At 45.7% G+C, this 72,089-nt stretch overlaps 1 long non-coding RNA gene across 1 annotated transcript; it reads left to right on the forward strand.

Moving 5' to 3' along the window:
* The first annotated feature begins 29,946 nt into the window (after nucleotides 1-29,946).
* LOC123000825 (uncharacterized) lies at nucleotides 29,947-34,577 on the forward strand. The gene is made up of 2 exons (XR_006409132.3): nucleotides 29,947-30,843; nucleotides 32,649-34,577. It is a non-coding gene; the product is annotated as an uncharacterized LOC123000825 (long non-coding RNA).
* The last annotated feature ends 37,512 nt before the right edge of the window (nucleotides 34,578-72,089 follow it).

Below are 72,089 nucleotides of genomic sequence, written 5' to 3' on the forward strand. Positions count from 1 at the left end.
CAGAGCCCCTCAAGGACAGACCTGGAGAATAGGACAGTGACGAGAGTCTGATCTCAAGTAGGATTGCCAGATTTAGCAAATATAAATAAGAGGATGCCTAGCTAAATTTGAATTTCAGATAAATAACGAATAATTTTTTTAGTGTAAGTATGTCCCACACAGTATCTGGGACGTACTTACACTAAAAAGGATTCGCTGTTTAGCTGCAATTGGAATTTAACTGGGAGTTGTGTATGTTATCTGGCAACTCCAATCTTGAGGTCAAGGACACAGGCTTTCAAGAGATGACTGAGGCAGGTTGAGTTAGCCCAACTAACTAAAGGTAGTGTGTGTTTTATAAAACAGCACATTTCAAATCCTTCTGGAATCTTCTACTCTTTGTGCAAAAGTGAAAGAACTGTCGTGCTGCGCTCCTGCCATCCCACTCCCCCGACTGTAGTACAATGTGAGACTGATTTTTCATGAGATTAACAGGGAGGGTGGAGGGGTGGGAGGCACGAACATAGTCTCCATGTCTGCCTGTTCTAAAGCAGCTATATTCTCTCCTGTGTCTTTAACAGTGCAGACGGATTTTGCAGGCACAGAATCAGAATTCATTATATAATCAGTGATTACAAAACCAAAGCTAAAATGTGGAACAATACAATTTTCCACCACAGAAAACCATAAAACAGAACTATTCTGCAACACAGTGCCTCACCCTGGCGTCCAAGGCCAGGACCCCGCCCGTGAGCCTCTTTAACAAAAGGCTGAGCGTTAAACTCTCACCAGGCAGCGGGGAGCCCGTCAGAAAACAGGGCTGAGCGATAAGGGCAGTGAAATGCCAGCCAGGTGTCAGCGTATCAGCAGAGTTTGGCCACGCACCCAGCGGCAGTAAGATGTCATGACAACACTAACTCTAACAGGGATTTTCAAGTTCAGCTGTGATGGCCACACAAGCAATGAAAACCTAGTGAGAGTCCAGGTATGAACCTCTCTCCCCGGGGGACTCGGGGGTCCGTGGTTGGAAGTGGTAGCAGCGCTCACGGCAGGGGAGGTGGGGAGAGGGCTGGAAGTGATTGGGCAAACCTGGGAAGGAACGCGGTTTACCTAAGCAGTACGAGAATTGTGGGATAGCTGCAAACACACTAGTAAAGCTGCACCAACAGCTGCGGCCACACGTCCTCACAGCAGCATTGTGAATCCTATAGTCTACTTCGTTTTACTCTTTATTGTAGACAGAAATGTTCTTACAGGACATTCAAACTTACTATTAAAAAAAAATTCCTCATGCAGTCTTAATACTGCCTAGAGTAAAAAATAAATGTTGAAAACCAGGCCATCGTGGAGTTAAGAATGTGGTTAATTGTAAAAATCCCATGTGGACGCCATGGTAGAAAATCACATGGAGGGGCACGTGTTGAGTCAGCTGAGGGTCCAACTCTTGATTTCCGCTCAGCTGGTGATTTCAGGGTCGTGAGCTCGAGCCCCACGTGGGGCTCTGCACTCAGCAGGGAGTCTGCTTGAGATTCTCTCTGCCCCTCCCCCCACTCGTGTGCATGTGCTCTCTCCCTTTCTCTTTCTCTAAAATAAAAAAATAAATCTTAAAAGAAAAAACACATTGAACAACTATGTAATAGTTCTATTTTTTAAAACTTCAGTGAAGGAGAAAGCAAATGGTATATGAGTGCCCACCATGGGCCGGGGCTTTCTGGGAGCTTCTTATCATCTCAGCTAATTCTTTTAATTAAAAATTTTTTTATATATTGTGTAAGATATATGTAACATAAAAACGACCACTGTAGCCATTTCTCAGTGTACAATTCAGTTGAAGTAAATACAGTCATCATGTTGTAGGACCCTCACTACTCATCTTGAGAATTCACCATCCCAAGGGAAACTCTGTAACCCCAAGCAAGGAGTCCTCATTCCTCCCTTCCCCCAGGCCCTGGTAATAACCACTATTCTTTCCGCCACTGTGAATTTGCCTCCTTTAGAGACCTCATATAAGTGGAATCATACAATACTTACCCTTTTGTGCCTGGTTTATTTCACTTCCTATAATGTTTTCGAGATCCACCTGTGTTGGACCACAGACTATCTCACCTAGTTATTACAGCCCGCAAAACAGGTTCGCTTGTTACTCTAAGGAAATGACCCTGCCCCCAAGCATGCATGCTCTGTCTCTGGAATTCAGGTTGAATGGTCTGTTCTGGTGGGATTGCCCTATTGACACCATAAACTATGACGATACCCTGGGGGGTCAGGGGCCCAAGCTCCTGGGAGAAGGTGTGGTGATGCACTATCAGGTGTTTCTAGGTTCTTTTGGTCTCCAAGGCGGGAAGAAATGGGCTCCGGTGAGGAACTGAACTGCCTGGTGACCTTCCAGGGACAAAGTCAATTTCCCCAGAGCAGTACTTCCAGGCCCTGAGCCCAGAAATGGACCTGGTGCTTCATCTTTCCTCCCCCAACCCCAATATGGAATTCACAATAGAAATAATACCAAACCATTCAACAATGCAAGAAGGTCCTACAACAGTCCCATTACTTTATGTAAAAAAACAAAAAAACAAAAACTTTTTGACATAATTTTAGACTTAGAGAAAAGTTGCACAAATAATACAGAGTGTTTTCCTACTTGCTTCCCCGAAAGCTCACATCTAGCAATAATCACAGTACAATGGTCAAAATTCAGAAATTAAAACAAGCACAATATTATTAACGGAACGACTGACTTTGTTCAGATCTCACCAGTTTTTCTACAAGTGTCTTTTTCCTCTTCCATTCCCCAGTCCAGGTAATCCCATGCTGCACCTAGTCGCCAGGTATAGTGGGAGCCAATCTATGACAGCCCCTCTCTGTCTTTCCTTGCCTATGATGACCTCGACAGTTTGGAAGCACTGATTAGTTATTTGCTGAATATTCCTTAATTTGAGGTGGTTCAATGTTTTCTCATGGTTGAGCTGAAATTATGCATTTCTGGCAAGCATACCCTTCTCAGTGCAAAATAATCAGGGGTGCGTGTATTGATGTGTCTTAATGCTCGTGACGGGAACCTCCACCACTTGGATAGGGTGGTGTCTGCTCGATTTCCCCTCTGTGAAGTTACTCTTTTTCTCTTTGTAATTAATAATTATGATGAGAAAACTACTTTGAGGGCACCTGGGTGGCTCAGTCGTTAGGCGTCTGCCTTCGGCTTGGGGTGTGATCCCGGGGTCCTGGGATCGAGCCCCACATCGGGCTCCTCTGCTGGGAGCCTGCTTCTTCCTCTCCCACTCCCCGGTCTGTGTTCCCTCTCTCGCTGGCTGTCTCTCTGTTAAATAAATAAATAAAATCTTAAAAAAAAAAAGAAAAGAAAACTACTTTGAGACTATGCAAATATCCTGTTTCTCCTCAAACTTTTGCCTGCTAATTTTAGCCTCCATTAGTGGATTGCCTGCCACAATTATTACCGTGGTGTTCTAATGGTGATTTTCTGTTTTCTTCATTCTTTCCACATGTATTAAGTGGAATTCTTTTATAAGGAAGACCTATCCTTTCTCCTACATGTACTTATTTATTTTTGGTTATTTGTGCCAGTATGTACTCATGGGTACTTATTTTACATGTTGATGCTTTAAGAAATTAATCAAATGTCAAATTATTTTTTTGTTTTGTTTTAAAAAGATTTATTTATTCATTTGAGAGAGAGACAGAGACAGAGCACAAGCAGGGGAAGAGGCAGAAGGAGAGGAAGCAGCAGACTCCCTGCTGAGCTGGGAGCCAGACATGGGGCTGGATCCCAGGACCTAGAGATCATGCCCTGAACCGAAGGCAGATGCTTAGCCATCTGAGCCACCCAGCCATTCCTGTCAAATTATTTCTAAAAAATTCCCCTTTCTCTCTCTTGTGTTCATTTCCCATCCCTTCTTCTGTTGCCCCAGCCTTGTTGGTCACACCGTTGGTCGGCCTGCTGCGCCATCTTGCTCTCACGTGTCGGGAGTGACTTCAGGGAGAAGCGCCATTCAAAGGCTGGTTCAGGAAGGCTCTTCATGCTGGGGTGGGGGACAGGCTCTGCGAAGGTGTGTTTTCAATACTTCTGTGACTCATCTGGAATGAGGAGCTGAGCCCCTGAGGCCCACAGGAGGGTGGGAAAGGGGAAGATCTTCACCTCCAGTCAAAATGGGCAGAAAGTGGAAAGTAATTGTGCTTAGGAAAGCCACAAGGTTGAGAATGTCTCACACCTGACATTTCTCAAGTCCCATGCCTCAGGTCTGAAGAAAATGTGATTACATAGATCAAAGTCTCTAACTATAGAAAACCAGGCACTGGCTATGGATAGTCTCAAGGCCACCCTCTGTAACGAATATCCGTTTACTTCTTGTGTGCTGATTTGGGCGTATGAGGACATGGTGATAATTTGGGTGAATGGTCTCCTTCATGAAAGGATTCACTTTGACAGAAAAAAACCCTTTTCTCCCAAGTACTCTTGAAAATTATTCCTTTTATAAGGCTTAGAGTCAAACTGGGATTTAGTAATCCAGGCAAAACCTGGATTCAGGATGTGAATGAGCTTTATTGACTATCTGTGTGTCCACAAATCACCTTGTAATCCCCAATCTGATGTGGTGCATTCCTGTCCTATTGAATCAGAGGTTCCCAGAAGAGGCCCGGGTGACAATCTTGTCAGCAGAGAAGAACCCGGGCTCAGTGCCCTCCACCGTGGGCTTAGAACTCTTCAAGGACCAAGAGCCCCTTGTGCTTGGCCCTCTTTGCTTCACTTTCATGGGAGGGATAAGGCTTTAACCTTTCCTTGGGGGCGCCCTGGCCAATTTAGGGCAGACAGAACCATATTTGGTCATCGCCTCGGTTTTCTTTGTCACTCAGGGTACATGGTGGGTGCAGGTGTCTGTCCGTCTGCCTGTCATTTGTTGAGCACCTTCTCTGTGCCAGGTTCCAGACACAGTGCTTTACCACCAGACGAAACCTTCAGCTATGTGACGTTTGCCCATTTTACACACAAAAACCCTGAGACTCAACAATTCCCACCACCTCTTTCATCCCCTCTCCTCGTAATGCTTGGATGTTGTGCACTGGAACGTCTTTCCTTGGCTTTAGGCTCTTGGTGTCAACTCCACAGCACCAAGCAGAACATGGTGCCTAAGCTTCCAGAGAGGTACCTGCCTCACGAAATGTGGCTTCCTCATGACAGGGCCAATGAAGGGGAGTCAGAGCTTCAGTCTCATGTTTCCCCTGGGAGTGAGTTCCAGAATGCCAACAACAAGAGCAGAATCACTCCTTCTTTACGTGTTTTTTTTTTAATAGTAGAGTCGTCCAGTTTGTATTTCGTGAGCCTCTACAAAGAGCCAGGCAATGGGACAAGCCCCTCACACACATTAAGTCCAGATTCTATCCAGGTCCCCGGTATGCTTCGGAATTCAGAAGTGTTCGGGTTTCTGGGAGGCAAAGCCGCATACACCACATTTTTCATAATACCCCCTAGTAAGGTCCAGGGCAGCACCCATCATCAAAAAATTAATATTTCTGCAGCGGACATATGGATAATCATGTTTAGTGGCATAACGCAAACTATACAAGGTGTCACGGTGCAGACCAGTTTCTGCCAGCAAGTGAATTTCCTGTAAGCTTTTTTAAAAATCTATTTGTCAGAGGCTTTTAGGTCTCAGAATTGCTGATACAGGATTATGGGTCTGGAATATTACTACTCCCACTTTACAGATGAGAAGACTGAGGTTTGAGATATTAAGCGCCTATCCAAAGTCATCCCATAAGCAGTATAGGACCAGGATTTGGACCCCATTTGATTGTGTTCACACCACTGCACATTTTCACCTCTGCTTTACCTTCAAACGTCCACACGGCGGGAGATAAAAGCACTCAGACCCGACCTACTTCACTTCCACAGGAGAAACCACTTACTGCTGACATTCAGACACATTTTCGGTGGGGATGATGAATAGATTTTCTTACGAACGGATAGACCAGAGAGCATTTCCATATTGGGACACCTTCTCCAAGAGCTCAACAAAGCAAAGCACCAGTCACGCTGGGGAGGGGAGGAAAAGGGTGCGTGGCTTTTCCATTCTAAGAAAATACTTTGTCCTTTTCTATTCTTTCCAACTTCGTGTGCTTTCTTCTCTGGTTCCACTCTGCTCTCTGACTCATGGGCTAACGGCCTGGGCTCTCTGTTCACATAGGCTGCGGGGCTGCTGGCCTCTCCCATCCGTGGCTGCCGCTGCCACTGCTACCCTTTGTAGGGTCTTCCTCTGTCCTTGGGTTGGCTCCCTCTTTCCCATGCCATTGGACCCATGGCTCAAGGTTCGTACCCATCTGTCATCCTCTGTGAGCTCAGTCACAATAGCCACTTGCTAACTAACCAGCAGAGAGCTAGGATAATTTCACATAAACATCCTCAGTCTCATTCTAGAACTTAAAGGTTTGTCATTCCAATGGAAGTAAACAAGTCTGTTTCAGGGAATTGGAGAGGACCAAAACGAGCATGTGTGTGTGTGTGTGTGTGTGTGTGTGTTATTGCCACGCTGCCAAAGCTTCTGCTTCCTCCAAGTCACCAAGAATGTGAATACCTGCCCAGCCATGCAGCAGGACATCAGGCTCCGGGGAGCAGAAGAGAAAGCAGGGAGAGATTTACTTTTTGGCGCTTGAATCTCTGCATTTTAGTGAGGCTGGGCCTTGACTAACTCATTATCCGTGGGCACCCGCTCTGGATTCTGAGGTCTGAGATGGTGATGAACTGACACGCACTTGGTTGATTCTGTCTTTATATATATTGTCAATTCAGCACGCGGTCCTTCTTCGGCCGTGTTTGAGGCACGCCCACAGTGTGGCGGGGCCGACCGATCGCGGGCATTTCTTGGCTTCTCTGGTGCGGTGTGAGCACAGGCAAAGAAAAACTGAACAGAAATGGATCTGTCCCTTTTCAAATTGTGTTTTTCCACGGTGATTTCTCTTCTTGTGAAATTCTGTTTACCCTTGATGATCTTATGAAAGATACTCTTTTGTTCTTTGAGTTATGAGAAAACAAACCGTGGAAAGTTAACAGGAACACCGCTGATTTTCATTAAGGGCTGATGAATACTTGGGTCAAATCTCTTCATTAGAGAGATCAAAGCAGAATAATATATTTTAATTCAAAGTTCTCTTTTTTCTTCAAAAAAAAAAAGAGAGAGAGAGAGAGAGAGAGAGACCTCAGTGAAAACAAGGATTTCCTAACCCAATTAAGAAATCTGCAACGGTCTGTTCTACCAGCTAATTTACTTGGAGTTGTGTGTTTGTTTAAATTACACATGGTGTGGTGGGTTTTGCCCTCTGTGTATTTTTTACAGCTCCAGCCAGTGAAATACCAGCAAGGATTTTCATGGGCATGATTTCTTCTGACAATGAAGCAGCCCCTCCTTTCTTCCTTGTTTGTGTCCTGCCCTAACTCTGTATTCCCAGAGCCACAGTCCCCTCAGAGCCTCACGAGCCTTTGCCTCCAGCTCATGTTTTCTGCCCTTGACACTGCAGCTGGGGACTCATGGTTTTACCCTCCGCTTCTCTGTTTTCTTACTCTGTGCCCTGTCCTTCTGTGATTATCCATTGCTTGGACTTGACGGCTCACATAGGAGCTGAGACTCCGATGTGTATCCAGCTCTGTTGAGCCCCAGAGCTAAGAACTCAACTGCTTCTATTTGAACTTCTCTATTGGGATATTCCACAGGCACCTCAAACTCAACGTGTCCCCAGATATGCCTGTTATCCACAGCCGCCCTTTTCCCACCATCACTGCTAACTCTTCCTTCTCTTCCTCAAATCTATTCTTTCTCTTAGACTTCCAGCTCAATGGATGGTCCCACCATTTGCCTGCATCCTAAGTTGGAGTCATCCTCAGGGTATCCTCCATGATTCCTTCATTCCTCAAATCCATCAGGCATGCTGTTCTGTCAACTCTGCTTCCCAAACAGCTTCAGAAGTCATTTCTCTTCTCCATTCCACTGCCACTGTCTTAGTGTAGATCTTCCCCCTCCCTCACCTGCACTACAAGACCACCCAGCCCTAACTCCTACAGCCCTGGGTTAACCTCCCTCCCGCCCACCCTAACCCTCACCCCAAACCAGCCTTCATACTGTGCTCTAAATTCCTCAGACACCAATCTCATTCTTTTCACTTTCTTAAAACTCTCCAGTGTTCCCCTTTATTTACAAATAAAGTTTTGCCTCCTTAGCACACTATTCAAGGCCCCCCATGTTCTGGTCCCATTATTTGCTTCTTCTCTTGCCATCTCTTGCCTTGCGTGTTTAAATAATCTGATCCTTCTCACTGATCTTGCACGTAATATGTGGCTTCAAATCTTTTGGGCCTCTATACATGAATTCCATCTACCTAGAATGTTCTTTTCTTTTTCTCTGCCTAGAAAACACTTACATGGTCATTCACATCAACAAACATTTATCAAGCAAGGGTCTACTGGGTGTCTTAAGATTGTGCTAGGCAGTGAAGACAAAAATGCAAAGGCATGTTATTGTTTTTCCTAAACATCCAGTTGAAATATCACTTCTTGAAGTTTCCCTCCAATATTTTCCCACCTATGTCACCACCCATGCACAGTAAACCATTTTTTCTTCCTACTTTGTGTACAGGTCTTTCATTGCACTCACATGATATGATCTTTTTGGCTTGTCTTCCCAGGCCCAGAACCCATGCCCATAACTTTGAGGCAAGGAATTAAGTAGTTTAAAGAATATGTGGGCACTGACATCTGCGTAGGAGGCAGCATTCTAAGAAGGTCTTCCAAGATTCCTGCCCTCCCCATGAAAGTGGGCAGAACTTGTGAATATGATGGGATTTTACTAGAATGAATAGGTCAGGTTATATAGCAAAGGTGAAGGAGTTATGCAGATGTAATTAAGATTGGCTTGGAGTTTCCTAGAAACATATAATCTACCAAAGCTAATTAGGAAGAAACAGAAAATTGGAGCAGACCAATTGCCACAATGAAATTGAATCAGTAATCAAAAAACCTCTCCCCCTCCAAAAACAAGTCCAGGACCAGGTGGCAACACGGGCGATTTCTACCAAACACTTAGAGAAGAGTTACTACCTATTCTTCTCAAACTATTCCAAAAAGTTGAAAAGAAAACTTCCAAATTCATTCCACGAGGCCATTATCACCCTGATACCAAAACCAGATAAAGACACCACAAAAAAAAGAGGACAGGCCAATGTCTCTCATGAATATGATGTAAAACTCCTCAGCAAAACATTAGCAAACTGAATCCAACAACATGTTAAAAAATCATGCACCATGATCAAGTGGGGTCCAAACAATTGACATATGTCACTTCAATAAGAGAAAGGGTAAAAACGATATGATCATTTCAATAGATGCAGAAAAAGCATTTGACAAAGTACAACATCCATTCATGATAAAAACCCTCTGCAAAGTAGGTCTAGAGAATACATACTGCAACATAAAAAAGACCTTATATGAAAAACCCACAGCCGTCATACTCATCCTCAATGGGGAAAAACTGAGAGCCTTTCCCCGAAGGTCAGGAACAAGATAAGGATGTCCACTCCTACCACTCCGCTTTTATTCAATATAGTACTGGAAGTCCTAGCCACAACAACTGGGCAGCAAAAAGGAAGAAATGCATCCAAATAGGCAAGGAAGAAGTAAAGCTGTCACATTTGCAGACAACATGATACTATATACAGAACACCCTAAAGACTCCACCAAAAAATGACTAGAACTGATAAATGAACTCCATAAAGTCACAGGATAAAAAAATCAATGTACAGAAATCTGTTGCATTCCTATACAGTAATAATGAAGGAGTAGAAAGTGAAATTAAGAAAACAATTCTATTTACAAATGCACCAAAACCACTAAAACATCTAGAAATAAACTTAACCAAAGAGGTGAAAGACCTGTACTCCGAAAACTATAACACACTGAAGAAAGAAATTCAAGATGACTCAAAGAAATGGAAAGACATCCCATGCTTATGGGTTGGAAGAACAAATATTGTTAAAATGTCTAAACTACCCAAAGCAACCTATAGATATAATGAAATCTCTATCAAAACATCAACAGCATTTTTCACAGAACTAAAAACGAACAATCCTAAATTTTTCATGGAACCACAAACGACGCTGAATAGCCAAAGCAATCTGAAAAAGAAAAACAAAACTGGAGGTATCACAATAATTCCAGACTTGAAGTTACATTACAAAGGGGTAGTAATTAAAACAGTATGGTACTGGCATAAAAAAATAGACACATAGGTCAGTGGAACAGAATAGAAACCCAGAAATAAACCCAACTATATGGTCAACTGATCTTCGACAAAGAAGGAATGAATATGGTACTGGAAAACTGGACGGCTATATGCAAAAGAATGGAACTGGACCACTTTCTTTCACCCAACACAAAAATAAACTCAAAATGGACTAAAGATCTAAATGTGAGACCTGAAACCATAAAAATTCTTGAAGAGAGAACAGGCAGTAATTTCTCTGACACTGGCCATAGCAACTTTTTTTCTAGATATAACTCCTGAGGCAAGGGAAATAAAAGCAAAAGTAAACTTGAGACCACATCAAAATAAAAGCCTTCTGCACAACAAAGGAAGCAATCAACAAAACTAAAAGGCAACCCACTGAATGGGAGAAGATAGTTGCAAAGGACATATCTGGTAAAGGGCTAGTATCCAAAATATATAAAGAACTGATACAACTCAACAGCCCCAAACCAAATAATCTGGTTAAAAAAATGGGCAGAAGACAGGAACAGACATTTCGCCAAAGAAGATATGCAGATGGCCAACAGACACATGAAAAGATGCTCTTTAGAGAAATGCAAATCAGAACCATAAGCAGATACCACCTCATACCTGTCAGAATGGCTAAAATCAATAATGCAAGAAACAACAGGTGTTGGCAAGGATGCGGAGAAAAAGGAACACTCCCTGCTCTGTTGGTGGGAGTGAAAACTGGTGCAGCCACTGTGGAAAACAGTATGGAGGATCCTCAAAAAATAAAAAACAGATCTACCCTACAATCTAGTAATTGTGCTACTGGGCATTTCCTCAAAAAATGCAAAAACACTAATTCAAAGGGAAACATGCACCCCTGTGTATATAGCAGCATTATCAACAATAGCTAAAGTATGGAAGCAGCCCAAGTGTCCATTGATAGATGAATCGATAATGAAGATGTATAGATATATGTATATATACATATACACTTACACACACACATAGATAGATATAAATAATGGAATATTATTCAGCCATTAAAAAGAATGAAATCCTGGGGCGCCTGGTGGCTCAGTCATTAAGCGTCTGCCTTCGGCTCAGGGCGTGATCCCGGCGTTATGGGATCGAGCCCCACATCAGGCTCCTCCGCTATGAGCCTGCTTCTTCCTCTCCCACTCCCCCTGCTTGTGTTCCCTCTCTTGCTGGCTGTCTCTATCTCTGTCAAATAAATAAATAAAATCTTTAAAAAAAAAAAAAAAGAATGAAATCCTGCCATTTGCAACAACATGAATGGAATTAGAGAGTATAATGCTAAGTGAAATAAGTCAGAGAAAGACAAATACCATATGATCTCTGGCATACGTGGAATTTAGGAAACAAAACCAACGAGCAAAGGGAAAAAAAGAGAGACAGAGATATACCAAGAAACAGACTCTTAACTATAAGAACAAACTGACCATTCCCAGAGGGGAGGTAGGTGGGGGGATGGGTGAAATAGGTGATAGAGATTAGAGAGGACACTTATCACGATGAAAAAAATCAATAAAATAAAAAATTTAAAAACGATTGGCTTGGAGTTAACTGAAAGAAACGTTATCCTGAGTGGGCCTGACCTAATCAGGTGAACACCTCAAAAGAAAATCCAGGCTGTCTCTGGAGGGAGCGATGTGAAGCAGCACTGATGCTCTCCTATTGGCCACGAAGAAGAAATGTGGTGTGTTGTGAAGGGGATCACAAGGCAGGAAGTGGTGGACAGCCCCTAGGAACTGAGGGCCTCAGTTCTACAACCAGAACACACTGAATTCTGTCAACCACGGAGCCTGGAGGAGGGCCCCAGGCCTCATCTGAGATTACAGGCCTGGCTGCCATCTTGATCTCAGCCTCGTGAGACCCTGAGCAGAGAACGGAGAGAAATCATGCCCAAACTTCTGACCGATAGAAACTGTGAGGTAATAAATGGGCATTGTTTTAAGCCACTAAGTTTGTGGTAATTTATTATGTAGCCAAGAAAAAACGAATACAATCTGATAGGCACGTGTTGAATTCTTGCTTTCTTGCTACTATCCATATGATCGTGGACTTAACCTCTCTGAACCTCAGTTCTCCCACCTGGGAAATGGGGATGGTAACACCTGTCTTATAGTATATCTCAGTTCCTTGAAAGCAGGGATCATGTCTTTCCCAGTATCTCTGATGCCCAGCACTGTGTCTACACACAGACAGTGCTCAATACATTTTAGCTGAATGAAGAAACGATGCTAAGAGTGTCTTTAAAAACAAGTATAAACCCAAGCCACTTGAATTTTTTTTCTAATTTAGTGCTGATACAATCCTAGTTCACTCATGTGAAATTAGGAACCATCTAGATGATCTCTCACGTGCTGTCTAGTTGCAAATTCTGTGATGTTGGTGAATCTTGAAATAAGGTCCTATGATAACAATCTTAAAGTTGCAAAAATGTTAGTATTCTTAGCGAGTACTTCAAAGGAGTATTTGTTAGTAAGACGCTTTCTTCTCCCGAGCCTCTCTCCCGGAGCCAGCTCCTCTCCCCCCCACAATCAAGTATTAATATCCAGATGCCTGTGTTGAGCGTTTGTAGTATTAGTGCAGTGTTTTGCCAGCTACAGATGCAAAATATTTTTGATCAAATGATAAAGATAAATTTGGGTTTCTTACTTTGGATGTTAACGTATAGTTTAGTCAACCATCCTCAAATTCCTAATAATAGGAGAAATATTATCACCTAAAAGTAGAAATAAAGAAGTACGTCGACTTAACAAGTGATGTAATTTTATTTGCATTTTATTATGCAGTGGTATAGATTCAGTCACTGACACCACAGAGGGAGGCAAGAAAGAATCCTCCTGTAACTGTTGTGGTGGGGTTTGCACAAGTGGAAACACACACACACACATTTAATTATAAATGTGATCATAAATATTGACTTACCATTGGGATTTTGGCAACTGTCTTTGGATTCAGATCCCAGAGGGATTCTTGATCACTGTCTAATAGATCTAACAGAATCTAATAGAATGTTTATCCTCAGAGCTACTTTCCGACATCAAGGGATGCCCTTGGGTGATCCCACCTCTTAACAAGGGGAAATGGGAACATGCTTTCTCAACAGAGCCAGCGCTGTGCGGAGGGCCATGAGGACTTCCGTACTGTGCATAGCACCATCTCTATCCTAAGCCATACGTCGTGTGTTAACCTTCTCAGTTCAGGGCAGGAGGCTTTGTTGCCCAAGAAGCCCCTGATGATCAGACTATCTGAGCAACAGTTTGTGGAGAATGAGGTTCCGGAGGATGACTGGGTAATGTGTGTGTGTGTGTGTGTGTGTGTGTGTGTGTGTGTGTGTGTGGTGTTTCCACGCCTCTGGGTGGGAAGGAATGTAGTTTAAGGGGTTAACCAATTCTTACTAATGCACCGCTGCTCCCAGCAGACCCTTGGCTGTCCCAGGATAGAGGAGGCGCAACAGAGGGTCTTGTCATGATTAGTAGAGAAAAAGACCTTCTGTCACTCAAAATGGCGCCACCTTGCCCTCTAAGGGAGGAGAGGAACTGGTAAGCCTGTCCAGGAAGTAGAGAGAAAGGTGTCCATGGTCATCCAGGGAGAGCAAGGACAGATTGAGTGTGCTTACGTCTCTAAAGATGTAGGGACCTCAAATAGGCTGCCAACCCCACTCTTCCTCAGGGGGGACCACAGCCGGAAGAGCCCCGGATGGTGTAGCTCTTCCATTGCCTTTTATCGTTTCAACCACTGCAGTCAGAAACCAGACCGAGATAGAATACTAGCTCCTGGGATAGCCTTGATTTATGAAGGGCACCCCCTCCCCCTTCACAAAGGGGTGCAGCATGGAGTAGCAAAGGCCCATGTTCTGGGCTCCGGGACCCGAGTCACTTGGAGGGTGCGTCACAGTTACAGAGTCCCTTCTTCCTATGTCTGCTCACACTGAGTTAGCACCATAGCCCGAGACATCGAAATTGTTATTCTTATGGTGATTACTGTGCTGGAGGAGGGGAAAACTGAGTCCCAATGAGATTAAGGGGTTTTCCCACGATGGCACAGCCAGCACACGGTAAAGATGACTCCTACCTCAGGTCTCAGAGCTTGACCTTGTAATCCTGTGCTCTGTCTTTCTGATGTTCTGGGTGGGAAAGAGAAGAAAGGATCAGGTCCATCCCCAGGCAGAGACCTAGGCAGAGACCCCCTCCTCATTGCCATGCTTGCCTGGGTCATGCTGCAAGTCAGTTTGGGCAGCCTGTCCCTTGAGCCTGTCCTCTGCCTGATTTGCTAATCTAGCTGGTTCTGTGGGGTCCTGGCTGGAGTTGGGGGCAGCTTGCTTGGTGAGAGGAGGCATGTGGGGGACCTTAAGAGCCGGTGCATGGCAGTGGAAGTGAGGCAAGGATGGGAACATCACGGGGAGGCCTGTCAACCCCAGGTGTGTGTGGGAAAGACGCCCCTCCCATCCTCCCATCAGGAGGCTGGCCCAGGTCTGGAGCATGAACTGTGCAGCCTGACGGACCTGGGCGGAGCCCCACCCTGACAAGCACTAGATCTGTGACCTTGAGCAAGTGACTTACTTTGCCCAAGTCTCTGATTCCTCAACATTAAAAGTGGGAAAAGTAATTGCACCTCCCTGACATCGTTAAGAGGATTATGTGAGATAAAGAATGCGAAGCACTAAGCATAGGGCCAGACCCAGTGAGAGAATCGCTTAGTGATATATAATGCATGCCATGGAAGACTCGTTCATTCATTTATTCGGCAATAATTTATTAAACGCCCAGTCTATGTCTAGCAGTATGCTAATAACTCAATACCTAGGGCTTTGCCAACACTGGTATCTTTAACATAAAGTCACACAAAAGGTCCTTTATCCATGAATATTATAGTCTGAGCTGGTTTTATAAACATGGAAAATGGGTTTTGACGCAGGCATTATTTCTGCCCTTGACTCTTCCGTCATTTGCAGCATGTGGACATAGCTGGAAGCACCCGGGGATGCGGAGTGAGGGAGAAGGTGCACTTAGTTGTACGAACGCTGGGCCAGGCGCCTCCCTCCTCCAAGTCTTGACTTCTCAGCTGCACAACGGGGAGAAGCATGGCTCCCCTACAGGACTGTTGAAAGGAGTGAACGGAAAACGCATCACACAGAACATGTGACTCAGGGCAGGTGCACGATACGGATTAGTTGCCTTTACATTTCAGAACATTTGGGTGGAACTTCCAGAGTCTGCTCTAGCATGTACACAGCTGAGAAGTCAGGACCCCATCCTAGCAACCAGGAAAATGCTGAACAGACTGAAACATCAGCAATTCTTTTTAGATCCATAAGAGAAGTGAGGTTGCAGGGCAAATTGCTGCCCCCCAAATTGGAGAGAGGGGCAGGCGAATATGGCGAATCACAACTGACGGCGGCAGAGACCTCCATGGGAACCATGGGGACCAGTGACAAGGGAAGGAAACCCTAACCATAATTGAGAAATTGCTGGAAGCTCAGTGTGAACAATCTGAGAGGTAAAAACTCCAGGGGAACCAGTGACCAGGGACTCCCACAGTCTTGTGATCTTACTTCCTCTACCAGATTCTCACGGTGAAAATAGGAAAAAAAAAAAAAATGCCTCGTGCTCCGGCAGGGGAAGAGGAAAAGGAACCATTTTGAAATGTCACAGAGCATTCTGTTCTTCTTAACAAGCTGTTCTCAAAGACAAACTGTTTGACCAGAACCTCACTTGCTGGGGTGTCAGCCCCTGACTGACATGGGGAAAGAAATACCCCCCTCCAGCACCCTCCCGCCATCCTCTTCCACCTAACGTGGAGGGAGCCTTGAGCCTTGTGAAGTTCCCAGTTTCCAGGCACAGGCTGTCTAGAAGACCAAGACCTCATCACTGGACTACAGAGTGCTCCCCCTCCCTACACGGCCCTAATGCTTATTTACGGCAGTTCCTTTTAGCCAGCACATCATGTCTGGCTACCGAGAAGAATATGCAGGGCAGAGTAAAAGACAAAACCACAGTTTGAAGAGACAGATCAAGCATCAGAACCAGACTCGGTTACGGCAGGGATGTTGGAATTACAGCCTGGGAATTTAAAGCAACTATCGTGAATGTGCTGAGTGCTCTCATGGATGAAGCAGTCGGACTTGCAAGAATAGATGGGCAGTGTAAGCAGAGAGATGGAAATTCTAAGAAAGATTTTTTTTTAAGTGCTAGAGATCTAAAACACTAACAGGCAATGAAACAAAACAAAACCACTTAACGGAAGTGAAGAACTTCTTTGATGAGTTGATTAGATTTGACATGGCTGAGGAGAGAATATCTCAGCTTGAGGACATTCCAATAGAAACCTCCCAAACTCGAAGGCAAACAGAAAAAAAGACTAGGAAAAAAGACCCAGAACAGGATATCTGAGAACTCTGGGACAACTACAAGATATAATATATGCATAATGGAAAAAACCGAAGGAAAAGAAGAAGAGAAAGGAACAGAAGAAATATCTGAAACAATAATAACTGAAAATTTCCCCCAAATGAATGTTAGACACCAAACCACAGATCCAAAAAGCTCAGAGAACACCAAGAAGAATAAATAGAAAAAAAAATACACCTGCGCTTATCATTTTCCAACTAGAGAAAATCAAAGATTAAAAAAAAAAAATCCTGGAAAAAGCCAAAGGAAAAAAAATCTGTGGAGGAGCAAAGATAAGAATTATATCTGACATCTCCTCAGAAACCATGCAAAGAAGAATAAGTAAATATTTAGTATAAAGGAATAAAGTAAAATATTTAAAATGTTGAAAAAAAAGAGAATCCCACAATTCTGTACCCTGTGAAATTATCCCTCAAAAGTGAAGGAGAAATGCTTTCTCAGACATAAAAAAAATGGAGGGAATTTGTTGCCAGTAGACCTGCCTGGCAAGAAATGTTAAAAGAAGTTTTTCAGAGAAGGAAAACAACATCGGTCAGACACTCGGATCTACATAAAGCAAGAGTGTAGGAAAAGGAAAAAGTGAAGGTGAAACAAAACATTTCCTTTCTCTGTTTCTTAATTGATATCACCAGTAACAAGCTCCGTATGACCTCACTCTGCTGTCTGGAAAGTTCCCTTGGGACTCATCAGGGATTGGGAATTCCCGCACATCCTCACGCTATAATTCCGGTATGACACGGAGCCCCCGGCACCCCCGTTATTCCAGGGAGGCATGGACGGACTTGGGGAAACGAGCCATGGGCCTTCCAGAATCATTGCCTGCACCCCCCCACTCCCCACAGATAGTACAACATTCATTTCCCACAGGGTTTGAGACTCTGGGCAGGGAAGGCAGCCGTGCAGTGAGGCCCAGATGAAAGAGGACCAGGAAGGAGAGGGACCACCACTGTGCAGTCTCTCCCCACTGCCTTCCTCCCGCTCACCTGCCATGCTCCTACCTCAACGCCCTTCACCACGCTACTCCACGGGGTATGTCTGAAAATTAAAACGCTTGTCTTCATTCATTTACTGAATATCAGTTGAACAACTACTCTGTAGCAGGTGCCGAAAATAATAAAATCAATCGCCTAGGCCAACAAGAAGAATAAGGGAAGAGGTCTGAGAGCAGTGGGGAAAGAGGGGGAGGAAGAGAGTGAGTTCCAACGTGTCTCAATCGTGAAATCTTTTCTTTAGAAATGTCTTCCCATCCCTTCATTCTGCATTCCAGATGAAAGGAGAATAGAAACCTCACCATCGCACCCGGGTAAAGCTGAACACTTGGTTATCCCTTCCACCAGTAAGTCCCACATGTGTCTACCTGAGTGTCCTGTGACAACTGACAAAGGTCACACACTGCATTTTGGTGTTTATCCCTGAACCAGGCCCCAGCTGGCTCTTACTGGTTAGCGGGAAAGCCTGCACCTGCCAACATGGTGACTCCTATGTCTCCCCAATAGTAGCGTGATTCCCTGACCCATTCTTTCAGGATATGCCACGGTGCCCATGGCCACGTGCCTTCCATTTTAGTCTGTGACAGCTAAAGGCTAAGGAACCCTTGTTCACCTTTCTGCTGGCCGCCACTAGATTTAAAACACACAGGCACATGCCATCCTAGAATTGACTTAGTGGGGGATGGCTTAGGCACATTTTTACACTTACTTTTTGTATTTTTATTTTATTCATTTATTTTAAAGATCTTACTTTTAAGTAATCTCTACACCCAACGTGGGGCTGGAACACACAACCCCAAGATCATGAGTCACGTGAACCACTGACTGAGCCAGCCAGGCGCCCCTATTTTCTGTATTTTTAAAGGCATATTCGGAGTTGGTAAGAAAGTGCCCACATGCGCGCGCACACGCACACACACACACACACCCACGCGCACATGCGCGCACATGTGGCCGCGACACTCCAGTATACACGATATTTTGGGCCAGTCTCTTAGATCACCCGGAACACGCCTAAACTACAGCTGCCTCGGGCAGGTCATACAGAAGAGAGGCCCCAGGATGAAGGACAGTCTTGGCCGGAAGTGCACACACCGGCTATCTGGTCCTCGTGAAGGCTAAGTCTCAGCTCTCTTGAATGCATGTCCAAAGAATTCTGACAAGCTTTTCCCTGGACCATTCAAGGCCCCATTTATTGTTGTCAACAGGTATATGACATTGCGATCCTGTTCCAGACCCTATTTATAGCAACCCCATACCGGAGAGCTAAGGGATAATTATACTCCCTCGCCATTTTAAAGAACGTTTCGCAAAGATTTCAGGGAATTTTACCAAACAAACGATCTCACCCCCCCTCCTCCCATTGGACAGGTGGAGAAGCTGAGGCATAGTGAAGCCAGAAGAGCATAGTCAAAAGGTGAATCAGAAATGAAGCAGGGCTGTACCCAGTTCTACCTGCTTCCTCACCTGGGGCTTTACCCCTGCCGTAGCAGACTTCCTGGAAAAGTGTAGCTTCTGTATGGCTTATCTGTTGAGTAAACATTACTATGAGCTTGCAGATGTTTCCCCAGGTTTGAGATGGAAGTGAGAGGGCCTCTTGGTCAACTCGGGTTTTCCTGTGCAGGCTTATTTGCTGTCCTTAGAATCCAGCCTCTTCCCATCATGATCCGATGCAACCCCTTTCAGTTTAGGAAACCCCACAAAGTCACATCCCTTTCCCCACCCTTCTCCTACCGCGGTCTGTAGCAGAACACGTTTTGGGGTGGTGGAATCCTCTGTTTCAGCGTTCAGTCTCATGAAGATGAACGTTAGTAAACCTTCTGCCCTGTGCCCTGCTGTCCACTCGCCGCCAGCCCTATGCTGGCTTCTCTTTCCCAGGGAAGCTCCTTGTTCTGCCCTTGTCTGAAGGGAGAATTTGGAGCATTGACACTTCTCCTCTATCGAGAATGAGACGTACTTGTCAAGTTCTCAAAGAATTCAGGGTCTTACAGAGTTAAGAGCAAAGGAGAAATGCCCCCAAGGATAAGAAAACAAAGGGAGCTCTGATTCCATCAAAACAACCATTACGGAGACTCTGAAACAACGACTTCTGTTGCCAGCTAGCCATCCTGTCTGTCCGTTTTCACAGTAAGCAACTGCATGAATGTATTTTTAAAAGGTAGGTGTGAGTGACAGCAGGTTTGGTTTCCATTTTTCCTTCAGTAGATAATAAGCTATGAATGCTTTCTTTAAGAACATTTGTAAATGTGCCCAGAGGTTAGTGAAAAACGAGAACATTTGATACAGCAAATAATACCAGCTTTGTGTATTCTCCCGGCAGTTTCCTAAGCTTGAATCCTAAGCTGGAATAATTTTCTCCAATATCCTAAAAGACTCCATATAATCAAGGGTAGAGAACTTTGGTATGACCTAGGAAGTAGTGTTTCCAAGCAAATAAAAGCACTCATCAATTATCTGCAGATAAGTGGACTTTTTGAAAAAAAAAAAAAATCGTATTCAAAGAAAAAAAATCTCTGAGGAGCTCAAACAGTTGACAAAACCCAAGCATGCAAGCAAGTCCTAAGGGAGAGGGCCTTCAATCATTCTCTATGACTCCCTGACGTTTAGTTTGCACACATTGCTACTGGACAGAGCCAGCTGACTTTTCAGACTTCAGCCCATGGAAAATGGAACTTTGGAAAAAACGGAGACTGAAGCAAACAAGGGCCAGGTAACAGAAGTGACAGCTAGGAGTGACAGCTAGAGAAGAAACAAGAATGACTTTGTCAAAGCATAATTTAAGAATTGTTAGCCATAACTCTAAGTGTGATTCATTAAGAAAAAGTTAGACCATCCTCCTCCATATGTAAATCCCTTTGAAGTCTTCTGTCAAAAGGTGGCTAGGAGGGCCAGCTGCAAGCAGGTGAACCATTCCCTGAGGTGGAATGTGACAAGTGACTCGTCATCAAGGAAGGATTCCTGGGCTTACTTAAAGCCCTTCCACTGTCATGCTAATAGGTTGGGCGAGGCGCTGGCTTCCTCCCTGATTCACAATTTTATAGGCGCTGCTGGCTTCTCAGGCCGCTTCCCCTCCAGTAAAAAGGGGGAGAAGCTCCCGGTGTTTGGTAGAGAACTTTGATGGCAGGTTCGGAAACAAGGCCCGCCTTTGTAATAGGGCAATTATGCTTTACGCTCATTGGCACACAGACGCCGGAAAGGCACCTTTTTGGAAATAGAGACAAAATAGCACAAGGGTGTTTATGTTTGGGGTAATGCGACAACACCTAGAGGCACAGGAAGTCCGCAGGAACCGTGGGGATGCGCCTGCCTGACCCTGCACACCCGGCGCGCCACACCAGTCCAGCCAAGGTGGGCGCTCCCAGGAGGAGGCACAGCGTCTCGTTGACCCCTTGCTGGCTTCTGTGTCCGTCTACACCTGCTCTGGAGGACCGGCTCACCCAGGCAGCCTGCCAGACTCCCTGGTAACGCAGGCCGTGCAGTTAAAGGACAGGGTCAGGACCAAATCCCCGCACGCCCCACCCCTGCCACTCAGCCCCTGCCCACCTTCCACCTGCCTCCCATAGTCTTCCAGGCCGTGTGTTAGCTTCCACAGGTACCACCGTAAGGCTGGGAGGCGACTTCTAGAAAATGCCAGTGGAGGATTTCCTTGATTCCAGTTCCCTTGATCCCATCTGTGCCGTCCAGCAGGAAGCTACCTGCCTGAGGTGGCCGCTGAGCACTCGCAATGTGGCTGCGTGGCCAACTGCCGTGCGGGGACCACGGGTCTTACTCCAGCCACCCGCTGAAGGACATCTTGGTTGCAAGTTTTGGCAACTGGGAATAAAACTGTTGTAAACGTCGTGTGCAGGTTTTTGTGTGGAAATATGTTTTCAGCTCCTTTGGGTAAATCCCAAGGAACACGATTGCCAGATCACAAGGTTACGAGTATGTTCACTTTTGTAAGAAACCGCCTAACTGCCTTCCGAAGTGGCTTGTCCCACTTTCCGTTCCCATCAGCAACGAACGAGGGTGCTGGGACCCCACATCTTCCCCAGCATTTGGTGGTGTCCACGTTCTGGACTTCCGTCATTCTAATAAGTGCGTAGTGGCATCTCAATGTTTTAATTTGCATTTCCCTGATGACACGTGACGTGGAACATCTTTTCATGTGCTTACGTGCTGCGGGTAGATCTTCTCCGGTGGGGTGTTGGTTAAGATCTTTGGCCCCTTTGTCATCAGGCTGTTTGTTTCCATATTGTTGAGTTTTAAGAGTTCTTTGTATATTTTGGATCACAGTCCTTTGTGAGATATTCTTTTGTGAATATTTTCTCCCGGTCTGTGACTTGTCCCATTGTTCTCTTGACGGTGTCTTTCACAGCAGAAGCATTTAGGTCTAACGAAGTCCGGTTCATCAGTTCTTTCTTTCTAGAGTGTGCCTTTGGTGTTGGACCTAAAAAGTCATCACCAAACGCAAGCTCACCTAGGTTCTTTTCTATATTCTCTTCTAGGAGTTTTGTAGTTTTGTGTTTTATATTTAAGTCTGTGATTCATTCTGAGTTAATTTTTGTGAAGGGTGTAATCTCTGTGTCTACATTCATATTTTTACATGTGCATGTCCAGTTGTTCCAGCACCATTTGAAGAGGACCGTTTATTTTTTTAAAATTTGTTTCACTGATTTGTAAATTCATTTCATTTACTTATATTTTTCAACTTCTGCCTCTGAGTGTAATTTCTCCTTGGAGATTTTTACTAACGTGCCAACCCAGGGAGTCTACCCTTTAAGCTTTAACCAACATTTAGGTTTTCTTGCTATAATTAAAGTTACAATGTGTTGTTTAATCTGCCTTTTGGAGAAGCAGGAACCCCGCTGGAATTCTTAAAACGTTTTGTAATAATCTAGTTAGCTTGATATTAGAATTTTCCCTTGTGTTTATAATTTAGATTTTTCCCCTTAACTTTATTTCATTATGTCTGATTATATCTGTTATACAGCACTACTTAATTTCTCAGTCTTGCTTTGTGTTTTGAACTAATACATGTTTAACTGCTGTATAATTATTCTGCATCTCTCCGACTCTCTTAGACTGCCCCTGCTTTTCTAGATCTCCTACTTCAGAGACAGGGTGTCTGCGGGGCTAAGCTCTGGTCTCTCCTAGGAAGTAACAGGCCTTCACGATTTCCTTAGTGGGAAGTGGAGACTGTCCCCCATCAGCGTGCCCACTGTGGACATGTCCCCAAACACAGAAGGGGGTTAAAATGGCTGCTGGTCTCCACCTGCCAAAGTGTGACTGTCCCCTATGGTTAGGAAAGCCTTGAAGAGATACATAACTTAACACCTTTATGACAGGAGAATGAAGGGCAGACATGTGATCTGTGGTCTTTCTTTTCTACCTCGACCTGCCACTTCTGGGAAAGTAGAAAATGTACCATGAGCAGTGTGTACCTAATTGTTTTACGGAAAAGACCTGGAAGTGGTACGTATAACTTCTGCTCATAGGCTCACGGGTGGAACCTAGTCACGTGACCACTTCATTGCAAGGAAAACGTCATCTTTGGAATGCCATGTACTCCGTTAAACCCTGTCACCATGGAAAGAAGGGGAGAATGGACAGAGGGACAACCAGCAGTCAGTCATAGGCATCAAGACCCGTTCCCAAGGAGAACTCAAAACCCAAAGTCCAGGCAAAGGGAACCCAAGGAGTTAGACAAGTCGTCTGAACATCTGCTGCTTCCTCTACCTGGCCAAGTGTCATCTGAAAAACACTGCGTGGCCACTGACACTGCGGCCACTGGAGGGTTATTTTTAGGAGCCCACAATGACCAACAGACATGCTCCCCACCAAGATTTGTTGAGGAGTTATTTCTTTGACATATCTTAGGCTTCCTGACACACATGATAAATTTTAGCTGGTCTTCCTCTGCCTCTGGTGACCTTATTTTTAGGAAAACAAAGCAAATGGACACTAACACATGGTTTGACAAAGGAACAAAACAGGACTTTTCCAGGACTTTGAACCGTCCTGGAAAAACTGGCACATATGATCACCTTGCCCATGCTCATATATTATGTTACTCCTATAACAGCCCATTGAGGGGCCTTTGGAAATAATTTCTTTCCCGATAAAGTTGTTATCCACATAACTCCACACACCTTCTTGGCAAGCCACACTTATGCAAAAACACATGGCATGTAAGCATGAAAGAAATAATAGTCACCTAAAACAGATTGCTTTCCAATTAATATGTTTAAAAGTCAATATAGAATGCATCTTTTCTAATACAAAGAGAAAAGGAGAGATTTCGTGACCACAATGGTCACTAAACAACATTGTCTAGAATAAGACAGAGTCAGAAACATTCAGTGAGGGAGGGCAGAGAAGAGACTCAGACAATTCATGGAAGATAAAGTCTTATCACTGGACAGGTTACAGAAAGATTTTCAAAGGTGGTAAAAATACTGATCAAAACTTCATTGTTCCTCCACCTTCCTCAGCTAAGAAATCCTTAGCCTGGCATTCAAGGGCCTTCAAACTTAAAGTCCTAATCTCATTTATGAGCATAGATGCAAAAATTCTAAATTAAATATTTTTTAAAATAATATATTATGACTAAGTAAGTTCAATTTTCAGGATGCAAAATACAAAATTATTCCTATAATTCAATATGTTAAGAGATGAAAGGAGGAAAGCCATTTGAGTATCTCGGTAGATATCGAAAAGCTTTCGATTAAAACCAATACCTACTGCTATTAAAACTGGAAACTTAGCTACTGGGAACACACAGCAAACATGATACTTAGTGGTGTGAAGAAAACATTTCCACAAAGACAGGGAAAAGGTGGTATTATCTTCTACCTGCCCTACTATTCACTGGAGTCTACTAAAAGTCTTACTAAATCAATAAAATTGTACAAGAAAAATAGTATAAAGATTGAAGGAAAGGATTCACCTGTCACTGTTTGTAAACAATATCATTGTCTAGATACAAAATGCAAGATAATCAAGTGAGAAATTATTAAACTGACAAGAAAGATACAAAGTCCACATACCAAAGTTCCATTCACTATTGCCAGACACAGAAAGATAGTCATCTACTTAGGCATAAATATGATCAGAAATATGCAAGATATGAATAAAATTGTAAGAGCTGATCAAAGGATGTAAAGAAAGACCAAAAGAAGTGGAAACACATTCTAACGGCCGAATAAGGTCTGTTACTGTATAGGTGTCAATTTTCCCTCAAATTAATCTATAAATTCAATTCAGTTCTAATCAAAATGTTAATCGAATTTTTTGATAGCACTCGATAAAGTTATTTTAAAGTTCATACCTATGGACTATTTTTAGAAAGACAGATAAGAAACTGATAACATTGGCTGCCTCTTGAGGGAGAACTGAATGATAAAATATAGGGAAGACTTACTGACTTACTATTTACTGTCCTGTCTTCTGTATATAGTACCATGTGTTTTTATTCCCTAGACAACAAACCAAATAAAATTAAAATGTAGGGGGAAATCTATTTAAAAAACAACACTAAGATGTTTTGGGGGGAAAAAAAGTGTAATGACATCAAATAAGAAAAGATACAAGAAACAAAGCCAAAATAAAAGGCTTTGGTATCGAGACATAAAGAGTTGAGCACATCAACGGAGCAGAATAAAGAGTTAAAAACAGAGCCATGTATATACAGCAGTTCACTTTGTGACAAAAGAAGCATTTTAAATCAACGGGTAAAAGAACGGGCTATTACATAAATACCGAACTTTTCAGTTCCTTCTCTGTCAATTGGAGATAGTGCCTTCACGCGTCCCCGAGAGAATTAATTGGAATGAGATATAAAGTACTAGGCAAAGTGCCCAACTTCACAAGTGTAGTGATAGTAAGAGTATAATACCGTGATTGGAACTAGTAATGGAAGACAGCATAGTGTAAAAGCCAAACCATCTGATAGATATCATTTACATTTCTACTTGTAGGCTATCGGAGGACAGCAACAAGCCTTGATGTTTCCTGTGACCTTGCATTTCTACAGTGATTTTTGTCTTTTTTTTGAGGCACTTTTCTTACATCATCTCATTTAATCCTCTCAATACCTGGTTGATAGTTTTCCGGTTTTTTGTTTTTCAATCCTTCCATCTGTGGTATAGATGGTACACATCTATACCATAAACCGGGCATAGACGTAGGATGGGCTCTAGTACAATCCTGTGAACCCCTCCCGCATTTTTGCCTCAAGGTTTCCCCAGGGAGTCCCTGCAGTTGCATTTTTAGGGGCGGACATGGCATGCAGAAGGGGCTTCTGCCGTTGTCACCTTGAGCAGCGTTCGAGCTGCGTCCGCAACGGGTGTGGGTGTTGACGGCAAAAACACTGGTGGGGTGGGCGGGTGGCAGCAGGCCAGTGGCCCCCTCTCGGCAAGGTCGTGCTGGGTCCGTTAGCGTGCGGCACAGGGAAGGAGAACGGAGCAGGTGTTTCTCACGACCGCCCTTTTCGTGACAGTCCTTCGTATCATCACCTTCCGCCTTTACTTGGTTTTTCCTCTGGACACCGAGTTTCTTTGTCAGGGTCTCTACCAATGAATGAAGAGTCCAAGGCAGGCGTCTTCACAAAGGTCTTGACCTCTCCCCCAGTGTGGGATGGAGTCCATTTCATACCTCTGACTTCCTTCTCCCTGCTAAATGTCTGCTCCCCCATAGCCTACCTCCCACCTGCTAAGCCTTCTCACCCATGGCCAACCCATAGACAAGGACCCCTCAGACCCTGACGTCCCCCCCACCGCTCATCATAGTAGGGTAGGAACTCGCAGAGGCTCTCTGGCCACGTGCGTCCCAGGGCCCAAGGAGCTCTGCGGCCTGCGGGATTTCCATCGCGCTTCAGTTTTTGTGAATCTGCAAGCCATCGGCTATACTCAATTTACAGAAGGGGAGGGGGTCACAAAATGACTTAAAAAACAATTGCGCTGACATCTTCTCCTTCACTAAATGACATTCTCAGCTCTCAGCGGGGAGTTGAACTGAACCCAAAGTAGGAAACTGATATTTGAATTTGAATTGAAACTGAACTCAAATAACAATATTGTTCTCTCTTTGAAGTTTGAACTGGATCTGACCTGGACAAAATCCAGAAAATTTCTTACCCTATGCTTCACTCCAAAAACAACCCACAAGACAAGCCTAGATCATTCTGAATTCTAAACCCCCTTCATGTTTTGTTATATTTTTCCAACAGAGTAGAGTAATATGTTAAATAATTTTTTAAAAACTGTTTTGTTACCATGATGGAAACATGACTTTCTAAATACTAATTCTATCTTCACAGCTGAAAGAATAATAAAAGGAGTCGGTAAGCTTCAAGAGTTTCCTCTGGTCACCAGAAAATTGTTAAACACTGATAGGGAATTTGAAGTTCCATACTGTTTTCCCAATTTTCGTGTTTCTTTTTTCAAGTGATGAGTTCAAGCAGCTACACAGAAAGTTTTTTTTTTTAACTTGGTGAACACTATATCACCGTATTTTTGTTGCTAGGTCGTTAAGGAATTTCCGTGTGAGAGGGTAAGGTGATAGTAAATGTAGATTTCTTGAGTCAATGGTAATACTACCGTTCTTCTCAGGACCCGGCACAGTGTCCACAACACAGCCAGAGCTCAGCGCCTATTTGCTGAGTGAATGACGAGAGAGAGGCCCCTGAGCCTTCTATCCAATCGTGCCCATGAGACTCTGGTACACTGTAGACCTTTGGGTTTTTTTTTTTTTTTTTAAGATTTTGTTTGTTTTTTTTTTTTTGACAGAGACACAGCCAGCGAGAGAGGGAACACAGGCAGGGGGAGTGGGAGAGGAAGAAGCAGGCTTCCAGTGGAAGAGCCTGATGTGGGGCTCAATCCCAGGACCCTGGGATCACGCCCTGAGCAGAAGGCAGACGCTTAACAACTGAGTCACCCAGGCGCCCCTAGACCTTTGGTCTTGATTTCAGATGGTTTTTTTTTGGTTCAGCCTTTTAGTTTTCAAGGCTTGTCTGTGGGTCTCTCAGCACTGTAACCACCTCCCTCATGCCCTGTGAATATCTCTGTTATTCATTTCCTTCTAAACTTGTTAATTCATCACAAGACTTTGTGTGTGTGGTTTTTCTGAATACTTGATCTCTAATATGATGTTATCGTTTTTGAATAACTCTTTATTAGAAGTTTCAATATCATTTTCTTATACGGAGTTATGTTTTGTTTTTTAATGCACAAGAATAAAGGGACTATGTACGATTGAAGAACTTCTTTTTTTCTTTAGACACCTGACGTAGGCTAGCTCTTACACCGTGCTCAGTTTGACTTCGCGCTTTTTATTTCTTCCATATTTATCTTTTTCCCTATGGTTAGCACAGTGCCTTCCCTGGGGCATAGCTGATTGGGGCATTTTTCCCAAACTGTACAGGGAAACTCTGAAGAGCAGTGAACAGGAAGAGAAGTGACCTTCCCCTGCTCTCCTCCAAACGTATCTTCTGCCTTCAAGTTGCTCTTCTTGGCCCTGCCTCCCTCTTCTTCCCACTGATGGTACTTTCTTTCTTTCTCATATTTCCAATCTCAATTCTAACGGCCAATGCTGCTATAAAATTCACTCCAACGCGAGCCGACAGGGAAAGCCGGGCTGAGTAAGTAACACAAGTGCACACCTCTTGCACGACCTCTATGTCTCCCGTCTATTTTCCACGGAGACAGTGCCCCCATCCACTGAATGCAAGCTTGGTGGGGCTGTCACTCAAGGTGCCCCACACCCAACCGAAGGCGAACACAGGATCTGAAGTAAGCACATGAGAATCTTGCCCCATGAAAATTAGATCTCGAACCACATGACACAAGGATCCAAGATGGCAAACGGGTTCATCTCAAAGGGCCGGGCTGCTCGTTACTTCTTGTTCCCTGGATCTCTGGAGCTGCCCTACTTCCTGTCTCTGCTGAGGCCTTTCCTGCGATTCTCTGGGCTGCTGATAGTCTTTCAATACACCTCTTTTTGTCTTCAGGTATCCCGAGCTCATCTCCGTTGTTTGCAACCTAAGAGCCACGAGTGATACAAGTGTCTGCAATCCTTTCAGAGCTTCCTCTGTTTCTTCACTGTTGGGCTTCACCCAAGACTCTGCTGCCACACAGATCAGCGTGGATTCCTCACCCTTGGCCACCAGATTGCTGGTCTCGGGTCCCCTTTCACCAGCTCCTTTCCAGACGCCTGAGCACCCACCTTTGCTTCTCTTGATCACCACTCTTTTTTTTTTTTTTTTAGAAGATGTGGAACCATCCTGTTGATATTAAAATCAGCTGTCACTTGGGGATGACAGGGTACATTTCACTGCCGTTTGGAGACCAGCTGGAACTCTAGCCCTGTTTATTTACTTAAAGACAAACCAGCTAAACCAGAATGAGATCAGCCTACTAGACTCCCTCCCACTTCACTTTCCACCTGGGCTCTCTCTGACAACAGGTGACCTTTGGGTGAAGTTGACACAAAACAGTGAGAGACAGGATTCCCAGCTGGATGACATTTTGAGCACAGAGCAAGTCTTTGTGAGGCAGCGCTGGGGAGAGATTTCACAGGGGGTGTCAGGCATCTTGTCTGGGACCCACACGGCCTGCCTCCCCCTCCCTCTTGCCTCTTCCCCTCTCCCAGCCTCTATTTCTGCTTCTCGGGACCCCTGGCCGGCTGCGGTCTCCTCTGCAGGCAATGCCTCTGGGAAAGGCTCAAGGACTCCTCAAAGGCCTCGGATCAGAGTCAACACAGCCCTTCTGCTTGGCTCTTAGCTGGGCCTAGCTCATGGGCTTGGGGGCCATCAGCAACACTGGTGGTTTTGTTTTCGGTAGTCCTCATCCACCTGGCAATCTTGACGCTTTCCGAGCAAACTGCTCCCATATAGCTTGGTGTGAGCTTCTGGGGGGCAGGGTCTGGGTCTGGTTCCTCCTCTCCCGGAAATAGTACAGCAGAATGCACACACGATTTAACTTTAACCCTGATCAGCACGGAGACACAAGAGTATTCGAAGCAAAGCAGAGAGAAGGAACATTCCAGGGCCCTCCAGAGGAGGAAAGGTTTCACAGCGAGGGGCTAAGAGTATGAACACTGCACTCCTACAGATCTGTGTATAAGGTCCGGCTCTGCTATTTAGCCGTTCATTTGGGTAAATTACTTATGTTTTCTGAGCCTTGTCTCTAACGTGGCGATAACATTAGTACTTATCTCCTAGATTTTTTGTGATGGTTAACTGAGACAAAACCAGTATGGAGTCTGGTTCATAGTAAGAGCGCAAAAATATCAGCGATTGTTATTATGGGTAGTAAAATCATCAGTAACTAGCTTCTAGGGGAGGAGCAATCTAGGTGCGTTTGGCCAGCCCTGGGGCCTTTCTGGAAGCAAAGGCCTCCCCAGAGAGCTGGGACTTGCGACCACAGTGGAGGGTACCCCCATCCCCTCCCCCACCCCGCACGTTGCAACAGAGACCAGCATAGGACACACCAAACCAACAAGAATTTGTCCTTGGCCACCAACATCACGCTATTATTGCACAAGCCCTGAGGTTTAGAACTCGTCCCAGGGAGAAGGAAGAGGTGAGGGTGAATCCTGTAGTTGCAAAAGCTTGTGGGTGGAACAGTTGTCCTTGCCACACCTGCAAAGGTCTGTCCTGGCGGAACGAAGCAGGTGCCGAACCATGGGGCCCGTGGAACGCAGCGGTCCGCCCCCACCTCCTCACGGCCATCCTTTGCCATCTTTCTGTCCTCGAGGGAAGAACAAAAGTCTGGTCAAAGACACAGCGGGACCCTGCTGCAGGGGTTCACTGGCATTCCGATAGAAAAGTCTGGACTTGATCCTGTACGTAAAGGCGTCTGTTGCTGGTGGGGACGGACAGGAAGACACGGATTCTGCAGGCACTCCTGAGTGAAAACTGGAGGGGATGTGCGGAGGGGAGGGAGGAGAGGATCGGGGTTTTGAGCCCAGATGGCCGAGAGAATGATGATGCCAGAATTTGAGCCGTTGGGAGGGATTGGCTTGAGGGTGAGTGGGACTGAGGAATGTGCTCTCAGTCAAGTTCAGGTGTCGACCGGACGCCCAAGTACAAATATCGGGAACACCACTGAGAAAGTGAGAGTAAGTCCAGAGGAGTGGCTCTCAAACTTTCCGTCTCAGGACTCTTTCACACTCTTAGAAATTCCGGAGGACCTGAAGAACTTCTGAGTAAGTGGGTTTTATCTATCAATGTTTATTGTACTAGAAACTAGAACCGAGACATATAAAATACTTAGTGATTTGTTTAAAAGTAACGGTAACAAACCCATTACACATTCACATAAATAACAGTACCTATTTTCCTAACCAAAAAAAGAATAATCTTAGCGACTGTTCTATATTGTTGCAAATCTCCTTAATGTCCAGCTCAACAGAAGACCGCTGGCTTCTCAGATCTGCTCCTACATTTAGTTGTGGCAAATTGTTCCAGCTGAAGTGTATGAAGAAAATCCAGATTTGTGCAGATACTTAGCTGTCGAAAGGGAGGATCTCCTCTCTCCCCGGGGATCCTGGAATCGTACTTTGAGAACTGCTGGTCTAGAAAGAGACCAGGGCTTTAGATGCTTGTTTTGAAGTTCTCTGCCCAGAGATGCGAGTTGCTGATGCGACGGCAGGAGCGCTCTTACCGGGAGAAGAGAGAAAGAAACGTGCGTGGAGCCAGGCTCTGAGCTGTGGTCCTTAGTATTCACCAATTCCCTATCTGCAAATTTGCCTATTTGCTATCTGTGACTCCAAAATCAATACTTGTGGCATTCTGGGGTCATTCCCAAACATGGTGCAGATAAGGGAAAACTGAAGTCACCTGACAACCGTGCTCCCAGATGAGGTCACACCAGGCCACCCCCTGCTTTCTTGTTTCCGTTCTCATGTTGTCAACAAATGTCCTTTCTGCAGCCTATGTAGTGCCACTTTCCACCCCCTCCCCAGTTTTGTGCTTTTTGTTGGTGATTTTGCTGCTTAAATGGCCCTCAAGTATAGTACTGAAGTTCTGTTCAGTGATTCTAAGCATAAGAAGATTGCGATGTGCCTTCTGGAGAAAATACTTGTGTTAGATAAGCTTCATTCAGGCATGAGGCATAGCGCTGTTGGTCCTGAATTCAATGTTAATCAAAAATTAAACATAATATAGGGACACCTGGGGGGCTCAGATGGTTAGGCAGCTGCCTTCGGCTCAGGTCATGATCCCAGGGTCCTGGGATCGTGTCCCATATTGGGCTCCCTGCTCGGTGGGGAGCCTGCTTCTCCCTCTGCCTGCTGCTCCCCTGCTTGTGCTCACTCTCCCTCTCTCTGACATGTAAATAAATAAAATCTTTAAAAAAATTAAATATAATATAAATCAGTATATAAAAATAAGAGGTCACATATAAATCAGTATCTTAAAAAGGTCTTTTTAAACAGAAATACACCAAAAACAAGGTTGTTTATCAACCAACTGATGAAAATGCGGCGACCAGGGGCTGGCAGAAACCTCAGCTTGCCTTTCCCTGGCACAATGGTTCTGCATTCATGGCAACGTTAGGGAACATAACTACCAGGAATAATGAGACTCTCTCGTCGTCGGAGGGGAAGGGAAATCAGTAAGGATGTGGAGAACCCAACTATAGTTGTTCCAGTGAGAAAAGTGTCCCGAAGGAGGGACTGGTCAACTTGTCAGAGCAGTGGAAGCAAAGTGGCGACGTCTGGCCTGTCCTGTCCCCAGCGCCACCTGGAGGAGGCCCATCGCCTCCTGCCTGGACAGGTTGCTCCAAGTCTTCCGCCTGCTTCTAGAAGCAAGTAAAGCCTTCGGGCTACCCACAGGCAGAGGACACATTTCTTCCTAGGAATGTAATGAGAGGGTAAGGTCTCCCCTTAAAAAAGAGGAGGAGAGGAAGGTATGAAGTGATGAAGACAAAGATGAGAGGACTGAAAAAGGAGGGTTCCGAGGCTTTGCCACTTTTTCTAAGTGCAGGAACCCTTCCTTCGCTTTCTCACAGGTGGACAGAAGGTGACATTTTTCAGCAAGAGTGCCTCGGGTTACAACACAGACCTTTCTTCGCCAGTTATTGCCAGAAAGGCAAACATCTTTCGATGAACTCCAGGATGGAAGTGGCTGAAAGGAAAGGAGGAAAGGAGGTCCTAGCTCTCCCTGGTTTTAGGAGGGTTTGATTCAAGGTGAGCTCAGGGGCTCCTCCGGCCGCTCGGACTCCCTGGCCACGGCACACTTCCACCACCTGGTGACCGCATACTTAAATTGCAAGGCCTGCTTTTAGAAGCCAGGGAAAAAATCCTCTGGCTGAATGGAGAAAATCAATGAAATGAGCTTAGAGCAAACAGCTGCTAGGTCCTTTTTTACCCAGAAATACCCACATTTTTTTGGTGTGTTTTTTTTTCCACCAATACCTGGTAGACACTGAACCGTTCTTGACTTGACAGTGGATGTTGAATAAAAGTCAACTGACAGTTCAACAGCAGGGAAGACCTAATAGCATCTGCTCCTCCTGGGTCCCTGAAGACTTTTAAACCAAGACCCCCCAAACAAGCTGGCACCTGGCTAGCTTCCTCCAAAGACAGAGTTTCGTTTTGCTTCCCTGGTGTGATCTGAAAAGCCAAGGTGCCAAGAGCCCTAAAATCCCTGTATTAGTAACTAATTCTATTTCCTTTCTGAGTATTCTCTTTGAAAATGTAGACATCCATTGTGAGGGGGGAGCTGTTAAGTCATTAACACCTTAGTGTGAATAACCATCTTAGCCCTGCTCTTAAAGGAGGCCTGGGAGGGGGGGAGGGCCCAAAATGGGGAGATGAGGCCTTCAAATAAAGTCTCTCTGATTATCCTGGGGCCAACAGGGTCAAGGAGGCCCCTGGCAAGAACCTGCTTCCCTCCAGCCTTCAGGAATGCTGAGGAAACCCGAGTGGCCAGCTGACCACAGGAAGCGGTGTGTGGTCTGACCGGGGAGGACACTGGGAGAAATGCTAAGGAAGACTGACAGCCTTAGGATCCTAAAGAGGGAGTTGAATCTCCTAACACTTTTTTTCTTTTCTCTAAAGCAGAGTGTGCAAGGCTTATGGGCCCAATTCTCTCCATAGTTAGGATCTGTTTAATCCTCAATATTTAAAATTGGGGGATTTCACATAAAAGTCTTGATTTCCAGCTTTTCCTGAACAAGGATAAGAATGAGGATAATGAGGTGGAGACTGGCATTTTGATATGACGGGAACTTGCTGGAACTGCATGGGGGCTGCTCCACTGGGAAGGGTGTATATGCTCTATTTTGCCACAGTCCCCACACAGCCCAATCGCCTCATTTACCAGTTACCTCACGGCTCCTGAAAACCATGTGAGCCGGCAACTACGCTTTCAAATGCTGATAATAATTAAAACAATGATAATAATGAACATATCAGTAATGACCAGTTATTGAATGCTACTACAAGCCAGACGTTACACTAGTAATATTACCCACAAATCATCTCTAATTCTCCCAGAAACAATGGTGTTTATATTCCTGTATTGGAGAGAAGGAAACCACGGGACAAGGAGGAGTTTTATGCTCATGTGTCCCTTTCCCTGTATGTGTCAGACCATTGCCACTGTACGTTGTGCTGGTTTTCTATTACATATTTCGTATTTATTTGTCTTTATCCTCATTAGAGACTCAGGTAAAAATGAATAGTGCTACATTCCCCCTTCAACACAAGCAACAATCTGGCTCCGTTTGTAGCACCAAAACTGCAACCCGGCTGCACGCCCTGCTCACCTCTCCTCTGCTATGATTCAAGATTCGGAGCAAGATCCTTCCAGCCTTTCCACTCTGCCCAGGAGATAAAGGAATTTCTGTTTAGCTATCAAGACTTGTTTGCTAAACTATAAATACACATAGCTTTCCATTGTTTTGCTGATTCATTAAACTTCGCTGTATTTCAAATGACCAAGTGCATTTGTGCAATGGGGGGAAAAAGAGGTGCTTCCATGCGTGCCCACTTATTAATAGTGGAAATCCATTTAAGCGGCTGCTTCTCTGACTGTGAGGGGTGATCCCTAGGGAGGCCGTGGAGAGAGCCTCAGAAGGCAGCAGATAAGTCTTTCCTTTGACTATGAAAATAATCCTACTCAATTATTTGGAGCCCCCACCCCTTCCCATGATAGAGCGAGATCTCTACGGACAACTCAGTGCACCGTCCTGGTGCACCAGGTACCCAGAGGTGTGAGTTTCCTCGTTTCTATGCTTTTCTTTCCAGGGAAAGAGCAGCGGAGGAGAAAATGAGCCTATTTTCTCATCTCATTAACCGAGCTTGGCCACGGGTGCCTGGCTGGCTCAGTCACCCGAGCGTGGGACTCTTTTTTTTTTTTTTAATGATTTTTTATTATATTATGTTAGTCACCATACAGTACATCCCCGGTTTCCGATGTAAAGCTCGATGATTCATTAGTTGCGTATAACACCCAGTGCACCATGCAATACGTGCCCTCCTTACTACCCATCACCGGTCTATCCCATTCCCCCACCCCCCTCCCCTCTGAGGCCCTCAGTTTGTTTCTCAGAGTCCATAGTCTCTCATGTTTCATTCCCCCTTCTGATTACCCCCCCTTTCTTTATCCCTTTCTTCCCCTACCGATCTTCCTAGTTCTTATGTTCCATAGATGAGAGAAATCATATGATAGTTGTCTTTCTCTGCTTGACTTATTTCACTTAGCATTATCTCCTCCAGTGCCGTCCATGTTGCAGCAAATGTTGAGAACTCATTCTTTCTGATAGCTGAGTAATATTCCATTGTGTGTATGGACCACAACTTCTTAATTCAGTCATCTGTTGAAGGGCATCTCGGCTCCTTCCACGATTTAGCTATTGTGGACATTGCTGCTATGAACATTGGGGTGCATATGGCCCTTCTCTTCACTACGTCTGTATCTTTGGGGTAAACACCCAGTAGTGCAATGGCTGGATCATAGGCTAGCTCAATTTTTAACTTTTTAAGGGACCTCCACACTGTTTTCCAGAGTGGCTGTACCAACTTGCATTCCCACCAACAATGTAGGAGGGATCCCCTTTCTCCACATCCTCTCCAACAATTGTTGTTTCTTGCCTTGTCTATTTTTGCCATTCTAACTGGCGTAAGGTGGTATCTCAGTGTGGTTTTGATTTGAATTTCCCTGATGGCTAATGATTTTGAACATTTTTTCATGTGTCTGTTAGCCATTTGTATGTCATCATTGGAAAAGTGTCTGTTCATATCTTCTGCCCATTTTTTGATTTGTTTATTTGTTTCTCGTGTATTGAGTTTGAGAAGTTCTTTGTAGATCTTGGATACCAGTCCTTTATCTGTAGTGTCATTTGCAAATATATTCTCCCATTCCGTGGGCTGCCTCTTAGTTTTTTTGACTGTTTCCTTGGCTGTGCAGAAGCTTTTTATCTTGATGAAGTCCCATATGTTCATTTTATCTTTTGTTTCTCTTGCCTTTGGGGATGTGTCATGAAAAAGGTTGCTTTGGCCGATGTCGTAGAGGTTGCTGCCTATGTTCTCCTCTAGAATTTTGATGGATTCCTGTCTCATATCAAGGTCTTTCATCCATTTGGAGTTTATTTTTGTATATGGTGTGAGAGAGTGGTCAAGTTTCATTCTTTTGCATGTAGCTGTCCAATTTTCCCAGCACCATTTATTGAAGAGACTGTCTTTTTTTCCACTGGATGTTTTTTCCTGCTTTATCAAAGATTAGTTGCCCAAAGAGCCGAGGGTCCATTTCTGGGCTCTCTATTCTGTTCCATTGGTCTATGTGTCTGTTTTTGTGCCAGTACCATGCTGTCTTTGTGATCACAGCTTTGTAGTACAGCTCGAAATCCGGCATTGTGATGCCCCCAGCTTTGTTTTTCCTTTTCAACAGTTCCTTGGAGATTCGGGGCCTTTTCTGTTTCCATACAAATTTAAGGACTATTTGTTCCAGTTCTTTGAAAAATGTCCTCAGTATTTTGATCGAGCGAGCGTGGGACTCTTGATCTCAGGGTTGTAGGTTCAAGCCCCATACTGGATGTAGAAATTACTTAAAAATAAAAATCTTAAATAAGTAAGTTTGGCCAGAAAGTTAGTTTGATCGTGTATTGTGAGTTTAATTAAAATAATAACAATCTTTTGATATTTTACAAACTTTGTAACTTCCTTCCCTTCCTTCCCTTATTTGTTTCAATCCCAGTGATTTTCTTTTTATCAGTTGTAATTCCTATCAAAGTTATCTATGATCGTAAAGAGTCAGATACAAGGCTTGTTGTTACAAAAAATAGCAGATCCCTCTCACTCCATTTCCTGATCCCTTTTCCAAATCTCCGAATGACCGTGTTGTACTGTATGCTGTGATTTTTTTCAGTTTTAGATCTTTTTTATCCACTTCCTACTATGGAAGATAAGGACTTAGATCTTTTCTCTCTCTGTCACTCTGTTTCTGTCTCTCTCTTACACACACACACACACACACACACACACACACACAACTTTCCAGCTCCCCCTCTTTCCAAAATAAGGAGGTCCAGGAGACAGAAACCATACTGCAATTTGCAGAGGGAACATATAATATAAGAATATAATAAAAGAAAGTATAATATAAGAATTATTAATACAACATAAGGTTATCTTATAGGAGAAAGAGAACGCTAAAGAAAGCCCTAGAGATGAACAAGGCTATTCAAGGAAGGAACATATCTCTCTGAGGCTGGGCTGGCAAAGAAGGGTACTGAGTTGTTCCAGGCCAGAGCCGGTCAACAGTCACTGGACAAGCAGAAGATACTGCTCCAGGGGGCAAGTGGGCAGAAAACCATGACCAGAAGTGACAAGCAGAAAACACCTCTCTGGAGGGCTGGCAGGCCAAGGCTGAGAAGCCAACTCCTGGTGTACTCGCAGGACTCTCTGGGAATCCACTCACAGGAGGGCTGTGGAAACTCGGTGGGAGGCTATCCACGAGGGACTGCTGAAACTTACAGGAGGCCAAGGCCACTGGATGTCTCCCCCAACCCACCCACAGCTGGCAACCAAACAGTATGGACAAGAAGAAGAAAAACAGAAGACACAAGAACTGGGAAAAGAAGCCCCTTCCTCCTGCATTGTCCCTCCAGCGACCTCCTACTGACAAAGCTCTAAGGTCATGCCAACTGCAAAAGAGAAATAGTTAAAGGACCCAGATCCAATTTCATAGGTCAGGCAATGAAGTTTTAATTTGGAGCCAAAAGGCAATAAATTGCCAACTGGCACAAGTGTTTATCTCTGATGATTGTGAAAATCTTATTGACAGCCGAGCCATGTAGTATACGGTAATCACCTCTCCTTCCCTGCTTGACTTTCTGGTTTCTCTTGAATTAATAATTGACTTCGTTGCTTTTGTCTCTTTAATTATCATTGATCCCCAAACTGTCCCCCTAGTAGTTTAAATCTCCCCTCCCACTGGGAGCAATAATCTCAGCCCTAATTCTGGCAACCTTTGGTGCCAGGACCACAGTTAGGGGAGGGAGACGCCACAGCAGAGACCAGTGTTACTACTCGAGGAAGTTCAAGCATCTTCAGCAGGATTCCCCCCAAGGCCTTGGGGCCAGTGCCCAGAGGCCACTGACTCTCTCTACCGGCTCCTTTCTTCTCACCAAAGGTAATCTCACCAATGCTGTCCCCTCTTCTTCATCAACCCACTGCTCTCCTGGCTTCTTGGCATCACGTTTATCCATCAAACAGCTATAAATATGGCTGACAAGCATGGACAGTGGAGCAACACATGGTCTTAGAGACAAGGAGAGAACAAATGTGACAAATTCAGACCCAGACCATCAACCTCTGGCTTCTTGAAAAGGTCCCCAAATCTTTCTGGAATTTTCTACAACAGGACTTTTCTTTGTATTGAACTTTCAGCTTCCTTAAGAACTACCATTCTAGATAAATAAGCCATGTCTAATTTAGCTATATTGCTTCTCTTTTAACCACTAGTATCATATCTGAAAGGTATTTCTCACAACAAATGTGTACAACTTCAGACACCTCTCATAGAAAACACAAGTAATTTTAACCAAACCAAAAAAAAAAACCCCATAACTAGGCTGGTTCTCATCACTTCTTAGAATCTTATTTTTATAGCGACATGATTCCTGAGTTTTGAATGACTGATTTAAAAACAAACCTTTCAAATTCAACACATTTGTGAATTGGAAACTGCTCATTTTCAAGGTGTTATCATGAAGTAGTACAATTGCATTTACAGGATTAATTAAAATGTATCCTGTAATATCAGACCATATACACAACACATACATTTATGTATTAACTCAACAAATTTGTACTATGTCTCAAGTTACTTGCATCACAAATATTCGTTTTGTTGCCATGCACACTTTTTAGTCTCCCGTAACACAGGGCAAAGACACACAGTGGGGCATACGAATGGAAACTTTAATCCAATTGAATATTTCATCATTAAGATCATTTTATACTTTTCTTGAAAAGTGTAGAAAAACAATCATTTCTATACTCATTTTTTTCTGTTTTTCTATAATCATTACTAATGTGTAACACACCAGTATTGCATGTAGCTCTTAATCATTGAGTCTGTGTCACAACGTTTACAACTCCCCCTTCTGCGGAAGCTTTGCCCCAGCCCTTCACTCCCAGGCGCAGGCATTTCATGCCAGCCTTGTGCACTGAGTGATCCTAACAGATGAAGCCCAAGTGTTCTAAAGACCAAATATCTAAATAGGTTTCGTCCACAGATAGGTATTTTTCCACTGGTTTCAAAGATCAAATAACTTTGGGATTCAAAGGAATGTGGAAGCCGTAAGTATACATTCGGATGAGCTGACCATAAATTACTGTACATGGAATGCTGTTCAAGCCTGAAATATTAAGGAAACTCATTGTTTCCTTAAAAAAAAAAAGTTGGCTTTCATTGTTGGTTTTTTACCGAATGAATGGATTTTCCAGAGAGACAAAAAATAGTTTTCTACAACTAGCACAGAAAGGGGCGGAGGAACACAAGTTTCAACAGGCCGATATTTACATGATGGCAAATCCAGTCTCTGGTTAAAGGCTTATGTGCTTAGAGATGATTTTGAAGCTGTATTTAAAGGATAAAATGTTAACCAAAGTACTTCAAGTGGGCAAAAAACAGAGTCAGACCCTACCGCAAATTAGATTCCAGAATGATTGAAATTTGAATGTAAACTAAGGCAAATCTATAAAAGTTTAAGAAGAAAGTGTCTGTAACATGCTAATGAACCTCTGTGAGAGAGCTTGCTGAGCTAAACATAGCACTGAAGCTGAAAAGCATCGAGAATATGATGAAGAGATTTGGCCACATGAAAATCCAACATCTTCCTGTTGTGGACTGCATGGTTGTATCCCACAAAAGTCATGCGTTGAAGCCCTAACTCTCAACGTGATTGTATTTGGAGATGGGGCTTTCGGGAGGTAGTTAGGTTGGATGAGGTCATGATGGAATTAGTCCCTTATAAGAAGAAACACCAGAGGGGCGCCTGGGTGGCTCAGTCGGTGAGGCGTCTGCCTTCAGCTCAGGTCATGATCCTGGGTCCTGAGATCCAGCCCCATGTCAGGCTCCCTGCTCAGTGGGGAGCCTGCTTCTCCCTCTGCCTGCCACTCCCCCTGCTTGTGCTCTCTCTCTCTCTCTCTGGCAAATAGGTAAATAAAATCTTTTTTTAAAAAAGGAGAAGGAGAAGAGGAGAAGAAGAAACACCGGAGAGCTCACTCTCTCCCTGCCGTGTGAGGACACAGCAAGAAAGCAGCTGTCTACAGGCCAGGAAGAAAGCTGTCGTGGGAAACTGACCATCCTGGCACCTGATCTTGGATTCTGACCTCCAAAACTATAAGAAAATAAATTTCTCTTTTTTAAGGCACCCAGTCTATGTCTTCCATTATGGCAGCCTGAGCAGACTCAGACGCAGCCTAAGGAAAGTTTAAAAATCAGAAATGTGGGGGGAAAATATGCAACATATGTAATAGGAAACATGTTTATACTCTAAAATATCTAATTTTTTTTTTCACAAATCAGCGAGAAAAATACAAATATCCTAATAGTGAAATGAGCAAAGGACACAGATTGTCCTTTGATGGCCTTGGATTGATGAAAGCACTATGAACTGTCTATCGACGAAAGCAAATGTGCTCTGTATCATCAGTGTGATAGGCAGAACAATGCCCCCAAAAGATGCCACATCCTAATCCCCAGACCCTGGGAATATGTCACCTTAAACAGCAAAAGGGATTTTGCGGAAGTGATTACATTAAGGATTTTGAGATAGGAAGATTATCCTGGGTTCTTGGGTGGGCCCAAAGTCATTGCAAGGGTCCTTGCAAGTGAAAGAGGGATGGCTCTGAAGATGGAGGAAGGGGCCACAAGCCAAGGAATGCACGTGGCTTCTAGAAGCTGGATAAGGCAAGGAAATAGATTCTCCGCTGGAGCTCCCTGAAAGGAATGCAGCCCTGCGGCACGTTGATCTTAGCCGAGTGAGACCCATGTGGAACTTCTGAGATCCAGCCTTGTAAGATAATAAATCTGTGTTCTTTTAAGCTAACAAGTTTGTAATGATTTGTTAGAGCAGAAATAAGAAACAAATACAACTACTAATCAAAGAAATATAAATTAAAAGAGCAATATTTTTGCCATTAGATCAGTATAAATGAGAAGTATCAGAGTGGGGGAATATAGGCACACATACGCTTTTCATAGGAATGTACTAGTACGCCCTTTCAGGGGAGAAGCCATTTGGCAGTAGGTATCAGATCTTTAAACATGCATACTCTTTGACCGAACAATTTTATTTTTCTTTAGCTATATCCTGAAGCACTGGGTTTCCAGCTGCATTTAGTGGCAGATCTCTTTGTTCATAGCAAATAGAACAGAGAGAAATGAAGTTGTGATTGCTGAAGCAGGGTTAGGGCTGCAGCCCTGACGCGTGGCCTTTTCCTCACCCCTGCAGGAATCCCTCAGGTGTTCCCCTGGGCTCTGTAAAACACATTTTGAGAACCATTGTGCTGGGGGAATAACTACACAAGCAAACCAAAGACTCCCAACACACAAGGATGTTTATCACAACATTGCTTATAATTGCAAAAAATTAGAAACCACCTAAAGGACCCTCAAAAAAGGGACTAACTTCTCAGAATTTATAAATAGTATATAATACTATGCACCTGTTTAAAATCATAAGACATACCCATATTGAAATGTAAAGAGTTATGCAATGTATTGAGTGGGAAAATGAGCTAGAAAACATCTTTGCATGCTAAGATTCATCTCTTAAATATATATATATATATATATATATATATATATATATATATATATATATACATACACAGACATATATAGGAAAGACATATAAAGGACACAAAAAGATGTTTAACATCACTAATCATTAGGGAAATGTAAATCAAAACTACAATGAGATCACTTTACACCTGTCAGAACGGCTAAAATAAAAACCACAAGAAGCAACAACTGCTGGCGAGGATGTAGAGAAAAAGGAACCTTCCTGCACTGATGGTGGAAATGCAAACTGGTGCAGCCACTGTGGAAAACAGTATGGAGGTTCTGCAAGAAATTAAAAATAGATCTCCCATATGATCCAGGAATTCCACTACTGGGTATTCACCCAAAGAACATAAAAGCACAATTCAAAAAGATACATGTACCCTTATGATTTTCTGCAGCATTATTTACAACAGTCAAATAATGGAAGCAGCCCAAACGGCCATTGACCGATGAACGGATAAAGAAGACGGTGTGCGTGTGTGCGTGTGTGCGTGTGTGCGTAATGGAATATTACCCAGCCATAAAAAAGAATGAAATCCTGCCATTTGCAACAACATGGATGGATCTAGAGAGGAAATAAGTCAGTCAGAGAAAGATAAATACCATATGATTTCACCTCTGTGGAATTTAAGAAACAAATGAACAAACAAAACAGCCTCTCAACTATAGAGATATTGTGATGAGCAGTGAGTAATATTGTTGAATCACTACACTGTACACCTGAAACTGGTATAAACACTACACATTAATTATACTGGAATTTTAAAAATTAAAAAAATAAAATTTTTAAAAAAGTAGGAATGATAATAAAAACCAAGTGACCATAAAAAAAGAAAGAAGAGATGTATGGAGGGCTACAGATCAAAGCATCAACAGTGGCTTTCTCTGTGTGGTGCAATTAAGGTGAGCTTTGCTTTTTCTTTATACCTTTACGTATTAAAAAAAATGAATATATATTTTATAATCGGAAAAAAATCTGGTTATACATTGAATAACAGTGAGGAACAAATGAATGAATGGCTAGAATGTGTGTGGGGGGAGAAAATGGGGGGAGGTGGTGGGGCGAGATACAAACAGAGGTTTTATGTGACGAGGTCTGAATGAAGCCACTAATGTTGCGTGCCTTCAATTTGTCCTAACTCCACTTTCCCCCTTTTCCTTTCTACTCTGTGTCTGGTGAGGCTGACCCATGTGGACGCCATTGATGATGATTTCCTTGCCTCTTGGCCTCCACTTGGGTTTTCCAAACAGGGGCACACTGGCACAGATTAGAGAGTGGGAGCATGAGATCGGGGTATATTCCCCAAGTTCCTTCCCTTTATCAATGCCAAGGGTATGCTGCAGGCTGCAGACTGCATCCTTCCAGCAAATTCTACAACACCCGTTTGGTGGCCCATCTATGCAGCCATCATCCCCTCTGTGTCTCCCACTCGACCGCCATCAAGTATAGTGGCGGTAAAAGTTCCTGCCTTGGTTAGCCCTGGGGTTTGTTTCTGGGAATTCTACCCATAACTTTGTAAATTACTCATTTGAGTGTACCATCTGTTTCCAGCTGGGATCCTGATGAATACACGTGTGTGTGTGTGTGTGTGTGTGTGTGTGTGTGTGAAGCTACTATGAAGAGAAACGGTGTTCTTGCAAATACCCTACAGTCATATCTAAAAGTCCTCCTTTGTTCTACAAATATGCAGCCAGTACGTAACATTCATCTCGGTGCACAAACACAGGTACAAAAAAAATATATAATACTTCTGTCATTTTCTATAGCTCAATTTAATTTCTATTTTGCATCTCCATTCCACTGGGGTGGCAAGACCTAGGGTCATCCAGTGTGGGATTTACTCCTCCACCTACTTCCCCCAGTTTTGTATCTAAGGAATGGGGAGCTTTCCCGGTATTGAGGCACAGGTGGGGGGATGTCATCTGGCCACGTAAACAACTGCCGGGACACCCCATGCCCCACTCTGTTCTCGGGCAGCAATCCGAGAAGTTTGGTGAACCCCTCTACTTCTGTGCTATCCACATACTTCCATGCTGTTTGTGTGTGATTCTGGGGTGTAGGAGACTCTGGGGGGCTGCCTAAGCCCCACCCGTCGGGTCATATGCACAGCCACTTTTTCTCTAGGTCTTGCCACTTCCTCAGGGCTCTGCAGGGAAGCATGACACAAGTCCCGTTGCTGCTGTCACCTAACGTTCCACGGTGTATCTTGGAATCTCCTGGGTCTCTGCCCGTGGTCTCCTGGAGACGCACCAATGCCCACCCTGAAATGGCTTTTCTTGCAGGGCCATTTCCCCTCCAGCCAGGGAAACTCATGTTCTAGTCTATATTGTGGGGAAGCGTTCTCACTGTGTATTCTCCTAAATGCTTGGTTTAATAGTTGTTCCCACTATGTATGTCCATCTGCAAGGCTAATTTGATAATAATTATGAAGTTGGTACAAAACCGAATCACTTCAAAAAAGTTCCGCATTGTGACAGGCGAGTGTGTGGAGGATGTGAGAGTCAGTCATTCTATCCTAATTTTCTCTTTCACACACTCTACGCAATCATGTGCATTTAACACTTCAGGGAGAACAGGCTTCGAGTAGGCATGTGGTACTTTTATGAAAGACAATACTGTGCTCTTACAAGGGAAAATCCTGTACATTCCTCTTCTTTCAAAGTCGTTTCATGCAAGGTCTTCCAATGGGGGTATGTACAAAAGTCTCACAAATTAGGACTTCTTAAGTCACTTGGAGAGAATCGGCTAGGCCTGCAGATATAACTTTCCGCCACTAGATGTCTCTGCGTCTTAAAGTAGCACAGCAACGAGGTTTGTGTCTATTTATATACACACATCACCTACCTCCCAGTTACAGAGTTTCATAATCCTCTTATGTAATGCTGGGTCGTCAGCTACGGTTATCATCAGTTGGGAAGTTGGGGGGGGGGGTCCCAAAGGCTCTATGCCCCCAAGACAGGGCCGGAAGTGTTGAGAGAAGGGTCTGTTCCTGCGTGACCACACAGAACCCCCATTTCCAGAATTTGCCCATGCACTGGGCAGTGACCGCGTGGGCAGGGAAAACAAAGAGCCGCCTGTGGCATGTGGCCAGCTGGATGCAGAGACCAAATCATCCTCTTTCTTACGGTTTGGAACCAGCAGAGGAGCTAGTGGGCTGAGTAATAGCTCAGCCCCGCATCTCTCCCCTGGCTGCAGGCACCCCTTAAAACCCTCCCGACCGCCACACCTGCCCCCAACCACCCCGCTCCCCACCAGGGAACCCGGCAGCCAGCAAATGCCACAGAATTCTCCCCAGACTCTGATACACGTCGTCAGGGCATCTCATTAGTCTGTTTTCTATGGTGCTTTCCTGTACGTGACTGTCTGCCAGCCTAAACAGGCATTGCCGGAGGGCACAGACCACTCCTGTTCATCTTTGCAGCCCCTACAGCACTGTGCCCAGTGCTTTCTACGGTAGCGATCTACTGAATGTCTGCTGCAGCCAATGTGCGGTCATGGAAGGTGTGAGAAGGCTGATGAAATTATTCACCACTGATGACATTCTGTATCTTAAAAAAATGGATCAAATCCTCCAATAACAGAAATCCCCTTTAATGAATGCCCCCCCCCCATGCTGGAGGCTGATTTATGCAGCTCCTTAAAACCTATCATTTCAGTGCAAGAGTTAGGTGCGTGCATTCTATAGTAAGACTGTGGGGGGGGGTGAATGTGAGCCCCAATTTTACTAGTTCTGTGAACTTGTGGCAAGAGACAGGCATTCTCTAGCTCAGTCACGGACAATCGCAGTATTCATTTCATAGATTTGTTGTGAGGATTCCCTAAGTTCATTCTCATCCCTTGCTTAGCATAGCTCCTGGCACACAGTAGTTGCTCAATAGTGGTTAAAAGCTGGGGACCAAAATGAGAATGCCTCCAGTTCAAACCCCTCTCTTAGACAAGTTCCAGAAACTCTCCAGGCCTCAGTTTCCTGGTCTGTAAAGTGGGGATAATGCTACTTAGTTCATACAGGGAATAAGTGACACAGGAGGCTACCAACCCACATTCGCTAATATCATCACCACACTTCAGCCCTTACAACATGACGTAAACAGCCTGCGGACAGAGTGATCAAGAGAGCGGGCATCAGTCACTACACTACATTCACAATATTGGCAACTTCTCGTTTCTCTTTTACTCCTTAGTTTTGGATAGTTTGGTAGAGCATGTTAATATTTATTGTTTTACTTGGATCCTAAAACCCTTCCAGCTCGTTTTAATCCAGAGGACGCTGGTGATTCGTGAAATAAACATGGTTCCAGGCTAGTCACAAGGGAAAAGCCAAGAATGAAGATAGTTGGGCAGAGGGAAGGAGGAGCGGAAGATGTGGGGAGTCGCGAGCTTTATCTTCCCCGGTGGTTCCTACCCTGTTCCGGTTGGTGGGGTTGTTCATGGCTCTTTTGAAAATGCTGCAGAAGCTGTGAATACTCACCCAGAAAATTACACACGAACGCAACATTCTCACAGCATTTGCACGGGGTCAGACAGAGATCTGTTGCAAGTGATAATTCAGCATCCCTTTCAAATTAATTTTTTAAATAACTATTTGTTTAATATTTATTACTAGTGGCAGAGGAAAACTAATTTTATATTCATAAAACTCATGTTCCTCTTTGTGTTTGAGATTAGAATTTATCGCACACATGCAGTTTTCTGAACTTCTTGAATCCATTTAAAAGTTAGTTAAATAAATGACTAATTTCTGGTAGTCGGCACGACCCCATGAAATATTCCATCGACTGAGCGCATCAGGCAGCTGTCCACAGGCTGGGCACCGCGCAGAAATACTCAACAGAAAGGACCCCAGTGAGGGATGTTCTCTTTGTTTGCTGGAGGCTGAGAGCAAGGGCAGTTCAAGTGTTTCCACTCAGGCACCTTAGTTAGCAGGCGCGATCTTTCTGACTTCTTCTCCTGCTCTTTGGGGGGCACTTTATAGGTGAATACCTCAGCACCTGCTGACCTACCTATCCTTTAATCCATGCTTGGGTTCGGGGCCCAGCTGGAGACCCATGGGCCGGACAGTCAGGTTTAAACACCTCGGCAGTCATTAAGAGCTCTTCCTACATGCAAATGTCTCACTTCTCACCTCAAGTTCGTGGTGATGGGAACACAGGCTAGAGAGGAGAGAGAGCAACAGGAAATTTGAGCCTCTCCCTGCAGGCCAAGGAGAGAGAATTCATTATGCCTCCATGGAGGCTTTGAGAAGGGGACTCAAGTCAAGGGGGGCTGCCCTCGTGCACCCACGCATGATCTGCAGTGCTGACACCCCTGTGCGCAGGCCTGAGCCCCTCTCCTCTGCCGGTCCGGGCGCGTGTCTCTGGTTTACATACTAGGTCGGGGCACAAGCCGTGTGGGGCCGAGGGCGAACACGCTGGGGGAGCCGAGGAGCGCACTTCGTCACACGTCTGCTGCGCACGGGAAGCCGCTGGTGGACCTCCGGCCAGGCTGGACAGAGCTCTCAGAGCCAGGAATCCACGGGCCAACGTTAGGAAGATTTGGTTCATCCCCCGAACACAGGGTGGTGCCTGTCAGCAGATTCACGCCACAGTGAACGCTTTGTGCAGGACCCACGGTCGGAGGGCTGGGGCCTCCCGGGCTGTCTGGCCACGGGCATCCGGGCGGTTTTGCTGATGCTGACCGTCTCAGCGATGGCGCAGGCAGAAAAGACGGCCTCCGGGCTGCTCCCCAGCCAGGTTGGCGGCAGCGATTTATCCGTAGTGGGATAGTGACATGCCTCAGTGCAAAGGCAGTACTCAGTAAAGCAGGGGCTCTCCAAGTGGGGCCCTCCCGGCAGCTAGCTGCACTGACTGGGACCTTGACAAGATGCACATTCTCGGCCTACCCCGGCACACTGACTCAGAAGCTCTGGGGTTACGGGGTGGGGTACTAATCCTTCCAGGGGATTCTGATGCATGCCCACAGTTTGAGAATCACTGAGATGGGACCCACAGTGATGTCCTAGCCTGTCTTCTCCATGTGCCATGGGGCCTCCTGGCGGCAGGCAAGGATCTCGTTGTGCCAGATGCCCCCCAAATCACATACCCAGCCCAGGTTTCACTTTTGGGGATCAGTGCAGGCCAAAGGCTTGTCTGTGAACCCCACACCGCCACCAGCACCCCACGGGTGGTGGGACCCAGGAGTGCAGGTGGGAAGGCTGTGTGCCTGAGGAATGCGCTGGTCTCGGCTTCTGGAAGGAGCTGAGGAGGTGACCCCGAACTTGACCAGGTCCTCGGGGAGGACATGGCTGAGGGGCTTCTGAGCAGGAGGGCAGGGTCACAGATGCTGGGGGATAAACCTGCTTCCCTCGCCCTTTCTGGTGGCCCAGTTACTCCAAGGCTAAAGGGACAGGGAAGGTGGCCCGACATGTCTGTGACTTCCTGGTGGCTGGGCCCCCTCATCCCTCTGAGGGCAGGACCGCACGCATCATGCTACAGCAGAGCAATCAAATGAGAGCAGAATGCAGATTCTCTGAGCAGTTTGTCTTCATCTTGAGCCTCTGTCTACGGAACAGATCCCTTAGCAGCGTTTCCATCGGGAGAGTCCGAAATAAAAACACAACCAAATGAACAATTCCCAGAATAACGTTCTACAGCTCGCCGGTTTTCACTTTTAAATAACCATTTGGCTAGAGGGCCATACTGTCTTTGCACAGTGGAATGGTGGAGCATACAAGCCCTGGAGTCAGACTATCTGGGTTTAAAGCCCCATTCTGCCTTTTACCAGCTGTGTGACCCTCGGCAGTTTACTTAACCTCTCTGTTCTCAGTTTCTCCCTCTGTAAAATAGGGTTATTAATAATAGCTACCTCACAGGGGCATTATAAAAATGAAATGAGTAAATATTCGTAAGATGCTTAGAAAAGTAGTTGGCGCATAGCTATGTGTGTGTTATATGAGTGTTAAGTATACTGCATGAGTTTTAAATAAGATTTCAAAGGAAGCTGTGGTGGCCTTCTAATGCGTCCCAATGAACTACATTTCCCAGAATTTCCTTCGCTGTGTATCTTGGTTAGAGCAAGCCTCAAGAGAGGTTCTTAAGCCAAGACCTGGAGGGTGGGAGTGAATCAGCAACCAATTTGCAGTTCAAAGTATCTGCTGGTCCCTCTCCTGGTGTGAGCAGCCACTGGGGCTGCACCTGCACGGCCTCCCCTGCATCCTCTTTCAGCTGCTCTGACTCGCAGGCCAGGAGTGAGAGCGTGTGTGTGTGTGTGTGTGTGTGGGTGTGTGTGTGTGTCCCCACGACCAAAGGCAGACGGCACACCACACCAGCAAGGGCAGAGGCAAGAACCTGCGTGGCTTCCACTCCGTCCCCGGGGGACCCAGCTCGTGCTACGGCTCCCCATGTCCTTGCTCTTTCTGACAGCCCGCCCTCTGGACCCCAGGCTGGTCAAGTAGAGTTCCCGAAACGGTGAGCACGGAAAATCAGGTAGAAAGTGATCAGATGAATAGGAAAGAATGTTCTCAGGCTGAAGAACATAAATCCTCATGGTGAAATAATTTATAATATGCCAAGGACCCTTGCTAACGCATAAGTACAAAAAAAGGCAGGAAAGGGGGAAAAAGGGACAACTCAGAGAAGGGCAGTTCTAAAAAGCAATGAACATTCAAATGGATACACAAACTCACCAGAGAAATGCAAATTAAACTAACTTGATAACCACCAGCCTGGAAAAAATGAAGACCACGCCCCCGGCCCGTGGATGCCTGAACCCACCCCAAGTATGGAACCCTGCGTCTACCATGTCTTTTCCTATACGTTCCTACCTAGGACACGGTTTGATTTATGAATTAGGACAGTGAGAGATCCGCAGCAATGAATAAAGATACACTAGAACAATTCTAGCAACATACTGAAACACAAGTTCTGCGAATGTGGTCTCTCAAAGTAACTTCTCCTTCCGTAGTCACCCTTCTTAGGACGATGTGAGATGATAAAATGCCCACATGATGAGATGAAGTGGCGTGAGTGACGTGGGCGCCGTGACCTAGCGTTAGGCCACTACTGACCTTCTGACCTCCCGTCAGAAGAAGTACCATCTGCCTTCAGGGGGCGGGTGACCTCGGGTAACCCAGGAAAGGGAGGCACGGGCAGCAGAACCGCGGGTAAGGCGGGGCCCCTGCGGCTGGAGGGCGTTTGTTGGCCAGGTTGCCGAGCACAGGGAACTCTCCTGCACTGTGGCTGGACCTGCGAATGTTCCAGGCATTTGGGAAAGCGATGTGACAACATCTATTATGATGAAAAGATGTGAAGTTTTGACTCAGCGATTCCACTCCAGGGAACGAACCCCACAGAATCGAAAGCCCGTGTACAAGGACGTTTATAGCCTCAGCACCTGCGATGGCAGAGGCCGGGTGGGGGGGGGCGGGCAGGACTACACTTCATCATGGCAGCCTGGTGAGGCCGTGACCGCCTCCTTCCGGCTGGTGGGGGGGACCCACCACCTGGATGGACAGCCCGTTGGGTGTCTCACAGCCTGCACCTGGACACAGGCTTCTGTCTAGACATCCGCACTGGGAATGCGGGCTGCTTGCCTGCCTTTGCTGCTCTTCCCAGGCAAAAGTTTATTTTTAAATAAGTTGTTCCTTTCAGAATAAGGCTTGGATCTCACTGTTTAGTCATTTTATTCCAGAGTGGATACAATGGTTTACCGTAACTCACCCCGGGACTGGGGGTGCTAAGCACGGTGACAGCGGCCGGGTCTGACTCATGCACTGGCACCGCCCGAGCCTCCTCCCAGAGGGTTGTCAGAGGAGTCGCAGTGCCCACCGGCCGCACAGACCCTCTGCTTTGTCGGAAGACTGAGAAGTAAATGAAAATCCTTCTGGGAGCCGGCCTTCAGTCACCTGATCTCACCCAGATGCATCACTCTATCACCCGAGTCAAAATAAAGCGCTTCTAGTTCAACTCACTTCTCAGGAAGAGAGATGCTTATTTGATCCCTAAATGAAACCCGTGATTCTGCCAAGAGCTGACTCTGCTTTGTGTTTCCAGAATCCCTGAGCTTCGTTTTACTTGGTATTAGGCAACCTGTCTCTCTCTCCTCCTCGGGAGGACAGCCTGGGATCCAGTCCCAAGTGTTCCAGGAGCGGTCGTGTGCGGTTTGAATGCAGAGCAGCAGGACGGCAGAGTCGCCTCCTCTTCCGAGGCTCTCCCGGCCCAGAGGAAAGGGAAGGGCTAGCCTGGAGCCTACTCTGGCTTCTTAGGCCCGGAAACACACGCTCTGTGCGCTGGTGGCCTCCCCCGCACTCCGGACCTCTGGTCCAAGCCGCCTAGGTGTTGCCCACTTTCCTAAGATCCTCTATAGAAGGGAAACTCATGGAGGAGGGGGCTCCTTGTGGAGCACAGACCAAACTGCGGGCCCTGCAGAGCCTCTCTGCACACACCTTTCCAGGGCCGATGGGAGAATCTGGGCACCCGCCGTGCCTCGTCCCTGGTTATCTGTTGTTCTCTTCAAGCCGCGCCTTCCTCGGACGAAGCGCATTCCTTAATCAGCGCCTTGTGACTCGTGCCCTTCGCCCCCATCCCTGGTGCAGGACAGGTGCCATCAGGAAGGACACACCTTGCTTGGTGGTGCGTGGGGTCTGCCGTCCCCACAGCGGTCCTGCTAGCAGACCAAGGCTTCTTGGGCTCACACAGCGATGTTGGTGGCACTCAGCGACACGCAGGGACACCTGGGCACACAGCTGACAGTCCTGCAGGTTTCTCCTCACCTGCTCCCCACCGAACGTCCGAAGGCAGATCTTATGAACCCTGATTTATACAGGGGCAGCCTGAGGTATGGAAAGGTTAAGTGACTTCTCCCCGGGTCACTGGGCCCCTAAGTGGTAAGACTGGAATTTAAACCCAAAGTTGTCTGACTGGAAAGCCCGACTGCTTTGTTTTATTCCCCTGGGCTGCTTTCCCGAACAAAGGCGACTGGAGAACGACCAAGGACAATCAACAGCTTCTGTGGCCTTAAGGGCTGCGAGGAGGGAAAAAAGCGAGAAGCAAAAGGCGCTTCTTCTTGGAAGTCTGGGGGGAACACGTCCTCTGGAACTAGGAGATGAAGGCGTGAGTGGAGGGATGAATGCGCTCCCTGTATTACAAACAGAGCCATCCTCCGCCGCTTCCTTGAGCGTTTCCTCTTCTCTCCTACCCCTGCCCCACCTCCCTCACCCCCAGGGGCTGCCTCCGCCCCCCTTCTGGGGCAGCACGGTGAGGGTGCCCAGATGAGGGGCAAGAAGCCTGCATGTTGAATCCCAAGACGAGTAGCTCAGACTCTCAGAGCTTCGGGCACCTCCTCTCGGAGGCAGGATGAACAGCACACTTCCAGAAGCGTCGCCAATCCACAGGACCCTTTTCTCCCGCCAGCGCTGGTCCTTGCATTTTTAAGTCAAGGCTTTTAAAGTTATTGCTTCTCTACTGGGGTTTAAGAATGCCTCCTTAAAAATCAGAGGACAGGAATTTGACGCCCTGTTAAGTATCTGCCCTCTCTCCCCTGAATTCAGCTACCTGTGTGGTGGCCTGGGGGTCCCTGGTATAAGGATGCATGCCAGCAGATAACAATTCCTGCTTCCTCAGATCTTATCCCACTATAGCCGTGGTCCTCACAGTGCGGTCTGCAGACCAGCTGCATCGGCGTCCCCTGGAGTCTTGTGAGAAATGCAAATTATTGCCTTGCCAGCACACACCTACTGGTCAGAGACCGGGTGGCGCTGGAAATCCCGAGGCACCGTAAGGTTTGAGGACCCCACAGTACGCCTCTGCATCCTGCACCTTGTTTTCTTGCCTTTACACATGTGTTCATGATATTTCCTCCTCCCAGATGCTTCTCATGGGTCTCTGCCACCCTCCTTCAAACCATTCTAGCTCTAAAACTCATCAAATATTGTGTAGGACCTGTGATATGTCACAAAGCATCTTCCTTGTATTTACTTCTTTTCCTTTAAACATCGTACATGTTAAGGCTTTGCCTCTGTAATGGACCGAGAAGCATCTTGCAAATAAGAATCGTATCTTAAACATCTTTGCAGCTCCCACATCACCTGGGAAACTTTCTTTCTCTGGTCAGTCTCCTGGAAGGTATTTTGAGAAAGGATTTCAGCGCCTGGAAGGTATTTTGAGAAAGGATCTCAGAGCCTGTGTTTTTGTTTGTTTGTTTGTTTTTGTTTTGTTTTTGCAGCAGGGGAAGGCAGGACACAGAGAAGGAAAACGTGCTAAGCCAGGATGTGGCTCGGGTCAAGGCTAGCCATGGTTCTGAGGAGCATAAACTACACCCCATTGGAGTCAAGGGGTTGGCATCTTGTACTTCCGACGGTTAGTCGTGGGCTGTGGGCCACCCTGAGTGTGCCACTTCCCGGGTGATGGGGTGCCCACTGGCTGAGGACACTTCTCCAGAGACAGTGGCAGCTGTGAGCCATTTGCAGTCCCCATGCACTAGCTGGTGTGGGGCGCGCCCTGACCCAGGCACGGGATGTGGGCACGACTGTAACTCTAGCCCTGTCTTACGCAACACAAATGTTCAATAAATATTTGTGATGGATTAACTCCTTCTATTGTTCCCATCTATAAAAGAGAATACTGCTGTAAAAGATACCACTGTGGGAGTTCTCTCACTAGTCCTTATAAAGCATTTTACAGACATACATTGCTGACGGAACCCCAGACTCACTTTGTAAACTGGACCAGAAATGGCCGAGAGAGCCCATGCCTCCCTGCATACAGCGGTGAGTACGGACACGGGGGTGCAGAGAGAGAAAAAGGACCATCTGGAACCACCGAGAGACAGGAGGAAAAGTTACAGCCCAAGTACCACAACCCTTCTTGAATAAGTGCAATTTTTGCGTTTCATCTGGAGTGTGAGTCACTTCCCACTTTCTTCCCCTCAGCCTTCTCGAAGTCCAAGAGAACCAAAAAGGATCTCCAGATGGCTCACCCACGATCAGGTCTCCTCTGATTGTTCCAGGATTAATTAGTCACCACCATGAGTACCAAGACCAAATCAAGAGGCAATATGGCAGAAAAAGAGAGAGGGAGGGAGGTACTCGCCCGCTGAGGAGGGGACCGCAGAAGGGCATGTGGCGGACACAGATGGCGTGCCATTCAGGAGCTCTTCTGAGAAATGCCAACGTAGGTTGGACCAGGTGTGCCTCACAGCCCAGCCCGATGATTCACGGTCCTGGCCGCACTAGAACCACCTGGGGAGCCTTAAAACATACCGATGCCCAGGCCCTGCCTGAGATACTGATGTAAGTGGTACATCGGAGCCTGATTTCAATGTTTCTTTTTTTAAAGCACCCTGGATGATTTCAGCAAGCACTTATTCTGTTGAAGAATGCTGTGTAGTGGCTACTTATTCAAGCTGCAGTCAAGACTGATGGCTTTTCCCCCCGGGACTTATCTATCTGCCCAGTCCTGCATTTGATGCTACAGAGAAACCAAAGAAATATGAAACTGGAAGGAATGAAGGGTCTGGGAAGTCAAATGGTTTGGGTCCAACTCAGCCACTTCCCAGCTGTGTGACTTTGGGGAAGTCACTCTCGGCTCTCAGTTTCCACACCCCTAAAGCGCTAAGAAAAGGGCCCAGAGAAATGAAAATAAGAAAACCTGGGGTTGACTCCTTCCTCAGCTCTTCAACCATCTGAGTCCTCATCAAGAACAATGAACTATTTCCAGAATTTTCCTTCCTGTTGGAGCAGTGACATGCGTTTCTAAAGCTTCTCCTAATACTTCAGTGATCTACTAACGTCTACTCCCGATAACTCCATGACTCTGATGCTTCTTCCTCTGTCTCTTTGCTCATGTTCTGATCCCCTCCTCATGGACCCTTCCCCCTCCCAACCACCACCCATCCCTTAAATTCCAAGGCAAGTCCCTCCTCCCCTTAAACCACTGTTGGGGATTAATTCTGATCCCTCCTACTTCTCCCTCATCTCAGCAGCTCATTGTCCCTTCACTGCCACATAAGCTACTTTCTCCTCTACACTGACTCCTTAAGGGTCATAAAACAAGTGTTCTCACCCTTCTATTACACTCTCTACCAATTATGGAGCATGAACAATGTGCTGGGTACTGGCCAGGTGCTTCACTTCTGCCGTTTCTAATCCTCAAAGCAACCTGTAACAGAGGCTGTCCACACTGCACAGAAGAAACACGGAGGCTCTGACAGACCATGTAAGCTTATCTGAGGTCCTGCTGTAGGAGTCAGGGCTCAGCGCCGGATTGGTCTGGCTCCCAAACCCATGCTCTTTCCATCACTCAACGCTACCTCTGCGGTAGGACGTTTGTCAAATGACAGATTTAAATATCCATGAGGCAATATAAGTAATATCTGTATAAAGGACAGCCTGAGGGAAAAGCAGGGAACTCTTTGGTATCTCCTCGGAACAAATAAACTGACACACCGACCCAGCCCCAGCCTGAACATCCGCTTGAGGTATTTACCAACGAAGCCTGCAGGTTACGTCCAAACTGACATCGAGATTGTGAGCTCCTTGAGGGGGTGGCATCACGAAGCACAAAAAGAACAGGACTAAAATTAAGGGTCCTGGGTTCTAATCCCATCCGCCTTTGCTATAAACTTGTTGTGCGACTTGAATACTTCATGCAGCCTCTCTGGGCTTCCACTTTTCTGAGGACAAAAGGAAGGGGTGAAACTACAGTAGGAGCTCCAGACCTGGTTTTGAGTGGCAGACCCTTTGTGGTGGAGGTGTTTTGGTTGAAGAATGGGATGACAAGGAGACCCATATCCGTAGGGACCCCCACCTCTCCTTCCAGGAAATTCCAGAGGTAACCCCAAGGACCTGTTTGAAATCCACTGGGCTAGGAGACGTACCAGAAAGGACTGTGGTCCTATCTCTCACTTGCTCTGGACAACCCCTTCAAGCGGTATTTTCTGCACTTAGGTGCTTACTGAATACTTTCAGCTGATCAGTGGGAATTGTTCCTGGATAATGTCCATCAGGCACATTTTCCTCCTAAGTGCACTGCTACTTCCTCCTCCCTGACTTCTCCATGCATCCTGTCATTGATTACTTCTACTTGGCAACTTGGTCTTAATTTCCAATCCTCTCTGCCAAGTTCTTCTTTCCTCATAGTATGAGCTGGCCTTGAGGGCAATGATGCATATGTCCACTGGGGATTCTAAAAAGAAGGGACTTCCCAAAGTATGCATTTCTGTGGTTTCCATGACCCTTCTTTCTCTACCAGAAGCCCTTGGGCCACCTCACTCAGCCCTGAAATGGAAGGGTAAAATTTACTCCATCAGTTAAGCCTGCTCCAGACCCCATTAAAGGAGGAGGAGACAGGGTGTTTCCTAATCGATGATTCCTTTATTAAACTTTTATACCTTGCAAGCTGTTACAGGACCTAAATCAAAACCAGGAGGTTATGGCTTCAGGGAGAAATAAAGAGTTGTCTCCAACTCTTCTGTGTCAGCTTGAGTCTTCTCAGAGGCGATACCAAAATGGGATTGGGGCGCCTGGGTGGCTCAGTTGGTTAAGCATCTGCCTTCAACTCAGGTCATGATCTCAGGGTCCTGGTTTCAAGCCCTGCATCAGGCTCCCTGCTCTGAGGGGAGTCTGCCTCTCCCTCTCCCTCTGCCCGCCCTCCCTGCTCGTGCTCTCTCTCTCATATAAATAAAATATTTAAACAAACAAGCAAACAAAATGGGCTTAGATGCGCCAGCAGGATGTTACCGGAAACACCTATAAAGGATAAAGGGTTGGGATCAGGAGTAAGTAGGGAGGGGCTTCAGATCACAGTGCAGGTCTGCCACCTGAGGAAGCACAATGGGAGGGAGGAATACTAGACACAATAACTCAGACTGCAGTGCAGTCTTGACCAGGCAATGAGCAGCTCCCAAGCCAAGGCTGCCCACCGGGCAGACATGCCCAATTCCAGAATCTCTGTCATGCTCATTGCTGGCTGGCTGCGGCTCTGTCAATGTGTGGTCTTAGAGTGAATGCAATGGTGGAGACAAAAGTGGACAGCTAGAGGCTGTCAGTGACCTAAGCACCCCGAAGTTCTCTCGAAAGCCAAAGAGAGAGGAACACACTTGGCTGCCACACCACACTCTTGATTCAACTGATTTCACCCAAAAGACCCCCCAAAATTACAGCACCCTTGTCACAGGTGATACAGACCCTGTTGGAAGGTAGCTCTGGGCATAGTAAGAGATGACTAGGCGGCAGCCTTTGAGGACCTGGAAGTGCCCAATTCTCTCAAAACATTCCTACGTTCACCCGATCTGCTCTTGGACATTTAAGCCACCACGTTGGGTAAAGGCCCTTTTGAAATGCAGGTGTAATGATAGGGTCTCCCACACCAAAGAGCACATTTCAACTCAAATCCCTTGAAATTTGATGGGACCAGGACAGAAGCTCTGGAAGAAAGCCTAGGAAGGTATCATTTCTCCCTCTTACACATGGGAAAATTGGGGCTCAGAAAGGCTGAAGTGACTGGCCCAAAGTTACAGGGCGAGTAAAAAACAGAGGGCTGGATTAAGAGCAAAGTTTTGGCCCTCTTAACTCACTCAACAAACGTTTACTGGGCACCTATTATGTTTCAAGCACTACGAATACAGCCGTGTCTTGTTGACAGATAACATCTCTGCCTTCGGGGAGCTTGTACTGTTGTTGGGAGAGAGAGGCAATAAACATATAAACTGATTCATTTCCGATAAGTACAGGATGAAGAAAACAGAGCAATGGGACTAGAAGGGACTGAGAGAGGAGAGAAGTGCTCCAGCAAGGGGCACTGGGGGAGGCTTCTCGGAGAGAAGAACACTGTCGATAGAGAGGGCCATGCCCTGCGGCAGGAACAGGCTGACCTGGGGGCGGTAAAGGGAGAGGGTGGAGACCTAGGGAACAGGGGCAGGAGATAGGCCAGAGAATTAGCAGGGGCTTCATAGGTCCTGGTGAGCTTGGTTTTTATTCTAATTTCAATGGAAGCCAATCTATGAGAGATGCTAAAACAGAGGGCAAATCCTGCCAGTTGTCATATTTTCAGTAAGTTTCTGCACTGGAAGTGAGGACCCATCACCTAGGGTGCCTCCGGGTACAAAGACGATCACTGACTTGTTAGGAGGTGAATCACTTCACCCAGGGGATCTGTTCCCGGGGAGAAGGGAGGAGAGGAAGAGCAATACCACGGTCCTTCCTCACTCTCCAACCTTGCCCTGCAGAGTGTTCAGGCTCTCTCCCAAAATCATGCTTCTTAACCTTGGCTCTCATGGGAATCATTTGGAGCATTTAAAGTGTGTGTGTGTGTGTGTGTGTGTGTGTGTGTGTGTGTGTTTAATTAAGTCTGCTCTTAGCAATTCTGATTTAACAGGTCTGGGTTGAGAGACTGAATATACAAATGGACAACAGTCAGACCTTATATGACAATAGAACTCTGACCCACCATCTGCAGCAACCAGCCCAAGAAACCAAACCACAACCTTTGTAGCAACTGGCCCCAAGCACTCAGAACTTAATCAATATCTGCCAGCTTTCCTAATTTTAGCCCCCGCTTCCAACCTAGAATCAACCAGGGAAAGTCAAATATGCACCCCTAACCAATCACATTGGATGCCCCACTTCTAGTTAGCCTACTTTCAGCTTCCCCATTTCAAGAGCCCCAATAGGGCATACCTGGAAACCTTCCTTTTTCTCCACTCCTCTGCCTACCTTTGAGTCTCTACCAACTGCAAGTGGTGGTGGTATTTGACTCTCTTGTAGTACAAGCTCTGAATAAATAGCCTTTGACCTTATTTGATTGTTCTGCACTTATTTCCATAGCATGCAGTTCAGGAATTGGGTATTTTTAAAAGTTCTCTGAGTGGTTCTAATGTACAGCCAAGGTTATGAACCATGGCTCTAAATAACTCTTTCTTAAAAAAAAAAAAAGATTTATTTATTTATTTGAGAGAGAGAGCATGTGTACATGTGAGCAGGGGGGAGGGGCAGAGAGGAGGGAGAGAGAGAATCCTCAAGCAGACTCCCTGGTGAGCATGGAGCCCAAAGCAGGGCTGATCCCAAGACCCCGAGATCACGACCTGAGCTGAAATCAAGAGTCGGACGCTCAACCGACTGAGCCACCCAGGTGCCCCTCTAAGTAAAGTGGTTCTTAAAGTTTAGTCCCCAGACCTAACAAATCAGCATCACCTGGTAACAGGTTACAAATGCAAATCCTATATGGCTTTTATTATTTTCAGGCAATTTCCTTCTATTCTCAGTTTGTTGGGAATTTTTATCATGAAAGGACATTGAATTCAAATACTTTTTCTGCATCTACTGAGCTGATCGTGTGATTTTTATCCTTCGTTCTGTTCATGTGAAGTATATTAATCAATTTGCATATATTGAACCATCCTTGCATCCCAGGAATAAATCCCATTTAATCATGGTGCATTACCTTTTCAATGTGCTGTTAAATTCACTTTGCTGGTATTTTACTGAGGATTTTTGCATATATATTCATCAGAGCTAATATCATAATCAATAGTGAAAAACTGAAAGTTTTTTCTCTAAGATTGGGAAACAAAGCAAAGATGCTTGCTGATTCTTGCTACTTCTATTCAAGATAGTACTAGAATTTTTAGCCAGAGCAATTTGGCAAGAAAAAGAAATAAAAGATATCCAAATAGGAAATAGGAAAGAAAAGTGTCTGTGTGCAGATGACATGATATTATATATAGAAAGCCTTGAAGACTACACACAGACACTCACACACTTTAGAATTAATAAATGAATTCAGTAAAGTTGCAGGACATAAAATCAACATACGAAAATCAGTTGCATTTCTGTACACTAATAATGAACTATCTAAAAAGGAGATTAGTAAAAAAAGCCCATTTATAATAGCATGAAAAAGAATAAAATACTTAGGAAGGAACTTAACTAAGGAAGTAAAAGACTTCTAGACTAAAAACTATAAAACACGGATGAAAGAAATTGGAGAAGACACAAATGAAAGACGTCCTCTGTTCATGAACTGGAAGGTTTAACATTGTTAAAACGCCCATACTTCCAAAACAATCTACAGATTCAATGCAATCCCTATCAAAATCCCAATGGCATTTTTTACAGAAATGAAAAAAATACTAAAACTCATATGGAGCCACAAAAGACAAAAGAATCTTGAGCAAGAAGAACAAAGCTGAAAGTATCACACTTCCTGATTTCAAAATAGGTCACAATGCCCCGGTAATCAAAAAAGTATGGACTGGCATAAAGACAGACATACATATCAATGGAACAGAATAGAGAAGCCAGAAATCACACGTATATAACACATACCCACACACATACACTCAACTGATCTTTGACAAGGGTGCCAAGAATACACGATGGGGAATCAATAGTTTCTTCAACAAAACCGTCAGGGACATGCACATAAACCCATAATGGGATATCAGCTCACACCTGTTAGGATTCTTATTAGCAAAAAAAAAAAAAAGGTGGCAACAAGTGTTGGCTGAAGATGTGAAGAAATTGGAACTCCTTATACTGCTGGTGGAATGCAAAACGGTGTAGCCACTATGGAAGACAGCATGGGGATGGGGAGTCCTCAAAAAATTAAAAATAGAACTACCGTATGACCTGGCAAGCCCACTTTAAAGTATTTATCCAAAAGAACTGAAATAGGGGCGCCTGGGTGGCTCAGCGGTTAAGCGTCTGCCTTCGGCTCAGGGCGTGATCCCGGCGCTGTGGGATCGAGCCCCACATCAGGCTCCTCTGCTAGGAGCCTGCTTCTTCCTCTCCCACTCCCCCTGCTTGTGTTCCCTCTCTCGCTGCCTGTCTCTATCTCTGTCAAATAAATAAATAAAACTTTAAAAAAAAACAAAAAACAAAAAAAACAAAAGAACTAAGGTCTCAAAAAGGTATTAATTAGGGGCACCTGGGTGGCACAGCGGTTAAGCGTCTGCCTTCAGCTCAGGGTGTGATCCCGGCATTCTGGGATCGAGCCCCACATCAGGCTCCTCTGCTATGAGCCTGCTTCTTCCTCTCCCACTCCCCCTGCTTGTGTTCCCTCTCTCGCTGCCTGTCTCTATCTCTGTCAAATAAATAAATAAAACTTTAAAAAAAAAAAAAAAAAAAAAACAAAAGAACTAAGGTCTCAAAAAGGTATTAATTAGGGGCGCCTGGGTGGCACAGCGGTTAAGCGTCTGCCTTCAGCTCAGGGTGTGATCCCGGCATTCTGGGATCGAGCCCCACATCAGGCTCCTCTGCTATGAGCCTGCTTCTTCCTCTCCCACTCCCCCTGCTTGTGTTCCCTCTCTTGCTGGCTGTCTCTATCTCTGTCAAATAAATAAATAAAATCTTTTTTTAAAAAAAAAGCTATTAATTAGTACTCCAATGTTCATTGCAGCACTATCCACAGCAGCCAAGATGCGGAAATCACCTAAATGTCCACCGATGGATGAATGGATAAAGAATATGCAGTATATATGTACAACGAAATATTATTCAGCCTTAAAAAAAAAAAGAAGGAGGGGCGCAGTCGTTAGGTGTCTGCCTTCGGCTCAGGGCATGATCCCGGTGCTCTGGGATCGAGCCCCGCACCAGGCTCCTCCACTGGGAGCCTGCTTCTTCCTCTCCCACTCCCCCTGCTTGTGTTCCCTCTCTCGCTGGCTGTCTCTCTCTGTCAAATAAAGAAATAAAACCTTAAAAAAAAAAAAAAAAAAAAAAGAAGGAAATCCTGCAATTTGTGTCAACATGGATGAACCTTGAGGACTTTATGTTAACTGAAATCAGCAGTCATAGAAAGACAAATATTGCATGATTCCACTTATATGAGGTTATGTAAAATAGTCACATTCATAGAACCAGAGAGTAGAATTGTGGTCAGCAGGGGCAGGGAAGAGGGAGACATGGGGAGTTGCTAATCAATGGGCATAAAGACTCCCTATGCAAGATGAGTAGTTCCAGAGATCTCCTATCCACCACCGTGCCTATAATTAACATATAATACTATACTGTACTATGATAATAATAAAATAATACCATAATGCACACTTAAAAGTTTGTTAAGAGGGTAGATCTCATCTCATGTTAAGTGTTCTTACAACAATAAAATAAAATAACTAGAAATTTAAATATAAGATAAAAAAGAAATGCAAATCCTCAGACAGTGCAGGACCTACTGCACTCTGGGGTGAGGCCCAGCTGTTTTTAAAGCCCTCCAGATGATTCTGGTGCATGCTACAGGTTGCAAACCACTGCCTAAGTAAAGTTTGAACAGATTTTAAATAATACTGGTTTGAAGGGTCGCCAAATCATTAGCTTCCTTAGGATGCTCATGTGCCTTCATGTTGGAGGAATGTTCCCTTTACCCATGAATAATAACTTACTGAGCACCTACTGTATGCTCGGTGCTATTCTAAGTGCCTCACATGCATTAAATTTTACAACAATCCTGTGAGGTAGAAACCATTATTATTCCTATTCCTAGCAGGATCTGAGCCCAGGGAGTCTGGCATACAGTGTCCCCCTTCTGGCTCAAACTCTCAGGGAACATTTAGCTCACTGCCTGGCACAGTGTGTAATAAATTCTCATTAATTCAGAAAGTGAAATGTCAAGGATACAGGTCCTAAAAGAGAATTCTGATGGAGTGGCATGTCCAGGGGGTGGGGAACTTCAGGGTTGCGAGTGGGAGGTAGCCGTGGGTGGGAAAGGAGAGAAGAGGAAGAGAAGGGGTAGCCAGGAGGCAATGGGGGCCGGTCAGGTACCTGGGAGAGGACACTGAAAGGAGAAGAGAAATAGCAATGTCAAATGTCACTCCCTGCCAAGTTTTGGGGGTACCCGAGGTCAGCCATGGGGTCGTGATACTCTGGGGCTGTGTTGAGTTCCTGACCAGAAAGGAAGCAAGGTCAAGCCAGAGCCTCTGGGGTGGTCTGAGGGAAGTCCAGAATGAGGGGGTACAAGTTTGATTCCTCAAAGCCCTCTACCTTTCCTCTTCCGTGACAGTCCCATCTTGGGGCTCCTTCTGAAGGCATCTCTACCCTCATCCATGTACCATGTCTATGCAGGGAATGCATAATTGAGATAACTAGCCAAGAACTTTGAGCCACAGACCTTCCTTTTACCAACATATTCAAGAAATTCTACAAATTGAGCTACAGACAATAGGATTGAGGAGATGAGGAAGACTGTGTTCTGCCCACAGGGACTGACGGTCTCATGGGGAGCCAGGCACCCAAACAAACACAAAGTCAAGCGGGCAAGTCCCAGAATGCGGTATGCACAAAGCCTTGAGGCCACGGGAAGCACTAATGAAAAGCTTCAGAAGAGAAGTAACATATGAACAGAGCCTTAAAAGATAAGAGTGTCGGAGACCAACAAACTCCGAAAGTGGATTCCAGGCAGAAGGAACAGCATGACCTAAGGCACAAAGTGATGAGAGTGGGGCAAATGGTAAGAAAATGAATGCTTTCTTGGCTAAATCAGAAGCTGAATGCGCAGAAGGAACAGAGGGAAGGAGGAAGAGCTGGTAGGAGAGGTGGGGAGGAAAAGTGGGGTCAGATTAGCTGGGTCTTGGATAGCATGTAAACACCCACTGAAGTTGGCTTAAGCCTACAGAGAAAAACGTATATAAAACAAGAGGAAATCTCTCAGAACCCAAAGGCAGGGACACACCCAAGTGCCAGGACGAATACAAACTTGGAAGTAGAAGGTCAGGGCGAGTCCAGCCAGTGTTCACTCTCCATCTTTTCCTCCGGTTCTCTCTGCAGACAAGAATTGGTGTCCTTCCCTCTCCCCCCAGACACCATCCAGTACATGTCACAGAACAGCTGCCCTGCTCACTGCTCTGTAGAGCATATGTGCTACAGACTTGGGCACAGAGAAAGTGTCCCAGTTCCAGTTCTTGGGGAGAGATCTGACTGGTACAGCTCCAATGGGACCACCCCTGGTCCAGTCTACTGGGGCTAAGGGGTGAGGTCACATTTTGCACATCTGGTACCTGCTAGCCCAACTCTACATGGAGGAGGGAACAGTGCCCAGAGAAAGGACACTCTGTGGCTCATTTCCGGGTGAACATCCCAGAAATTCTAGACCATGGCCTTGTAAGCCACAAGGAGTTCAGGCTTTATCCTGTAGGCAACTGGAGGGACTAAAAGGAACGATAAGGCTGAATTTGTCTGCAGAAATGTTGCAGACAACATAAAGGACGGATGACAATGGAAGAGCCCGAAGGCCAGGTGTCCACTGGGGCAGTGTTGAGATATCCAGGCCACAAAGTGATGAGACCCAGACTAGGGCCCATGTGGTAAGCATGGAGAGGCCTTTTGAGGACTGAAATATGAAGCCTTGAGGGGTTCCTGGCTGGCTCAGTCGGTAGAGGATACAACTTTCCATCTCAAGATCATGAGTTCAAGCCCCACATTGGGTGTGGAGCCTACTTAAAAAAAAAAAGGGAAAGAAATCTGAGGACTTGGTAACTGCTTGAAAATGGAGACTGATGGTAAAGGAGCCAAGAAACTTCCGGTTTCCTACCTAGAGGGACAGGCAAGTCAGTGAGGCTGCTAAATGGGACAGGGGCTGCAGAAGAGGAAGAACTAGGGAGGGGTGCACTGAATATGGAGTGTGAGAAAGTGAGGCTAGTTGAGAGCACGCTGATCTGCGAAGCGGTGATGAAATCGACGGTTCTCATTTCTCCTCCTTCCCCAGATCCCTTGAAACAAGCTGTTCTGCTAACAGAGGAAAGTTGGGTGGCATCACAAACTGATTCTCATCCCGGCTGGTAATTGTGAAGTCAGGAGGAAGCTGAGTCGAAAAGACAGAGTGTGGGCTTTGGAGTCAGCGCGCGTGCCAGTCAGCTGTGACCTTACGAAAATGACGCAACCTCTCTGAGTCTCAGCTCCTCATACGTGGAACGGTCTATCCGGCCGAGCTTACAGAATGACTGTGAAGAATAAGCGTAATATCTGCAGAGTCTTTACAACCCAGACGGCCCTCGGGATGTAGGTCATTAGGATCATACCATTCTTCTCCTTCACGCGAGCTAGGCCTTTGCCCCGCGCCAGGCAGAAACGCGACACCCACAGCCTCGCGACTGAGGCTGGTTTCCCTGAAAAACAAGCCCATCCACTCCCTGCCATAAATGCCTCCTGAAATCAAATGAATCAAACCTACTTACTACTTAGCGGAACTCTTCTCTCCGTAGCTAGGGAGTCTTAAATGCATTCCGAATTTGGGTCTGTACTAGCAATCGGCTGACTGAACGAACTGATGACTTTGCCCACGTAGGTCGGACTGATGGGGAAGGCGGTACAAAGAGCCGTCTATGGCGGCTGCTCACCGCATGCCGAGCACTGTTCCGGGGCTCTGCTGAGGATCAGCTCGTGAAGTCCTCACAGACAACTCCATGCAGTCAGTACTGTTCCCATCATCCCCATTCTGCAGAGGAGGAAACTGAGCTCACAGGCTCATCCAGTCACAAATACTGCCTAAGTCACACTCTTGTCTTTCTCTGTTCTTCCAGAGCACATCTTGCTGTTCAACCGAGCCTTGTTTCCCAAGCCTGTCTCAGCCCAGTATGAGGTACGTTGAACATAACTTATTTGGGACTGAGTCTCTCTTTAAAACAAATTAGAGCAGTTAGCTCCTTCACTGACCCTCACTTGCATTCGAATATTCTCCTAGGAGGAGGAAAGCGAGTCCTCCTAAGGGAGCAGAGGTGGCTATGCCACTTTTGAGCCATCTGGGTGCTCTACTTCCTGTCACACTTTGGGGTGGAGGGGGGGGTATAAAAATCTGAAAACACCCATGAGAGGGCACCCCTCAGGCGGAGGCCGCCTTCAATGCTTGTCTCAGGAGACCCAGTCCCAGAACTATGTAACTCGATCAAGATTCTTAACCTTGAGGGGTCAAGGACGCCCTTGAGATCCAGGGAAAGCTGCTGCCTCTGTCCTCATTAAAATGCCCATTAAAATGCAGGATTTGACATAAAATCCCATGTAGTTTGGAAGGGCATGGATCCCCTGAAGCCCATCCCTGAGCCCCAAGTTAAGAAGTTCTGCCACAGAAGATAGGCCAACCAGGAACTTTAACCATCCCTCCAAACTCAGTCTCAGCTTATTAATTTGTAATGTAACTCCCTGGAAATCTCTCATAATATTGAAATTCATATGCTCACTGATCGTGCTCTGCCCTTGAGACACTTAGGAAATCAGCTGCAGAGACCGATTTGGATGGGCAGGCACTGCTTCTCACCTGACATGGCATTATATCAGGAGCTATGCCCTGCCTTGCCAGCCTGGGGTGCAGACTAATGTATCTCTTTGAAAATTAAAGTTCAATGACTCTAAGCCCTCATCTTGATTATAATGGAAACTCTGTTCTTATTAAAAGGTTGTCCTACCCTAAACAATTTCTGAAACCCCTGAGAAATGGTTACACAGTCTAAAATAAATCCTTCTAGCTGCTTCTGAAACCCACCCCACCACTTTCTGGGACAGCTGTTGTGCTGGTCAATATATGAAATGCTCCATGCACCTGAGTAAGTCAGCAGTTCAATAAGGAGTTCTCTTAAAACTCCTTAATTAGAAGAGTCACTGATATCATCCCACCCTATGGTCATGACAGCAGTGATACACGGGGACATTAGTTGTTTCCATTGACCAGTTCTTCCAGCCAACTCATTGCTTCATGTATTACTCAAGTGGTAGATAGTAAAGACATTCCATTGAATCAGGACCTACAGAACGGAATTGCTCATAAGCTCACTATTCAGGAATGTAAGTATATAAATACAATGCATTTACTTATGCATTAAACCATTCCAGTGATAAATGATCTGTAATGATTTCAAGTCAGGATACATTACATACATTTCCTCCAGCTCTTCCCAGCAGGACAATTCTAGTCCACAGATTAAGTAGGCAGGAGTCATGGGTCAGGATAGGAAGGGCTTGATCCAAAGACATCTCCCTTCTTTGCTTCCCCAGGGCCTGAGTTTAACAATTGCAGTACACACGTACCCAAGGGAAGGGTACCTAGCTAGCTGGCTGATTGTCTCACTCTCTCTTGTGAATGTGTTTAACTAGACGGCTATCCCCTCAGGGACTCATAGGTCATCGCAGCTGAGAGACTAGAAAGATTAATTGGAGGATTGAAAGGTAGACCTAAGCAAAGCTGGGAAACCACAGCAGGAGAGCAGTGAGTATCCAGGGGCCGAGGCTCCCATCAGATAGCAATGATGGAGAAAGGAGAGAGACAGGATGTTGAAGACAAGCTTCACGTCATTCATGATTAGGCCCAAGGCCAGTACTTTTCTTTCCAGACTCATCCAAGAAGAGCCTAAGCTAATAAACGCCTATTTCTACAAGGGACAGGTGCAACTTCTTTCCCCAGAGCTTGATGTCATTTAGGTCCTGCCTGACTTCTTCACGTTGGACCTGTGATAAATGCTCATTTGCAAAGTCATTCTACAATTCCTTGCAAAACAAACCACCCCAAATTTAACGGTTAAAACAACGACTATAATGATCTTGAGTAACTTTCGAATCAAGTATTTGAACCATCTATCCTGAAGCTAGAAACAAAAATTATCGGGGGCGCCTGGGTGGCGCAGTCGTTAAGCATCTGCCTTTGGTTCAGGGCATGGTCCTGGCATTCTGGGATCGAGCCCCACATCGGGCTCCTCCGCTAGGAGCCTGCTTCTTCCTCTCCCACTCCCCCTGCTGTGTTCCCTCTCTCACTGACTGTCTGTTAAATAAGTAAATAATCTTTAAAAAAAAAAAATATCTGTAAACATTGAACTCAAGTCAGTAGTTTCATTTTGCCTTTTTTTTCCTGCAGAGGTATGGGTTAACAATTCTGAAAATACTCTGTGTATTCTAGGATTAAGAAAATAAGACAATACATCATGGATGATAGGAGCCAGGTTTTTCGCAATTGGAAAAGGAAGTCATAAATATGGAAAGGGAGGGAGTTAAAATGAAGCTCTGTGATGTTAGATGGGAATTAGAGATATCAGTATAAACTTATAGTTTGAACGAATGGTTTTTAATAGAGATATAAAACAAAGTGTGGTTGTATGTGTGTGTGTGTTTGTGTATGTGTACGTGTGTTTGCAGACATATACTTCCTAGGTCTGTCCAGTAAGAAGGCAAAAAAACAATGTCACTCCAGTAGCAATGGGCTTCCCTGGCACCCAGATCTTGGTTTCTAAATACCTTCTCCACTAAAAAGAAAGAGGGCACCTTAGGAAAATGGTTGATTCCGAGGCTGGGTCAGGGGCAATAAAACAGAAGAGCCCCCAAAGGCCCAATCCAGGACAATTTAAGCATAAGAATATCATGATAGTAATATTGATTCAAATAAGAATTAGTTAAAACTGATTAATTTTTTTAAAGATTTTACTTATTTATTTGATAGAGAGAGCCAGAGAGCACAAGTGGGGGGTGGGGGTGGGGAATGGCAGAGGGAGAGTGAGAAGCAGGTTCTCCCCTAAGCAGGGAGCCTGATGTGGGACTCGATCCCAGGCCCCTGGGATCATGACCTGAGTGGAAGGCAGATGCCCAACCGAGTCACCCAGGCACCCCTTAGAACGGATTTAAAGAAGTAAATGGGGGAAGAGGAAAGCGTTTTCTTACAGTAGAATATTGATAAATGCAGAAGGAAGGACGAAAATTAGAAAGTCAACATTTGTCGATCATCACGGTAGTAACTGGCTCATCAACTGAATCATCAAATTATCAATGGATCCTAAAGCTAGTGGATCAAAGTGTCATGAGAAACAGGATATTCACAGGGTTCTCGACATACCACTCTGTGAGATACTTATTAATGAGAAAGAAAACTATAGTAACTTTATATGGACAACACCGTCAGAGACCATCATAACCACGTTCAAATTTAACATCACCTGATCCCTTCTCATATTTCTGCCAAAAATGTGTAGCCTGAAGGTAATGAGGAAACTCCACATAAACCCAAATTGAGAGACATTCTACAAACTAACCGGCCAGTAAGCACTCTTGAAAGCGTCCGCGTCCTGAAAGCCAAAGGAAGCAGGGGCACTGCCTGCCCCACTCCGCCTCCTACACCATCCACACCGAGGGACTGGACAGTAAGAACGTGTGTTCAGAATAAACAGCCTCGGGCACTGTCCGATACGTTTGTTTGTAATAAACTTGTGGATTCACGTCGCCAGCCAAGAGGGACTCAGAGCTTGCCAGGTGCCGGGCATCATGAGAGGCTCTGCGGTTGGTTACCACACCAAGCAACACCTGGCTCCGACCTTGTCTCCTGGAGCCTCCAGGCCGGGGCGCTCACAAACGAGAGCAGAACCGCAGGCGCACGCAGGTACGCTAAGGACGAGTCAGCCGCCAGGGACTGCATTATTGTCTGCCTATTCCCTGTAGTAAGGCAGGGGACGCATACATTTCCTGGAGAACTTGTTGCTGGAAGAGTTAAATTCCTTTTTAAATCTCACTTACCCGGAAACGCCAACTACTCGGAAGATCTCTGCTCCCGGCCGGCCCCCATCTGGCCCCTCCCCCGGAGCCCCGGGGGCGGGGCAGCGCTGACGCACGGGGTCTGCCCCGCCTCCCCGCCTCACTCTGATTGGCTAATGTTCCCTTCTCTTCTTAACACGGCTTTCACCTGTTGGGTTTGTTTGGCTCCCAGCCTTCCTCCTGCCTCTTGTTACAAAAAGGTAATTACAGAGATTAAGAGAAAATAAGTGGTTGGCTAATGATTAAGTAGCCTTTCCCAAGAGCACTGAAAACATTTTAAAATTGTACACAGCCATCTCCCCATTAGGTCACGCAGGCCTGGAAACGAGTGAGGGATTTTAAGTCTCCCCAAAGGGAGCGAGAGTGGAAAATGTACAATTTAAGCTGAAACAACCCTTCTTGCGCCCTAAGAGCTTGATGTGGGTGGAATGTGCCTTCATCTTCCCCGACATCCTTCCTAGGGGAAATCGAAGCTCAGTGGAGAGCCGGAGCAGAGGCACTGAACACGCGGACAAGGCTATTATGAGAGTCTCTGGCCTTACATAGAAGAGAACTGTGCTCTGTTTGGGTTATTACCGTCCCGGGGGTTGCTGTTGGAAGGGGTGAAAACATAGGGGAAAACATTAGAATACACACTGTGAGTTGTTTGAAATCATGTCTATTCATTTCACACAAATTGAATTTTTGTGTTTTTAAATTTAATACTTAAGAGTCTCAACTCCTTAAAAATAAACATGCGCTATGGTCTGAATGTTTGCGTCACTGCGAAATCCCAGCGTTGAAACCCTAACCCCCAAGGCGATGGTATTAGGAGGTGGAGCCACAAGCAGGAGCTGGCTGGAGAGGGTGGAGCCCGCATGAGGGGGATCAGTGTCCTTACCAAAGAGACCAGAGAGCTTGCTTGCTTTGCTGCTTCTGCCCTGAGAGGCAACAGTGAGAAGACCATGTCTCTGAGGAAACCAACCCTCCACAGACACCGAATCTCTTGGTGCCTTGATCTCGGACTTCCAGCTTCCAGAACAGTGAGAAACAGGTTTCCGTTGCTTGTTGGCCAGCTAGTCTATGGCATTTTGTTACAGCAGGCCGAATGCTCTAAGACAACATGTGCAGGAACCGAGGACTCGCCAGTTAAAGTCATCTCCCTAAGGCTGGAGGGCAGAGTGAGTCGCTGAGTGTTGAGCGGCGCTAACCAGCCTCCTGGAAGTCCCTTCTCAGTGTGGCCGTGTGGTTGCCGATGATGACTTGATTTCGTTCAATCCTCACATCACCCTCTGGAGGAACGAAGTGACATCACCGCTGCTCCCCAATATGCCAGGTTCTCCTGTCTTTCTGGCAGGGAGGATTGTGCTTCGTTGCCCATTTGAAATAAGGTTTGGCCACTTAACTTGCTCTGGCCCATGAAATGTGAGTGAAAGGGACACATTTCGCCTTTGCATGGGAGCACGCAAACTCTGTCTTCTTGTCCTGCAGTGATCTTGGAAGCACATGTTGATATAGAGGTGCCTTAAGACCAAAGCACCCTGGAAAAATGAACCAACCCGCAGAGAACAGCTCCCCTGGAAGATGACTGTATCCACAGTAGACTTTTTCGCACGAGTCAGAAATAAACTTTAGCAGTATTAAGCAACTGAGATTGGGGGGCCTTGTTACTGCAGCATAAAATAACCTTGGATCAATAGGACATGGTGGAAATGACCCAAATGCCAGTTCTTGTGGCAGCCCTTGGATGGTCTGGCTTTTTCCACCTCCTGCCTCTTGGAAGCTAGCTGCCATGTAAGAAATGCAGCCTCCCTGAGACCACCATGCTGTGGGAATGTCAGCTACACGCACAGGCCCCGGAGAATGAGATACTGCCTGGGAGGAGAAGGACCACGAAGCACTAGATGTGCCAGACATTCGAGCAAAAAGCCCTTTTGGTAATGGATTCTCCAGTTGCTCCAGATGACACCATGTCAAACAGATAAGCCATTCAACCAAGCCCTCGCGGTGCCTGACCTGCAAAATCAGCAGCGAAATAAACGGTTGTTTTAAACCATTCAGTGTCGGGACATTGTTTCTTAGCTGTAGATCACCAGAGTACTGAGTAATAAATATTTTACAGTGACCAACAGCTATTCGTTAAATTGCCCTGTATTCAGGATGTAAGTCAGGCTGCAGGCCTCTGTGAGCTATGGGTTCCAAATCAGATCGGCATCAATGTCGAAGTGCAGTCGCTCTGAGCCCCCAGCCCCCTGAATGAAGAAGCCCTACAGACCCTGCCTTCATCCCTACTCTGTTCAGTTCTCCCAGTTACTTCAAGGAGCCCCTGCGTGCCCTCAAACCTGAGCCCCTATGTGCCCTCGTGTCAGTCAGCATGGGGCATTTAACGTTACTTCTCTTGTGATCCAAATACCACTCACTCCTGTCTGTTGCCCGAAATGCCGCCAAAAACTGTCTCCCCACTGCTGCTGCCCACTGATCTTGTCGCAGATGCTGTCTGTGGGTGTCGTCTCTCCCAGTGGCCGCTGCACAAAGCACAGCCCCCCACCCGCTCCTCTCCTCCACCACGCACAAAACCAGCAGCTCCAGGTCAACTAGTGGGTGCAAAGGAGCCATCAGAAGGAGTGCTGTGATCCTTCTCCCGGCTGCCTAGCCAAGACGCCCTGTTTGAACAATTCACAAGCATCTTGGGGAAAAAAAAAAAAAGG

The sequence above is a fragment of the Ursus arctos genome, unplaced genomic scaffold, assembly GCF_023065955.2.
Source record: "Ursus arctos isolate Adak ecotype North America unplaced genomic scaffold, UrsArc2.0 scaffold_6, whole genome shotgun sequence".
NCBI classification, from domain to species: Eukaryota; Metazoa; Chordata; class Mammalia; order Carnivora; family Ursidae; genus Ursus; species Ursus arctos.